Raw genomic sequence first — 72,089 nt, 5'->3', positions numbered from 1 at the left:
CCTAGCAACCGTTTATCAAGACCCATGTCTCTGCATCAGAACATCGTATAGAGATGGGGGTTGGCTCTTTTGTTTCGGTTGGGAAACAGTCTGTAAATATCAACATGGTAACTGTGTATTCACACCCTAGCAACCATTTAGAACAACCTAGCAACCATATTGCAACATATAGAAGCCATATTTCAGCTCCACAACATCGTACAGACATGGTTGTTGGCTCGTATGCAATCATGTACAACACCCTAGCAACCGAGTGGAGAGTTTTGCCACTGCAAGCACCACTTCACATTTTCTTCAGGAAATGTACATTCTAGTTCTTATTATTATTAGTGGTGCTTTTTTGAAAGCATCACTATTGTTATTGCTCATACTTATTATTCTTATTATTATTATTATTATTATTATTCTGGACAAAGTTTGGCGCGAAACTCGCCCCGCATCGTTTGTCACAGACCCCTGAGTGAAGTGTCAAATCGACCGGCTCATTGAGGAGAGGTGTGCTATGACTTTTCTAAGCGATCGGGTGTACGATGTTCGCACAGCGGACGAAAAAGCGGCCAAAAAAGTCCCCATTGACTTTACATTGGGCATTCTAAAAAAATTCAAATCCCAACCGACGTTTTCACACACACACCACTCCAAAGGGCCTGACACCCCTGCGTCTCTCCCTCTCTCTCTCCCTCAGAGGATTTATATTATCAAGCAGCCAATAAGTTATGGCCTAAAATCTTCATAGCCACACCCTAGCAACCAGTTTCAGCACCCTAGCAACCACTAAGAGCTCCCTAGCAACCACCCTAAACCAAAAAAAAATTTTTTTTTATTTTTTTTATATTTTTTAAAGCAATTTTACTCTCGTGGCCTTGCGATATCGCTCCATGCTTGTGCCTATTCGGCCATAGGCACGAGGCCGCAGGCCGAGTGCCGTACTGAAGGCACTCGTTATTAAAGATTTTAATAACTCTATAAAAACTCCATAGTAACCATATTTGACAACTACCAACCACCTAGTAACACCATAGCAACTAACAAAAACACCTTAGCAACCACCCTGAACACCCTAGCAACGTCTAGAAATGCTCTAGTAACCACAAAAAACTCTAGCAAGCACCCAGAACACCCTAGCAACTGCCTAGCAACCACCTAGAACACCTAGCAACTGCCTAGCAACCACCCAGAACACCTAGCAACCACCCAGAACACCCTAGCAACTGCCTAGCAATGCCCTAGTATCCAACCAGAATACCATAGCAACTGCCTAGCAACACCATAGCAACCACCCAGAACACCCTAGCAACCATCTAGCAACGCCCTAGCAACCACCAAGAATACCCTAGCAACTGCCTAGCAACCACCAAGAATACCCTAGCAACTGCCTAGCAACCACCCAGAAAACCTTAGCAACTGCCTATCAACACCATAGCAACCACCCAGAACACCCTAGCAACCACCTGGCAACAGCATCTTGCTAAAAACATAATGGCAACATGCTAATCAAGCTAGCATCATGCTAGCAACATGCTAATCAAGCTAGCATCATGCTAACAACATGCTAATCATGCTAGCATTATGCTACCAACATGCTAATAAAGCTAGCATCATGCTAACAACATGCTAATCAAGCTAGCATAATGTTAGCATCATGCTAATCAAGCTAGCATCATGCTAGCAACATGCTAATAATGCTAGCATTATGCTAATCAATCTAGCATCATGCTAGCATCATGCTAACAACATGCTAATCAAGCTAGCATAATGCTAGCATCATGCTAATCAAGCTAGCATCATGCTAGCAACATGCTAATCATGCTAGCAACATGCTAATCATGTTAGCATCTAGCTAAAAACATGCTAGCAAACATGCTAATCATGCTAGCATCTTGTTAAAAGCATGCTAGCAACATGCTAATCATGCTAGCATCATCCAACCAACATGCTAATCATGCTAGCAACATGCTAATCATGCTAGCATCATTCTAACAACATGTTAATCATAGTAAATCATGCTGGAATGTGGTAAATCGTAATAAATCATCTTAGAATCATGGTAAATCGTGGTAAATAATGCTAAAACGTGGTATCTCATGGTATCACAACATGGTAATTGTGTTAGCATCTGCCCAGTGGCGAATTTTGCCACTGCAAGCACCACTTCACATTTTCTTCAGGAAATGTACATTCTAGTTATTATTATTATTATTCTGGACAAAGTTTGGCGCGTAATGCGCCCCGCACCGTTTGTCACAGACCCCTGAGTGAAGTGTCAAATCGACCGGCTCATTGAGGAGAGGTGTGCTATGACTTTTCTAAGCGATCGGGTGTACGATGTTCGCACAGCGGACGAAAAAGCGGCCAAAAAAGTCCCCATTGACTTTACATTGGGAGTTCTAAAAATATTTGAATCCCAACTGCCGTTTTCACACACACAGACTCCAAAGGGCCTGACACCCCTGCGTCTCTCCCTCTCTCTCTCCCTCAGAGGATTTATATTATCAAGCAGCCAATAAGTAATGGCCTAAAATCTTCATAGCCACACCCTAGCAACCAGTTTCAGCACCCTAGCAACCACTAAGAGCTCCCTAGCAACCACCCTATACCAAAAAAAAAAAAGTTTTTTATTTTTTTTTATTTTTTAAAGCAATATTACACTCGTGGCCTTCCGAAATCACTCCATGCTGGTGCCTATTCGGCCATAGGCACGAGGCCGCAGGCCGAGTGCCGTACTGAAGGCACTCGCAACCACCCAGAACACCCTAGCAACTGCTTTTTTTTTTAAATTAAAGCAATATTACACTCGTGGCCTTCCGAAATCACTCCATGCTGGTGCCTATTCGGCCATAGGCACGAGGCCTCAGGCCGAGTGCCGTACATAAGGCACTCGCAACCACCCAGAACACCCTAGCAACTGCCTAGCAACCACCCAGAACACCTAGCAACTGCCTAGTAACCACCCAGAACACTCTAGCAACTGCCTAGCAACGCCCTAGCATCCACCCAGAATACGATAGCAACTGTCTAGCAACACCATAGCAACCACCCAGAACACCCTAGCAACCACCTAGCAACGCCCTAGCAACCACCAAGAATACCCTAGCAACTGCCTAGCAACCACCAAGAATACCCTAGCAACTACCTAGCAACCACCCAGAACACCATAGCAACTGCCTAGCAACACCATAGCAACCACCCAGAACACCCTAGCAACCAGCTGGCAACAGCATCTTGCTAAAAACATGCTAGCAACATGCTAATCATACTAGCATCATGCTAGCAACATGCTAATCAAGCTAGCATATTGCTAGCAACATGCTAATCATGTTAGCATCTAGCTAAAAACATGCTAGCAAATTGCTAATCATGCTAGCATCTTGTTAAAAGCATGCTAGCAACATGCTAATCATGCTAGCATTATGCTACCAACATGTTAATCAAGCTAGCATCATGCTAGCAACATGCTAATCAAGCTAGCATATTGCTAACAACATGCTAATCATGTTAGCATCTAGCTAAAAACATGCTAGCAAATTGCTAATCATGCTAGCATCTTGTTAAAAGCATGCTAGCAACATGCTAATCATGCTAGCATTATGCTACCAACATGTTAATCAAGCTAGCATCATGCTAGCAACATGCTAATCAAGCTAGCATATTGCTAGCAACATGCTAATTATGTTAGCATCTAGCTAAAAACATGCTAGCAAATTGCTAATCATGCTAGCATCTTGTTAAAAGCATGCTAGCAACATGCTAATCATGCTAGCATCATGCTACCAACATGTTAATCAAGCTAGCATCATGCGACCAAGATGCTAATCATGTTAACAACATGCTAATCATGCTAGCATCATTCTAACAACATGTTAATCATAGTAAATCATGCTGGAATGTGGTAAATCGTAGTAAATCATCTTATAATCATGGTAAATCGTGGTAAATAATGCTAAAACGTGGTATATCATGGTATCACAACATGGTAATTGTGTTAGCATCTGCCCAGTGGCGAATTTTGCTACTGCAAGCACCACTTCACATTTTCTTCAGGAAATGTATATTCTAGTTATTAGTGGTGCTTGCTGAAAGCAAGGCATCACTATTGTTATTGCTCATACTTATTAATGGTGCTTGCTGAAAGCAAGGCATCATTAGTGTTCTCTTGCATACTTATTATTATTCTTATTATTATTCTGGACAAAGTTTGGCGCGTAACTCGTCCCGCACCGTTTGTCTCAGACCCCTGAGTGAGGTGTCAAATCGACCGGCTCATTGAGGAGAGGTGTGCTATGACTTTTATAAGCGATCGGGGGTGCGATGTTTGCCCCAGGGGCGAAAAAGCGGCCAAAAAAGTCCCATAGACTTAACATTGCGACAAACTTTGACGACTCCTAGCTCAGAGCGAGGATTTCACATAAACTTGTGATTTGCCACATTTGAAGAGGCTGACAGGCTCTGTAAGAACATACCTCACAATGGGGTAAAAGTTGTAGCCCTGGGGGGCAGAAGCTGCCCAAAGTTGCCCCATTGACTTACTATGGGGAAGGAACGTCCTGTAAAACTCACATGCTTTTCCTACTATGGTAAATTGCATAGGGATTTTGTATTGAACATAGCTCCTGATCACAGTGTCATAGAGACAAGGGGGCGGGCTCATTTTACTCAGACGACCAATCAGTCTCTCAGGATCATTGTGAAGCTATCAAGCCACGCCCTAGCAACCATTTAGAGCCCCTTAGCAACAAGTTCCATAGACTTCCATTGAAAGAGTTCAAAGAGATATCTCCGGACTGAATTGTCATAGAAACATGGGGGTGGTCTCATTTGACTCGGGGCAGCAAACAGCCAATCATGAATCACCTCAACACTTCCTAGCCCCTCCCTAGCAACCATTGTCGAACACCTTAGCAACCAAAATCCAAAGAGGGATATCTTCCATTATGAATATCACAGAGGCATGGGAGTTGGTTTATATCATTCATAGTGACAAGAAGCTTTTGCAGTTTCATAATTGGCATCTGCCAAGCCACTCTATAGCAACCAAACAGAGTACCTTAGCAACCAAAATCCAAAGAGGGATATCTGCCATTCTGAATGTCACAGAGAAATGGGAGATGGTTTATATCATTCATAGTGACAAGAAGCCTTTGCAGATTCATCATTGGCAACTGCCAAGCCACTCCCTAGCAACCAAACAGAGTACCCTAGCAACCGTTTAGCAAAACAAATATCTCTGTATCAGAACATCGTATAGAGATTGGAGTTGGTTTATATCATTCATACTGACAAGCAGCCTTTGAAGTTTCATGATTGGCAGCTGCAAAGCCACTCCCTAGCAACCAACAGAGTACCCTAGCAACCAAAATACAATGAGGGATATCTTCCATTCTGAATGTCACAGAGGCATGGGAGTTGGTTTATATAATTCATAATGACAAGAAGCCTTTGCAGTTTCATCAGTGGCAGCTGCCAAGCCACTCCCTAGCAACCAAACAGAGTATCCTAGCAACCAAAATCCAAAGAGGGATATCTTCCATTCTGAATGTCACAGAGGCATGGGAGTTGGTTTATATCATTCATAGTGACAAGAAGCCTTTGGAATTGCATCATTGGCAGCTGCCAAGTAACTCCATAGCAACCAAACAGAGTACCCTAGCAACCAAAATCCAAAGAGGCATATCTTCCATTCTGAATGTCGCAGAGGCATGGGAGTTGGTTTATATCATTCATACTGACAAGCAGCCTTTGGAGTTTCATGATTGGCAGCTGACAAGCCACTCCCTAGCAACCAAACAGAGTACCCTAGCAACCAATATCCAAAGAGGGATATCTTCCATTCTGTATGTCGCAGAGGCATGAGAGTTGGATTATATCATTCATACTGACAAGCAGCCTTTGGAGTTTCATGATTGGCAGCTGCCACGCTACTCCCTAGCAACCAAACAGAGTACCCTAGCAACCGTTTAGCAAAACGTATATCTCTGCATCAGAACATCGTATAGAGATGGGAGTTGGTTTATATCATTCATACTGACAAGAAGCCTTTGCAGTTTCATCAGCAGCAGCTGCCAAGCAACTCCATAGCAACCAAACAGAGTAGCCTAGCAACCATTTTACAAGACATACATCTCTGCATCAGAATATTGTATAGAGATGGGGGTTGGCTCATTAGTTTCAGTTGTAAAACAGTCTGTACATATCACCATGGTAACTGTGTATTCACACCCTAGCAACCATTTAGAGCCACCTAGCAACCATATTGCAACATATAGAAGCCATATTTCCGCTCCACAACATCGTACAGACATGGTTGTTGGCTCGTATGCAATCATGTACAACACCCTAGCAACCGAGTGGAGAGTTTTGCCACTGCAAGCACCATTTCACATTTTCTTCAGGAAATGTACATTCTAGTTATTCTTATTATTATTATTAATGGTGCTTGCTGAAAGCAAGGCATCATTAGTGTTCTCTTGCATACTTATTATTATTCTTATTTTTATTCTGGACAAAGTTTGGCGCGTAACTCGTCCCGCACCGTTTGTCTCAGACCCCTTAGTGAGGTGTCAAATCGACCGGCTCATTGAGGAGAGGTGTGCTATGACTTTTATAAGCGATCGGGGGTGCGATGTTTGCCCCAGGGGCGAAAAAGCGGCCAAAAAAGTCCCATAGACTTAACATTGCGACAAACTTTGACGACTCCTAGCTCAGAGCCAGGATTTCACATAAACTTGTGATTTGCCACATTTGAAGAGGCTGACAGGCTCTGTAAGAACATACCTCACAATGGGGTAAAAGTTGTAGCCCTGGGGGGCAGAAGCTGCCCAAAGTTGCCCCATTGACTTACTATGGGGAAGGAACATCCTGTGAAACTCACATGCTTTTCCTACTATGGTAAATTGCATAGGGATTTTGTATTGAACATAGCTCCTGATCACAGTGTCATAGAGACAAGGGGGCGAGCTCATTTTACTCAGACGACCAATCAGTCTCTCAGGCTCATTGTGAAGCTATCAAGCCACGCCCTAGCAACCATTTAGAGCACCTTAGCAACAAGTTCCATAGACTTCCATTGAAAGAGTTCAAAGAGATATCTCCAGACTGAATTGTCATAGAAACATGGGGGTGGTCTCATTTGACTCGTGGCAGCAAACAGCCAATCATGAATCACCTCAACACTTCTTAGCCCCTCCCTAGCAACCATTGTCGAACACCTTAGCAACCAAAATCCAAAGAGGGATATCTTCCATTATGAATATCACAGAGGCATGGGAGTTGGTTTATATCATTCATAGTGACAAGAAGCTTTTGCAGTTTCATAATTGGCATCTGCCCTAGCCACTCTATAGCAACCAAACAGAGTACCTTAGCAACCAAAATCCAAAGAGGGATATCTGCCATTCTGAATGTCACAGAGAAATGGGAGATGGTTTATATCATTCATAGTGACAAGAAGCCTTTGGAATTGCATCATTGGCAACTGCCAAGCCACTCCCTAGCAACCAAACAGAGTACCCTAGCAACCGTTTAGCAAAACGAATATCTCTGTATCAGAACATCGTATAGAGATTGGAGTTGGTTTATATCATTCATACTGACAAGCAGCCTTTGAAGTTTCATGATTGGCAGCTGCCAAGCCACTCCCTAGCAACCAACAGAGTACCCTAGCAACCAAAATACAAAGAGGGATATCTTCCATTCTGAATGTCACAGAGGCATGGGAGTTGGTTTATATAATTCATAATGACAAGAAGCCTTTGCAGTTTCATCAGTGGCAGCTGCCAAGCCACTCCCTAGCAACCAAACAGAGTATCCTAGCAACCAAAATCCAAAGAGGGATATCTTCCATTCTGAATGTCACAGAGACATGGGAGTTGGTTTATATCATTCATAGTGACAAGAAGCCTTTGGAATTGCATCATTGGCAGCTGCCAAGTAACTCCATAGCAACCAAACAGAGTACCCTAGCAACCAAAACCCAAAGAGGCATATCTTCCATTCTGAATGTCGCAGAGGCATGGGAGTTGGTTTATATCATTCATACTGACAAGCAGCCTTTGGAGTTTCATGATTGGCAGCTGACAAGCCACTCCCTAGCAACCAAACAGAGTACCCTAGCAACCAATATCCAAAGAGGGATATCTTCCATTCTGTATGTCGCAGAGGCATGAGAGTTGGATTATATCATTCATACTGACAAGCAGCCTTTGGAGTTTCATGATTGGCAGCTGCCACGCTACTCCCTAGCAACCAAACAGAGTACCCTAGCAACCGTTTAGCAAAACGTATATCTCTGCATCAGAACATCGTATAGAGATGGGAGTTGGTTTATATCATTCATACTGACAAGAAGCCTTTGCAGTTTCATCATCAGCAGCTGCCAAGCAACTCCATAGCAACCAAACAGAGTACCCTAGCAACCATTTTACAAGACCTACATCTCTGCATCAGAATATTGTATAGAGATGGGGGTTGGCTCATTAGTTTCAGTTGTAAAACAGTCTGTAAATATCACCATGGTAACTGTGTATTCACACCCTAGCAACCATTTAGAGCCACCTAGCAACCATATTGCAACATATAGAAGCCATATTTCAGCTCCACAACATCGTACAGACATGGTTGTTGGCTTGTATGCAATCATGTACAACACCCTAGCAACCGAGTGGAGAGTTTTGCCACTGCAAGCACCACTTCACATTTTCTTCAGGAAATGTACATTCTAGTTATTCTTATTATTATTATTATTATTATTATTCTGGACAAAGTTTGGCGCGTAATGCGCCCCGCACCGTTTGTCACAGACCCCTGAGTGAAGTGTCAAATCGACCGGCTCATTGAGGAGAGGTGTGCTATGACTTTTCTAAGCGATCGGGTGTACGATGTTCGCACAGCGGACGAAAAAGCGGCCAAAAAAGTCCCCATTGACTTTACATTGGGAGTTCTAAAAATATTTGAATCCCAACTGCCGTTTTCACACACACAGACTCCAAAGGGCCTGACACCCCTGCGTCTCTCCCTCTCTCTCTCCCTCAGAGGATTTATATTATCAAGCAGCCAATAAGTAATGGCCTAAAATCTTCATAGCCACACCCTAGCAACCAGTTTCAGCACCCTAGCAACCACTAAGAGCTCCCTAGCAACCACCCTATACCAAAAAAAAAAAGTTTTTTATTTTTTTTTATTTTTTAAAGCAATATTACACTCGTGGCCTTCCGAAATCACTCCATGCTGGTGCCTATTCGGCCATAGGCACGAGGCCGCAGGCCGAGTGCCGTACTGAAGGCACTCGCAACCACCCAGAACACCCTAGCAACTGCTTTTTTTTTTAAATTAAAGCAATATTACACTCGTGGCCTTGCGAAATTGCTCCATGCTTGTGCCTATCCGGCCATAGGCACGAGGCCTCAGGCCGAGTGCCGTACATAAGGCACTCGCAACCACCCAGAACACCCTAGCAACTGCCTAGCAACCACCCAGAACACCTAGCAACTGCCTAGTAACCACCCAGAACACTCTAGCAACTGCCTAGCAACGCCCTAGCATCCACCCAGAATACGATAGCAACTGTCTAGCAACACCATAGCAACCACCCAGAACACCCTAGCAACCACCTAGCAACGCCCTAGCAACCACCAAGAATACCCTAGCAACTGCCTAGCAACCACCAAGAATACCCTAGCAACTACCTAGCAACCACCCAGAACACCATAGCAACTGCCTAGCAACACCATAGCAACCACCCAGAACACCCTAGCAACCAGCTGGCAACAGCATCTTGCTAAAAACATGCTAGCAACATGCTAATCATACTAGCATCATGCTAGCAACATGTTAATCAAGCTAGCATATTGCTAGCAACATGCTAATCATGTTAGCATCTAGCTAAAAACATGCTAGCAAATTGCTAATCATGCTAGCATCTTGTTAAAAGCATGCTAGCAACATGCTAATCATGCTAGCATTATGCTACCAACATGTTAATCAAGCTAGCATCATGCTAGCAACATGCTAATCAAGCTAGCATATTGCTAGCAACATGCTAATCATGTTAGCATCTAGCTAAAAACATGCTAGCAAATTGCTAATCATGCTAGCATCTTGTTAAAAGCATGCTAGCAACATGCTAATCATGCTAGCATTATGCTACCAACATGTTAATCAAGCTAGCATCATGCTAGCAACATGCTAATCAAGCTAGCATATTGCTAGCAACATGCTAATTATGTTAGCATCTAGCTAAAAACATGCTAGCAAATTGCTAATCATGCTAGCATCTTGTTAAAAGCATGCTAGCAACATGCTAATCATGCTAGCATCATGCTACCAACATGTTAATCAAGCTAGCATCATGCGACCAAGATGCTAATCATGTTAACAACATGCTAATCATGCTAGCATCATTCTAACAACATGTTAATCATAGTAAATCATGCTGGAATGTGGTAAATCGTAGTAAATCATCTTATAATCATGGTAAATCGTGGTAAATAATGCTAAAACGTGGTATATCATGGTATCACAACATGGTAATTGTGTTAGCATCTGCCCAGTGGCGAATTTTGCTACTGCAAGCACCACTTCACATTTTCTTCAGGAAATGTATATTCTAGTTATTATTATTCTTCTGAGACTAAAAAAACTAAATTGGATCTCCTCCTAGAGCTTTAACTCTACATACTCCAAATTCGGCTCGGACACTCAAACTGATCTGACTCGAGTTGCTATATCTTTTCAGACTGATCGGACTTACGGTTTTCCTAAAAATGACGATCAAAACTCGAAAAAACTCATTCAAAAATTCCCATTGACTTACATTGGGAGTTCTAAAAAATTCAAACCGACGAAAATTCAAATCAAAATACCTTGAAGACTAAACCAAACTGCCGTTCTATATACTTTATGAGCCATTGAGACTCATTTAAACTAATAAACTCTAAACTCATACACTTATAAACTAATTAACTTATAAATTCATGAATTCATAGACTTATGAACTCTTAAACTCATAAATTAATAAACTCTGAACTCTTAAACTCATTTAAACTTATAAACTCTAAACTCATTTAAAACTTATAAACTCTAAACTCAAAAACTCTTACACTTATAAACTCATCAATTTATACACTTATAAACTCTAAACTCATAAACTCTGAGTGTGTGTGTGTGTGTGTGTGTGTGTGTGTTCACACACACACACACACACACACACACACACACACACACACACACACACACACACACACTCTAAACTCTTTTAAACTTAAACTCTAAACTCATTTAAACTTGTAAACTTGTAAACTCAAAACTCGTAAACTACTTTAAACTTCAAACCACTTTAAACTTCTTAAGTTTAAAGCTTCCAGCTCCCAAGCAACTCCATAGCAACCAAACGTGAGTACCCTAGCAACCGTTTTGCAAGACCTATATCTCTGTTTCAGAACATCGTATAGAGATGAGGTTAGGCTCTTTTGACTCATGCAAGCAAACAGCACTTCCAACACGCTACACATGCTAGCAGTGAATAGCTACATGCTAATAGCGATTAGTTAAGTGCTATATCATGCCAAGATCATGCTAAGAACTCTATAAAGACTCCATAGTAACCATCTGTGACAACTACCAACCACCTAGTAACACCAGAGCAACCACCCAGAACACCCTAGCAACCACCTAGCAACACCCTAGCAACCACCCAGAATACCCTAGCAACACCATAGCAACCACCAAAACACCCTAGCAACCGCCTAGCAACACCATAGCAACCACCAAAACACCCTAGCAACCGCCTAGCAACAGCATAGCAACCACCCAGAACAACCTAGCAACCGCCTAGCAACATCCTAGCAACCACCAAAACACCCTGGCAACATCCTAGCAACCACCCAGAATACCCTAGCAACCGCCTAGCAACACCATAGCAACCACCAAAACACCCTAACAACCGCCTAGCAACATCATAGCAACCACCCAGAAAACCCTAGCAACCACCTAGCAACACCATAGCAACCATCAAAACACCCTAGCAACCGCCTAGCAACATCATAGCAACCACCCAGAACACCCTAGCAACCGCCTAGCAACCATCCAAAACACCCTAGCAACCGCCTAGCAACCACCCAGAATACCCTAGCAACCACCTAGCAACAACATAGAAACCACCCAGAATACCCTAACAACCGCCTAGCAACACCATAGCAACCACCCAGAACACCCTAGCAACCGCCTAGCAACCACCCAAAACTCATAAACTCTGAGTGTGTGTGTCTGAGTGAGTGTGTGAGTGTGTTTGTGTGTGTGTGTTAGTGAGCGTGTCTGTGTGTGTGTGTGTGTGTGTGTGTGTGTGTGTGTGTGTGTGTGTGTGTGTGTGTGTGTGTGTGTGTGTGTGTGTGTGTGAGAAAGTGTGTGTATGTGTGAGAGTTAGTGAGCGTGTGTGTTTGTCCGTGTGTGTTAGTGAGCGTGTCTGCGTGTGTGTGTGTGCGTGTGTGTGAGAGAGAGTTAGTGAGCATGTCTGTGTGTGAAATTTAAACTAACAAACTCATCTATCTACTTCAAACTAATTTAGACTTTAAACTACTTTAAACTTCAAACTACTTTAAACTTTAAACTAATTTAAACTTCAAACTACTTTAAACTTCAAACTACTTTAAACTTCAAACTACTTTAAACTACTTTAAACTTTAAACTAATTTAAACTTTAAACTACTTTATACTTCAAACTAATTTAAACTTTAAACTACTTTATACTTCAAACTAATTTAAACTTTAAACTAATTTAAACTTTAAACTACTTTAAACTTCAAACTTCTTCAAACTTTCTGGTCCGGCTTTCTCAAGCCAACTTAAAGTTTGTCTCGACGAACTTTTTAATCTAGTTTCTAACTATTATTGCATTAGTTGTGTTAAGGTGCCTTTTTTGTTGTTTGTTAAAAGACTTACCTGTGTCCAGATATCTAAAAAGTGTTAAAAAAAATCAATAATCATTTACTTAATAACTTAATTTTTTATTTATTTCACCAGAAAACAAGACATACTATCTTATTTCATTTTAGTTATTTAGTTAATGGATCTTGATTGAATAAATGTTTGATATTTGGACTGGAAACTAGACAAAAATAGTAAGAAAGAGCTATTTTTTCCTGTGACACAAAGCTTTAAGGCCAGGACGGGTGTGCAGATCTAGGGAAAAAGTTAAATAATACACATTTGCATCTTGAATCTGAAAATTGAAACTGAAAATATTTTGTGGTTGTTTTTGGTGGTGCTTCTTTACTATGCTGCAGACTTTCATTCATTCATTCATTTCATTTATTATACAGGAAAATTTAAAAGCAACAATTAAGTTACAATAAACGGGCCTGACTCAGTTTAAAAACTGGTTTACAGCAGGTTCCTGTTCTGCAGCAACATAGAACAATGATCACAATTTCGGCACATTTAAACAAAACATTATAACTGATCAAACAAATACAGACAAATACAACATTAAATACAAAAAGACAAAACTAAAAACAATACACAATCAATGCATGCATGTATGACTATCAAGAAGAAACAGTTTATATGACTTTTTGAAATATGCAATAGATGACAATGTTCGAATGCGATAGGGAATATCATTCCAAACTTTAGTGTAAATATAGAAAAAAGATTTTTGACCATAGTTGTTTTTGTATGGTGGAACTGGAATAAGTGCCTGTGAGACTGACCTAGTAACACGTAATGGTCTCACATTGTGTGTCGGAAAAGGAATTCTAGATGCTAGTGAAGAGCTATTTTGAATCTGAAAATAAAGTGCTATGGCACGGCTGTTTATGTAATTCTCATAGGTCAAAGCATTTGTGCGTGTGAGCGCACTACAATGATGAGACCACCTTGGTATATTGCTGTGAATCTTAAGTGCTCGGTAATATAGTCGTGCTATTGGTTCAGTAATGTCCTTAGTGGTTAGAGACCAGATTGGAAGACAATAGGACATTGTTGAGAACACAATAGCATGCAAGTAAGTTTCAGAGACTGAAAAAGAAAGATATGATCTGATCTTATTATACACATAGAGTTTCTGATTCAACTTTTTTATCAATTTAGAAATGTGTTCCCGATATGTAAGATGTGAATCAAGTAGTACACCAAGGTAGTTGTATGTTTTTGTAACAACAAGATCTTGATTTACAAAAGTAATAACATCAGTCAAAGAAAAACTTTTTCTGGGTGAATGAAAGTACATACATTCAGTTTTCTTTACATTGATGGTCAGATGATTCTTTTTCAACCAATCATGTATGAGGTGAAGATCAGATGATAGTTTGGAGTTTATGACATTAGGGTTTACATCAGAAAGAAAAATCACAGTATCATCAGCGTACAATAAACATTTTGAGTGTTTACACACTCGAGGAAAATCATTGATATATAAAAGAAAAAGTAAGGGTCCAAGAATGCTGCCTTGCGGAACCCCTATGTCACAAACTAAAGGTTGGGATATAACCTGATTAACTTTGACAGTCTGCAACCTGTTCGTCAAATAAGAAGAGATCATATCTATCACAGATGGAGACAATTCAAATAAGTGAAGTTTGTTTAGCAGAATCTGGTGGTTCACTGTGTCGAACGCTTTACGGAAATCAATAAAAATAGCTCCAGCAATGTGACCTTTGTTAAGTGCATCACGTATTTGTTCAGTGAAAAGTAGTAACGCCGACATAGTAGATCTCTTAGTACGAAAACCGTGTTGACAATCACTGAGCCAGTTATTAGTTTCAAGGTAAGAACTTAACTGGTTATGCAAGACTTTTTCAAGCAACTTAGACATTGCTGGAAGTATTGCAATAGGTCTGTAATTTGAGACAAGGGTGTGATCATCAGATTTAAAAATCGGAATAATTTGTGCTGTTTTCCAGTTAGTGGGGAAGATAGAAAGCCTGATACAAAGATTGGTTAAATGCAGAAAGAGAGGTATGAGGCTATCAGCATGTGTCTTTAAAAATAAGGTATTTAAACCATAAATATCACGGGCATTGGAGTTTTTAAGCAGATGTACTGTTTGTATCACCTCATTCTGTGAGACCTCAGAAAATGAGAACTGATCAGATGTTAAAGAAAGAACAGGTGAGGACAAAGAGGGAATGGCAAAATGCCTAGCCAATTCCTTAACAGATGATACAAAATAATCATTAAAAGCACTTGCAATCTTTTCTGAATCTGAGATAAGTGTACCCCGTATGGAAATTTGAACATCAACATTATTTTTCTTCTCATTTTCATTTTCACCGGTGATGACCTTAAGGGTCTGCCACAATGTCTTTGGATTGCTAGCAGATTGAATAATCAGCTGTTGGAAATAGACCGCCTTAGCCTTACGCAATTCCAAAGTACATTTATTTCTAATTTGTATAAAATTATTCTTACTCTCAGATGTTCGACTTGCCCTATACAATTTAAGAGAAGAAGCCTTCAATTTAAGAAGTTGAATTATTTCAGAATTTATCCAAGGTAATTTATTTTTTCTTGATCGAATCTTGCTGACAGTGGCATATTTATTCTATATTAATTGTAATTTAGTATGAAATTGCGGTAAAATTTGTTCTGGATCTTCTAATGACAGTTCATCACTCCAATTAATAGCACTAAAATCAGCATTGAATTGCGACAGTTTTGAAATTGGTATTTTTGGTACAGAGTGAGAAGCATAAGTTTTTTTAGATTTTAAGATCGTTCTAACTGCATAGATGAGCGAATGATCTGAAATAGCCACATCCATGACACCAGACATTGCATATTTTGAAGGCTGATTTGTGAGAAAAAGATCCAGAATGGAACTGCGCGTTTTACCAATTCTTGTTGGATCCTTAATTAATTGATACAGTCCAAGTTTGATTGCAATATTTTTTAAAGATTTCGATGAGCTATCATTCCAGTCGAGATTGATATCACCCAGAATTACAAGCTCCTTTGTTGTAACAGATTTAATTATGTCAGTAAGCTGGGATAAATAAGAACTTTCATTAACATTAGGAGGTTTGTAGGTAACAATAATGGTGATTGCATGTTGAGGTGTAAAATGTACGATCAATTTTAATGTTTCAGTTTCGGTTTCAATTTTTGATATTAAATGTGCATATTTCCGATTCACATAGAAGGCCACTCCGCCGCCGACCTTGCTAATGCGGTCTTTACGATACAATTCATAATTTTCAATTGAAAGAAAAGAAACCGGAATATTAGGAGTTAACCATGATTCCAGAGGTGGAAAGAGTACTGAAAATTTGTACTCAAGTACAAGTACCGTTACATTGCTGAAATAATACTCAATTACAAGTAAAAGTACTGGTGTCAAAAAAGTAATTAAGTAAAAGTACAAATTACTCTTCTCAAAAACTACTCAGAGTACTAGTTACTAATTACTTTTTAGCTGGCGATAGTTAATGCATTACCAATAAAAATATTCAACAAAATCATAGATTTATGTAGAAAATAGCTACTTTTAACACGTTTTTACCTTATGTCAAAGGACATTAATTAGTGGATACTGGAATTTCTAACTTCAATATGACACCTTGAAATATGTCAATATTCAAGGCCTAGCCTATAATTTTTAATACCATCGGGAAAACTACTACATACTAAATATTTTAATATCTACATTTTTGTCCATCCATTTTGTCAAGGCAATCATTATTTTCAAGCATGGAAAAGCACAACACTCATTGTAACAGTAATTCTATTTGAATGGAAAAGTTTAATTCAAGTCTTCTGAAGAGACACGTCCACTTTATAAGGTGAGATTTTAATTTAGGCTTTTGTTTACATATTTAAACATTGATCAATAACCATTACAATAATCTAATATTTACTCACTCAGTGTATTTGTCTTTACAATAGGGTAACGTGAACTGTTGCAATAGCTCACACACAGCACAAGGAAGCTTGATTTCAATTCAAAGCAAACTGAATTTAATTTGCAAAAAGACTAGATTTTTCATAACTTTTGACAGTGTTTAATTCAAGAGCATGGAGAGATTGGAGCTGGACCAAGCGGCAACATTCTGATCTGAAAAATGAAGCCTACCCGGAAGTTCGAAAAATGGCAATACATCGAAAATCCGCTAGGGGAAGGTCCCAAAAGGGAGCAAATGTCCATAGCCCCCATGTTAAAATGTCCGTTTTCACAGCATAAATTCATGTCTTTACAGGTTGGTCCCATGGACTTTTATTGTATTTCTCGATAGCTTCCGAGTGCCTGACAACGGCGAGGGTAGTGAATTTTTTTCTAACTCGTTAGTTTAGATAGTATTTAGATATAAAATGTATGAAAAATAAGGGCGTGGTTAACTTTGATTGACAGCTTGATTGACAGCTGACAAGGCAGCGCCACGGAGAATGACAACATAAGCGCCATTTTTTTATACAGTTGACATATAATACTACTGTTTCTGTATCATGAAATGTAGTTTTAAGAGTTTTTCAGGCGAGAATGTAGTTGTTTAAAGCTCAAATCTGTGGATTATTTAAAGATTTATGAAAATTTTATCCAGTTGATCCAGCGATGACCGGGCGCTCGGCGTTCATGTCCCCGCCTGGAGCAACCTTTCATCGGCTAGACGTTCTGAGGTTTGCCGCCAATGCCGCGGACTCTGGCGTCTCTGTAGTGGTTAAACATGAGATATAATTCGTCTTGTGTATATCTAACGGGCGATTTTTGGTCTCGTGAATCTATAATTTTTTTCCTGGGCAATCGTTTTGGCTCAGGGGAAGTTTCATAACTTTATAACTTTACCGATGTATGGTTAGACTAACTTAGAGCGCTGACTTTGTATGTTTGACTGAATTGTTTGCTTTATTTGTATAGCTTCTTATACCTTTTACTTATACTTTTATAATGGCTAATATTGATAAAACTTAAATTTAACAAAAAGAGACTGGGTTGAGTTTTGTCATTTTAAATTTTAATACAACGAAGATGATCTGTAATGTTGTTTACTGCAAAATCTGTTGTTTAGTACAAATGCACATATTGCCTGCCCTGGACCATAAAATGTTTAATATTTTTATATTATATTTAAAATGAAAAGAGGCAGGTTTGTGTTTTATATTTTGTTTTTTCATAAATAGGCAAACGTTTGCAGTTGAATATAATCAATATGCGTTGCCTGAACCACATTTGTGTGGCTATAATGTTTAAGATTTCTTTGAATGAAAACGAAAAGAGTTAGTATGGTGTTTTAACATATTTCGTGAATCGTTGCCTAAAATATACACAGAGATAACCGGAGTAGCAGAGCAAGCTAGCTGAGTGACGCGCGCTGCATCAGAAGGTGGGCGGTATAGTCTATGGTGGGCGGGGTTAGGATTTCCCAAGACTTTCCAAGATGGCGCCGCCCATACCCCCCATAAACGGCTTCAAACCCGTTCTTCAGAAAGTCTATGGGTGACGTCACAGACGCTTTGTCCATATTTTTTACAGTCTATGAGCTGGACGTCATTTGAGTCTGCAGTGAGAACCACTTGGAGAGATTCGCGATTGCACATGATATGACACACAGTCCGAGAGCGCACACTCATATCCGAGTCCAGTTCGTTCGTATTTGAGAGCTCGCGTCCAGTTTTCTGCGATTACATGAATGTGCCCTCGCGTAATAATATTGTTCGTGACATTTGCCATTAAAATATGCCAGAGAAACTTGCAGGTATTAATAAAATTATGCGTAATAGGCCTACCTGCAATCCCGCGCTGAGAGGAGGCGGGTGTGTCAAACTCGCTGTCGTTGAGATGAGAGAATGAGAACGCGCAGCTGGTAAAATATAGATATTTTGACAATAATAACTATGTAGTTTGTTGTTCCAAACTTTCAGTCCAGCCATTAATCACTCTGAGCTCCTCGCCTCCTTCATGATCAGCTCTTCAAAACCTGCTGCGACTGCGGCGGCTTTCATTCAGTCCAAATATCAGGGGTTTTATTGGTCCGTTTACGATCGAATATTTTTATTGGCTACCGAAATGCCATTCAAAGATTTGAATATCAATTCAAATTGTACTCAGTAACGAAATGTGATTTTACAAGTAGCGAAGTAGATTACTTAGCTTAATATGTACTTGAGTACAAGTAAAATTACAGATTTAAAAATATACTCAAAAAAGTACAAGTACCCAAAAAAACTACTTAATTACAGTAACGTGAGTAGTTGTAATTCGTTACTTCCACCTCTGCATGATTCAGAGATTGCCATTACATGTGCTTTTGACTGCGCAAGCAAAATTTTTAATTCGTCTAATTTGGGAACAAGGCTTCGGATGTTTAAATGGCAAATTTTAAAGCCTCTGGTGCTACCGAGTTGACTCAAATTAGTTGGACTTTTTCTTGGATGTGATCTTCTTTGTACTTTAACTATTTTGACTAAAGGACCAGAAGAAGATACTTCAGAGGGTAAAATTGGAAAAGATGAAGGAGTAAAGATAATCAGAGTTTGAAATCTGGAATGGGGAAAATATTCATGAGTTTTCGGTAGAAACATACTCTGTGATTGCGGTACAGCAGTAAAAAATCTGATATAATTTGCATATGCATATAGTCTCCACAAATGCAATATGCCTAAAGTTGTCAAAAAAGTATTTGAGTCAGGCCCGGGATTTAACTCAACATTTCCAATAAACAGGAGAATAGTTATTAAAAGTCTTGATGTGCTTAAAAAATATTTAGTCATTTGCTTTAACATCAGGTACCCACCGATGAAAAATAATAGTTCGGATGGAGACAGACAATGGCTGATAAGCTGATTGGACAAAGTTTTTAAACACAAACCTCTTGTCAGAATATTGTGGATTGTTGACAGATGGACTAGTCCTTGGTGAATCAGAAAACTCCGCTGACGGCCAGGTATGTGTTAGTCGGGCACACCCGCACAGAGCAGCCGCCCCGGGGACCAACATCTGTTGGCAGGACGGGGATGGTCACTCCCCGAGGCAGTCCCTAATACAGCGCAGCTCCGAAATCGCCCATAGCCACTTTCCCCGACACCAGCAGGACGGGACCTCCAGGCATGGCTCCCCGTTGGGCAGCAACCCGGCTCCCGGAGCACCCCCTCCAGCACAGCCGGCAGCGCCACAAGCCATCCACTCAGCCGGTCGAGGCAACCCGGCTCCTCACCTCCCAGGCAGCCAGGTAGGCAAGGGAGACGACCGTGGACAGGATCAGGGTCTCCAACAACATGCAGGCCCATCATGAGGACAAAAATCACACCGACAAGACCGCGCTTTGGTGGAATTTGCGCTGGCGTGCAGGTAGATTTTTGGAGTCTAGGACTGGTCCTTTGTTTGTTTATTGTCCATGTAAGGCGGCTTTGGCGGGCAGCCATGTAGCACAACCGGAGCCAGTAGAATGTCAATATTGCAAAATACTTGACGAATATCAGACCTGTAGACGCCTGAATTGTCGCGTATTTGCTGTTTGTCGCGTATTTGCTATTTGTTTGCCGTAATAATTCACAGCCACCTGCGACTGCCACCACCGCTGCTACTGCCGCCGCCATCTCGCCATATGTCACGTTGACTACATTTAATTTAACTTGTATGTGGTAAAATAACCTTTTGTTTGTTTGTCCATACAGAAAGTACCACAGCAGGATTTACTTCCTCTGCCCTCACTGCAAGAAGGCGCCGCGCACTCTTCCTGGGCATCTGAGGACACTGTGCATGCAGGGTAGCTTTGAGGAGGACATCCAGGCTACGGTACTGCAGGCCAAGAAGGAGATGGCCGAGTTCTCCCACACCGGCCGGTTCTGGGAGTACCAGAGGATTCGGGAGATTTTGGGATCGGCTGATCCTCTTGCCAGGTATGTAATTTACCTTTATGCCTCTCTGCTTTGTCCTGTTGCAGAATATTCGATTCAAATGTGTGTGTATTCACTGTTTTTCTTTGCTTAGCTTGTTAGAGGAAATGGACCAGAAGGGCTTGGTGGTGCGTAACATTCCTCCACTCCTTCCTGCGCCATCTTCCGGTCCTCAGAGCTCCTCGAGGGATGCTGAGAGCGAGCCGCCAGCTGTGGAGCCAGAACCGGAGCCGGCGTCGGATGACAGCTCTGAGGAGTACTATCAGAGGTACAGTTTCACATCATCTTCACAGAGAGCAGATGCAGAGATTGGACATCATGATTTCTCTTGAACACATACACAATCATTTGACCACCTGGTTTTTATAAATTTTAGCACTGGGGGACCGAGGTGGACCTCTGATGTGCGGGTGGAGATGGCCAAGAAGGGCCTCTATAAGAAGCACTCTATTGACCATCCACTTCTTCAGGGCTTCTTCCACTACTTGCTTGTGGACTTGGGAAACAAGAGGAGTAAACGAGGTAATTTTAAAAGAAAATATACATTTAAATGTCACACACACGCACGCACGCACGCACACACACACACACACAGAAAATCAATAAATACATTTGAAGAAAAAATAGTTTGAGTACTGTGCAATATTAATAAATAAATAGGTTACACTTTATTCTAAGGTGTCATTGTTACAGTTACAGTTGTTACAGTGTCTCACATTCGGTCAGATGAACGGCCACACTGGCCTGTTATAATGGCCACTTTAAAGTTTCATTGAGCTAGCAGAGTCAGCTCTCTCAGAAAAGATGTTTTTATAAGTTTCAAATTAGTTAAAAATCAGCAAATGTGACAAAATCTTGGTAAACTGAACATAAAGAGCTTCATTTTGATAGGAAACACCTGAAAAAAGCTTGAGATTAAAAAAAAAAAAAACAGTCCATGCACTCCATCCTCAGATGAGTTTAATGATCCAATAAGTCACGTTCTCCATGGGCTTTATTCGTGCCTAGGGAGGCTGCTCCACCCTCCTCCATACAACACACGTGGAATGAGACTAATTTAGTTCAACTCTGTGGCACAGTTTTACTGAAAAAATAAAACTTCTTACTCTTTTTTTCTTTTCAAATCTCAAGCTTTTTTCATGTGTTTCCTATCAAAATGACGCTCTTTATGTTCAGTTTACAAAGATTTTGTCACATTTGCTGATTTTTAACTCATTTGAAAATTATAAAAAATATATTTTCTGAGAGAGGTGACTCTGACTCTTCCTCTGACTCAAAACCAGTTTTTCATCTTGCCATGGCTCTAGTCAGTGCCATGATGGGCCGTTCTCACCTGGCACAGGGGCTTTGTGGAATGCTGCAACCTCATTGGCTAGATTGAATGCAGACTGGGGTTATCTATGTATAGTTTGCATAGCTTGAGACACTTGTTTGTTTCAAACTGCTGGAGGACACATATTTGCTCTGACTTGACTTCATTTGACTTTGTTTGATACCCTTACAATGGCTCAGAAGAGGTAAGGCTTGTGTTTTTGTTTCTTATCTGTATGTGCTTATGTTATTTGTGTTTCATTCAGAGTATGTTTCCTTCATTTAGAGAATTATTAAATTCAAGAATAATCATTTGAGGTCAGAGGTCATTGTGGTGGTGGTTACCATGCTTCTAATGGCGGTCACAAAGATTTCTGTGTGAATACTTTGAACACTTTTTTTATTCTTTCTCTCTCTCACACAGTGACAAGGATCGTCGCATCATTTGCTGTCTGCGGTGTTTCAAGCCACAGGACATGCTGCCTAACCACCTGACGAGGGTCTGCATGAAGCACAACACTGATGAGGAGAGGAAAGCAGAGGTGGAGAGAGCCAAAAAGTCCATGAAGGCCTGGACCCTCCAAGGCAGAATCTGGGACTACAACACCATGATCGAGCGGTACCCTGATGAGGCGTCCAGACTGGCTCTTCTGGAAGACCTGCGTGAGAGGCATTTTTTTATCCTAAATGACCCCATCAACGCACAGGCTGAATCCAGTCACAGACCACCAGGCGCTGCAAAGTGAGTTGTTATTCACTAGTATTACTGTTCATTTAATGCAGTCATTCAATTTAATATTGGAACGCTGCCAGGCACACATACAGAAACATCTCTAACTCGCCTCCTTATTTGTTTTTTGTTTCATCTAATCATTCTAGGACTGTTCACCCGACTCTACAAGACTGCCAGAGAGTCCTCAGAGTGTCCCAGGCGGACATGCTGGACATCCACAGGAGGCTCCTGGACCAGCAGCACGTGGAAGAAGACCAGAGGACGCTGTTCCGGTACTTCTGCGAAGCCATCCTGGTCCTTAGATACTTCCAGCGACCAGAAGCAGTGATGGCATTCACAGTAAGTACTGTTAAGCTTTATTTGGATCCTGTAATTCAGTCAAATCCCAAGCTTTCTTTCTGTGTTTGGTGCTGCTTAAGCAGGCCTCCCCCAACTCTCACACACACACACACAGAGTCCATTGAAATGCTAATGAGTTGGGCCACTGCTGCACACAGAAGCACTGATATACTTTACAGTGTTTCCTCAGTGTGTATAAAGTCAGTCACTCACTGTGGTTTTTATTTGTTTTCCAGGCTTCAGACTGGATCAACAAAAGTAATGTGGATGGACGAATTCAGATGGAGGTGCAATCCACAAAGCAGAGTGCAACATTTTCCCTCACAGAGGAGGACTCTGCTGTAAGTACCTGGGGATAATCTTATCAGGTCAGAGGTCAGATCTCTTAAAGTTTTCAGTATGCATTAACTTCCTTTCTGATCTCCACAGATGCTGGACACATACTTCCAGAAGGTTCGTCCAGGGTGTCTGCAGGACAGTGTGGACGACCAGGGCAGATTTTTCCTGTCCAAACAGGGGCTGCCAGTTGGGAACATCACGAGCGACCTCAGGCGTCTGCATGAACAGTAAGTTTTAGCAGAATCATGTATAATAGTGTATGCATTTATACACACTGTACCGAGAAATATAAAATGATTAAGTTTATAGTCTGGCTTATGCACTACATAAAGTTCAAATAATATTATTTTCTGTAAGAAAAATACACTGAAAGAATTGAGGATTAATCTGAGATTTGTTCTTCATTGCAGGTACGATTTGCCAAGCTTTTCGAGCCAGCAAGCCAGAAGAGCGCAAAGTACTATGGCATGGTATGTGTCATCATCTAAAACACACAAGATTCATATATATTCTGTTTGTCAGCTGCTTCTAAGGTCTGTCTAGCTTTTTGTCAGAGTTTTGAACATGAAATCTTCTCAATTTTGCAGCTCTTCTTCTGATGAGCCGGCCGACGAGAGGAGAGGTCGGAAGCAGAAGAGAGGCAGAGGCGCAGCTGGCCTGGGGTGCGTTTCCCGAAAGCATCGTTGGCCAACTATGGTCGCAAGTTCCGTCGTTACCAATAGAGTTCAATGGACATTGCGATGAACTTGCGACCATAGTTGGCCAACGATGCTTTCGGGAAACGCACCCCAGGATGACAGGGACTTTGGAGCGTTTCTCCAGCACTTTCCAGCGGCGGCGAGCAGCAGCCCGCCCACGAAAAAGAAGCGGACCGCTGCGGGGTCCGGGGTCCGCTGCGAAATAAAATATCAAGTATTCATATTATTTGTAACTTTATTCATTTGTTATTTCTGCTTTAGTTTTGTTATTGTATATAGTTCTCTTTGTTTTGTTGTAATGTAACCTTTTAATAATTTTGTTAATAAAATACAATTTCCCTTAAACAGTTGTTTGATTTCATTCTTTCTATTATTAGTGCCAATTAACATGCTTGAAACAAAAGTTTAAAATAACTCATTGATAATTTGACTTTCATTTTTTAAATCTATTTGCAACATAATCAGTATACAGTACAGCTAAACAGTCAGTGCCAACATTCTGATGTTTAATTACATTGGAATTATTAGAACCAATTCAAGAAGGGGGTTACCATTTGGAGTTGAGCATTTTTTTTTAACTGTAAAAATAAATAATACATTAAACAGAGTGGACCCTGGCTGGGCTTGCAGAAGTCCTGGAGGCCCTCTCCCTCCAGGACTTCCAGAGCACCGGGCACCCAGTTCGCTCTGTTGTCCCTCCCCAGCCAGAGTTGGCCCTGACCCAGTCCAGCAGTCCACTCTGGCTGGGGAGGGACAACAGAGCAAACTGGGTGCCCGGAGCTCTGGAAGTCCTGGAGGGAGGGGGCCTGCAAGAATAGTCCAAGGCTGGTTTAGACAAATGATCAACTGTTTTCAAAAATGGTCAGTTCTAGAAATGATTGTAAATGTAATTGTAGAATAAACAAAATTGCACAATATCACTCCCCTTTTCTCGTTTTCTCAAAAAAGCACGAAATTTTTACATTTATTCTCTCTTATTCAACCAAACGCAGTGCATGCTGATGAGCAGATCAGAATGAATTTGAATAGGCTTGTTTGAGATGCGCCTTGCCTCGCCTGCAATGTAGGCGAGAGTAGGCGGCTGCAGTGAGAGGAGGAGTGAAAAAAGCGCAGGCAAGACGGACAGTTCTCTCTTCTCGCAGTGGATCTGACACCTGTGAGATCAAAGATGGATATCGCGGGATTCACCGGATTCACGCTCGTGCACAGTGTTGCTAATAAACTGGATAGAATTTAAGTTCTGTTGCTTTTATGAAAATAAATAGAATGAACAAGACACCCAAAGTAGCCTACTTATTTAATTCCATTCCAAATACATGTTTATCAGTCTTTTTTTCTTTAATACAGACTTGTTTTTTTTTTTTTTCTTGTTTTTTTTTTTTTAAATAAAAAATACATTGCATAACCCATAGAGATCGCACTCCCAGCTAACAGGGGACGTCCCCCGGACTTTTCGAACGTCCCCTTAGGTCCGCATTTGGTCCGTTTTGTAACGTTCCCGAGTGGACGTTCGGAGGACGTCCGCATTTGGTCCGCTTTGTAACGTTCGGTGACGGACATTCCGATGACGTTCGCATTTGGTCCGCTTTGTAACGTTCGGTGACGGACATTCCGATGACGTTCGCCTTTGGTCCGCTTTGTAACGTTTGGTCCCAGATAGCAATGAGTCGGCGGACCACCGTCGGTGCTCCGGCGGCAGTAGAAGCGGCAGAATGGCGACATCGCAAACACGTTGGACGGCGCACCGCCGGCGGCAGCCGCTTTTTAAAAGCGGCAGCCGCCTTCCTACCGCCTTCGTTCCGCGGCCGGCCCACGGGCCAACCACTATTCCGCCGCCTTTATATTGAAGGCGACCCTTCCGCGGCCCGCCGGAGGCAAGCGCTATTTTCCAGCGATCTGCCGCCGCTTATTCTGGCTATATATATATATATATTGAATATTTATAGCATGCAGTTTATCAAGAATAATGATTGCTCAAACCAGACAAATATCCACTTGGCATTTTTATTCCACATTTCAAAGTACAGTAACTGTCATTTAAACAAGATGTGTCAGATCACTGAAACATAACAGAAAAATAAATAAATAAATATACTAACATGCAGGTTTCTAATTAAATTTTGGTAAAAAAGAACAACAAAAAACAGCCTTACAAGCAAATTACAACTCTTACAATAATTGTTCATATAAAGAGGACAGCTCTAGGGTGAAAAAAATTACCAGTAAACATTATGACAAGTAAAGAGAATACTTGAAAATAATGTGCAGCATACCAAATAAAATAAATAAAAGTATGACATCACATTTACAAGCCATTTCTAACAATAGGATAAGTGGCAGTAATTTATAGTAAAGCTCTGGAGTAGAATAGACCATTACCGGTATAACTGCAATGCTGACCTGTGGCACAAGGACTAATATTTGAAAAAAGAAAATAAAAGTATTTTGCACAGTTAGTGAGTATAGCGTGACACTTCTGACTTCTTTAGGGGTCTTGATGTTACTGACTGCAAGATTAAGAAAGGATTCCAGTTGTCAGTGATTCTGGGGTGTCAGTAGTCAGCCTGGTGCCTTTTTCTGCCTTCACGGTCAGATGCTCCTTTCAGGTAACGCGAAACGTTAACCTAGACCGCTTCATCAGTGGCATCCTGGGTTGCCGGGTTCTTCCTGATGGCTAATTTAGAAAATACAGATCTATCATTTCATTTGAATTGCTTGAGGCCATACACATCTACTTAAATATAATAAAAAATATATCCAACTTACTTTGAACAATGATCTTCAGGAACATGTCTCTAAAACATGCTTTATCCCCGACACCAAGCTGAAAATCCAAAAAAGTGTTACAAATTACATTTCTCTGAAGCTTCTCATAAATAAATAAAAAATGTGAAAGGCTAAGGATTCAGACTGTAATATATGCAGTATACAATCTTAAATTTTACTTTTTAGATTACTCTATGGCGTTATAATCAGCAAACTTACAAATTGTTCCTGGAGCTTTTTATCCTGCTTCAAACTGTTGTCAAGACACGGCAAATCTTCCTGGGTGTGTAGGGGGAGTAACAGATCCCCTGACAGGGATAACTCCAACAGACACAACATCACCAAATTCTGCAAGACGTCACAGCATAAGGGTCTGATCTGCACCTACAGGGTTTCCCAGAATAAAATAGTCAGTCCTGGTCCCTCAATTACTAAACTATGACATTTATATCTAGATCTACTACATGTACAGGTAGCCCCAGTGGGAATTAAACCAACAACCACAAGTGCTGTTTGCAAGTTGTACCTGATTGCCCAGTGCAAGCAAACATCTTCAACATTGTTTGTTGAACTTGCTTCACCTGCTCTTGAAGTAAGCCGCTGTCATCCGAAGCTACAAAATGAAAGGCATATGGTAATTTTGGACTTACATCACACACAAAAAAGTACAATTTAAGAAACAGTGCAAATTCTCACCTGCTCGTGCATTGCTTTCCCTCAGGGCCTGGTTCTACATTTAAAAAATAAAATAAAAAACAACTAAAGGCACTATTTTCAATACTGTTAAAACACTGGACATTAAAACATAGGGCTAGAATATACCTTCACAGCTAAAAACTTCATGCTTGACATGAGATGCCATTGGAGTACAAGGGCCAACAATAGATCAATGACTTTCTCCCTCCTATTGACAATCATTGACATGTAAAAATATGTTTGAAGTTAGTGCATACATTTAATGAATTGGACTTAAATGTAACACTTAGTTAAGCGCAACGTATTACATATCTCCAGAGTTTTCACCCATATGCTGCCAGGGTAAATTTGCTGCCGGGGGTGTAAAGCTTAGTACTTGATGAGCTGGGGGAGCAAACATAACATCTTTCATTTCAATGCAGAGTAGTGCATATTCAGTAACGAAACAATAATTGAACTGTGCAAAGCTAATGGAATGTACAACACACCTCAACACCTTTCATCCAGAAACTGCTGCAGCGAATCCCATCAAGTGTCCTAGTGAAAAACAGATTATGATAAAAGGATTCATCATCTTAAAGTCAGCATGAAATTTTTTTTACAATTTGTATTTTTATATGTACTATTGTAGTGTTTATGTAAATGATTCATCTGTGCACTTCATTTTTTTTTATTCATGTACCCTTATAATCTTTAATCAAATACATTACCCTTCCCTCCCCCCTCGAAACAACTTCTCTTCCAGTCATGTGCAATGGCGTGAGGGCGTGGCAACTTCCCTCAAACCATTAGTCTGCTATGAGCAGAGATGGAGGTGAGGAGAGCTAGAGTAAAACCCTGCTCCTCTATTCAATATTCCCTTTCACTTGGAAATACATCACAACACTGGAGAAAAGTCGTTTGTAACTTCTGGTTCATGCCGACTTTAAATAGAAGCAATAGTTTCCAAGACAAAAAACTTCACAAATAACATCACTTACTTGTACTCAAACTCTTGGCGGATTCTGGATTACTGGGGAGAAACCTGGTTCTGAGGAAGAGGAAACAGAAATTTGATAATAATAATAATAATAATAATAATAATGAATGAAAGAGTCCGTTATCCACAATGAACAGACAAATAAATTACACAGATGAAATAAAGGAAAATCAAATGTACAAGTCAGACCCATATACCTGCTCCCTTCATGAACTTAAAATGATGTTTCTCCCAGGTGCTGTGTGGAGGTGTGCAGCGGATGGCTAAATTGTTCCCTTGTCTTTTTTGCGGAGGTTAAATGGGGGCCAATGGCACATGCCCTTCGCTAAACCACTCTTGCGGAACCACTGCAAATGGCAGATCCTCCTTGTTGATAAACTGAACAATGTGAAGCATCTAAAATAGAAGACACATTAGCATAAAGTATACTTTTTGATTCATTTTTTTTCAGGCAAAATCAACAACATTAAAATGCTCACCCCTTCGAAAAAGCAGTAATTTTCACAAGTGGATCAACAGAAAACCATGTTCAGACAAACAAAATCATATAAACAACCTATATATATCGTTATTTTTGTAAGAAAACACCAAAAGTTAAACTACCGCTAAGTCTTTCTAGATGTAAAGTTTGGCTAACGTTACCTACTGTAGCTAGATACATTTCAACATGTAGCAACGTTAGAACATGCTTGAACTGTGTAAAAAAGGTGAACAGCATGTGGTAGCGAACACTGTAATCTACACTGTAAAAAATGATTTTTTGGTTAAGTAAATACTACTGAAAAAAAACAATGTAATTTACATGAAAAAGTTAGTCCAGGCAATAATTAAAAAAACTAAGTAAATTCCATATCAGTACTTAATTCAAGCGAGTAGAAATGAAAGCGTACATATCTACTCAATAAAATTAAGTAAAAATTACTCAACTTTTCTGATACTGGGGTTCCCATCATGCACTGGACCTTGAATAATTAATGAGGTTCATTTTTCACTGTTTTCCAGCTGTATTTACACTGTTTTATCATTGCTTTTGTTGTCAGGATTAGTAATTTGCCATTTTGTGACATTTCGAGTAAATTTTCTGCTCAAAATGACACATTCAAACACAAAAATGATCCATCAAATGTTACCGTCATTGTGTATTGTCTACCAAGTATTGAGGTACTGTATTTGCACTTACGTGAGACTTAACATCTGACATGATGTAGTATAAATTACTTAAATAATCTAAGTAAAGCACATACTATAAATGATTGGTATAATTCAATAATATTGTTTGAGTGAAATGTAATGCAAAGGAAATTTCAACTAAATTGATGTTAATCGACCTTTTACTAGCCAAGTTAAATTACTTATTATCTTTGTTACTTTTACTTAACTAGGTTAAGTAAAGTTTACTTAATTACATATTCCAAGTAAATTTAACTTAAAGATTTCTAATTAAAGCTACTGATAAATATGTTTAGGTTTTACTTGGCAAACGTTGTAAATTTACTAGCATTTTCTGAGTGAAAAAAATTAGCAAGCTTTTTTCAAGTAATTCCTACTCCAAATTTTTTACAGTGTAGACTAGCAGCATAATTATGTTTAGTTAGAAAACAACACAAGTTATACTACTATAAAAATCAGTCTTTCTTGTCGTGAAGATTTTGCTAACGTTTCCATTCCCACGAAACGTTAGGCGGCAGAATAATTGTCCGTAGTTCAGGAACTGTAACGTTAGTTAATTCGACTGACCAATACTATCTTAAACCACATGTACTCACACTTGTACAAACATACGTAACAGTTAAACATATACTTAGAAGAAGAAAAAAACTCAACGCCAGGAAGAAACCAAGTAACGTTAGCCTAGCTATGTCAGAAACATGGCGGAAACTTTGCAAACAAGACTAACTTAAGTTACTTTAGCTTGACTAGTTAGGCAAGAACAGATTTTAAGAAGAAGTACTAAAAACAATGTCAAAAATGAACATAGTAATATTGCATCACACAAAAAGGCAAAATGTACTTACTTAAAAGATCGTATATTTCCTCTCTCCAAATACTGAAACCGTGTGAGGAGCATAGAGGTGACGAGACGAGTTATCTGCTTCAGTTTTTTAGGTGCTGCCCCTCTCGACCGGTGGAGGTACTTCTCTGTTTGTGCTTTAACATTTTCTTAAACATTTGTACAGGTCGTGAAACTCGCAATTGCAAACTGCAAAGTAATCCCTTATACATGTAAAAGGTAAAATAAATAAAAAATAATTAGCTTGTAAAAACAATGAAAGACATGACAGAGAGACAAAATATTTCTAAATATTTCACTTTATCCTTCAGGTCAAAACAGACATTTTCATGTTTCTCATAGACATTACCATGGTTGCAAATTAATAAAAAAAAAATATAAAGCAAACCCAAGATTTTGGCCAAGTTGCAGATGTCTTTCATTGTTCACTGATTTCAGGCATTGGTGAAAAATCTAAATTGTTCATACCATGAATGAAATATTTATTTAAAAAAATAATCAGAATCAGAAAGATCCCAGCTAGAAATTTTTTGTTCTAAAAATGTTCTAAGAACATTAGCATGTATTGTTCTATAAATGTTTTCAGCGGCTAGTTTTAGTTTTGTTCTCAGAATGTTCTTTTAAAAGTTTGGAGAACATTCTTTAAAAACATTATTAAAATGTTTAGTAGTAACATTCTTTTAACATTATTCTCTAACGTTCTTAGAAAGTTTTCAGCGGCTAGTTTTAGTTTTGTTCCCAGAATATTCTTTTAAAAGTTTGGAGAACATTCTTTAAAAACATTATTAAAATGTTTAGTAGTAACATTCTTTTAACATTATTCTCTAACGTTCTTAGAAAGTTTTCAGCGGCTAGTTTTAGTTTTGTTCCCAGAATGTTCTTTTAAAAGTTTGGAGAACATTCTTTAAAAACATTATTAAAATGTTTAGTAGTAACATTCTTTTAACATTATTCTCTAATTTTCTCAGAACGTTTTCAGCGGGTAGTTTTATTTGTGTTCCCAGAATGTTTTTTTAAATGTTTAGAGAACATTTTCTAAAAACATTATTAAAATGTTTAGTAGTAACATTTTTACAACATTATTCTCTGACGTTCTTATAATGTTTTTAGCGTGTAGTTTTATTTTTGTTCCCAGAATGTTCTTTTAAATGTTCGGATAACATTATTTAAAAACATTATTAAAATGTTTAGGTGTACCATTCTTACAACATTATTCTCTAACATTCTTAGAAAGTTTTCAGGGGGTGTTTTTATTTTTGTTCCCAGAATGTTCTTTTAAAAGTTCAGATAACATTTTTTTTTTACAACATTATAAAAATGTTTAATAATAATATTGTTAGAACATTATTTCTCCTAAAAGGTAGGATAACATTCTCTAAGAACACTCTAAAAATGTTTTGTGATGATGACCTTCTATAAATGTTTAATCATAACATTTTTAGAACATTATCCCTTTATTCTTATAAAGTTTTTAGCAGGAAGTTTTATTTTTATTCTTAGAACGTTCTTCTAAAAGTTAGGATAACATTCTCTAAAAATACTCTTAAAAATACTACTTAACATTCTTATAAATTTTTTAGTGGGAAGTTTTATTTTTGTTCCCAAAATGTTCTCTTAAACATAAAAAATGCTTAGCTATAACATTGTTAAAACATACAATTTTATTAATCTCTAAAATAAAACAAAAATCTAACAGGTTTATGAATGGCATTCACATAAATTATTAGAAGTTCTGCGTACAGTAGATGCCCAACATTAAATGAAGAACTCAGTAAAGTCCAATGTGCAATCACACGTCTTGACTGCTGTTTGCTCAGAGCGCTCATCATCAGTCTTTGGTTGTCTTGGTTCTTGCAGAAAAAGAATAAAGTCATCTGCATTAATAGGTGTTCTACTGTTCTTCTCTTCTTCTTTTTCAGCTGCTATCCCAGTTAGCAGAATTGAGCTCCATTCTCTGTGTGCATGGTAGAGTTTTTCCTCATAGCCTATAAAAGAAGATCATGCAACAGTGTAAACAAAAATAATACAAATACATATTACATATTAAGATCACAAGCAATATTGACTTTGAAAACTTTCAAAATTAGCCAGCCTAATTATTAATCAGAAAATTAGATTAGTTTATTTAAAAGTATAAATATGATACCTTATGAGTATCTATTTTGTTTCTGTAATTTAAAACATATACTTAATCCATTATATACATGTTAAAGGGATACTCCACTTTTTTTGGAAATAGGCTCATTTTATAACTCCCCCAGAGTTAAACAGTTGAGTTTTACCGTTTTCTAATCCATTCAGCCGAGTTTCTGATATTTAGAAGAATGTCAGTAACCAGACAGTTTCTGGTCTCATTGACTTCCATAGTATATATTTTTTCCTACTATGGAAGTCAATGAGACCAGAAACTGTCTGGTTACTGATATTCTTCCAAATATCAGAAACTCGGCTGAATGGATTCGAAAACGGTAAAACTCAACTGTTTAACTCTGGGGGAGTTGTAAAATGAGCCTATTTCCAAAAAAAGTGGAGTATCCCTTTAATAACACAACTAGAGGCTAAATTATTTTAACAAACTACAAACTTGGCTTGAGAAGTGTGAACCTCGAACTCAGGTAGCCTTGAGCACAGCTGCAGCATGTCACAGCACTGCCCACGATGCTTTTGCTCTGATGTAACAGCTCATTTTCATCAGTTATATTGTCTATGGATTGTTACATTTCTTACAGATTTCTGCTTGTTTTAAATCAGATACAGATAAAGTAGTACTGCATTTGAGATAGAACAATTTCTAGTGTGATTTAATCATACCTGTGAATCGTCTCTTTGCTATTAGCTAAGCTGTAAGTTTTAGTTACTTCAAAAGCAGAAAGAAAAATATGCTATAACTTCTGTTTCTTATTGAGAAATCACAGGACAGTGTTGACACTAACTTTTTGTGCTCCAGTAGGTTTCTGTGTGCGCACAATCTGCATGTTAAATGTGAGCTACTGTCTGTGCATATGAAAGCTTGTTTCCGCCATGGAATACAATTTTTAAAAAAGGTAATTGCGAATCACAATTCAAACTTTTTTTTCTCAGAAGTGCGAGATATAAACTCGCAATTGGCCGTTTGAAAGTCAGAATCACAGGATAAATTAGTAAAACCTGAGAAAAAAAAGCAATTCTGGCTTATTTTTTTTTTGCTGTCGTTTCTATATGAGAACATTAATGCACTTCATCAATACAGCTGCTCTGAGAGTCACTTCAGCAGCATTTTAGCTTCATTTGAGAAAAACTATCATATCATAAAACACAGAGAAACTCAAAGGTCTACACGGCAATCCGTCAAATAAAAGGTTGGTTTAACCTTTGAAGAACGTTTTGCTTAAATCATTACATTATAAATAATTGGTTATAGCAATTGAATTAAACCATTCAAATGGAATCAAGAAAACAAAACAAAAATTTACTTTTGGGAGATGCGAGAGCGAAGTAGTCCAGTGATAATTAACAGGCAGCCATGGTTAATGCAATTTGCAAAGACCCGCCCCCTTTAGTTACTGTTGCTATGTCCAACAAGCCATGGCGCTCTCACGCCACACATCATGTTGTCACGCAATGAAAAATACATTGCGGATCACAGAAAAAACGCTGAAACGTTTAAACGCAGAGACAAGACAGAGCAGGTTACTTTTGATATGAAAGTTGAAACAAAGTCTCAACGTTTAATTTGTGTAATTTTTTTAGAAAATTTTTTTTTGGGTAAAATAAAAATGTAAAAAATACCTGTCAATCAAACTCCCTCAAAGGGTGAATTCTGAGGGGAGTAAAAAAGACAGCTCACAATTCTGATATTTTCTTGCAATTGTGTGTTCTTGCCTCACAATTCTGAGAGAAAAAAAAAAACTGTAATTTTACTGATGGAAACAGACAGTAAAAAAGTGGACTTCAAAGATTTCTTATTCTGTAGCTCCCTGTGGGATTTTTTTGACAAGTCCATAAAAATGCATCCATCCATGATAAAAGTACTCCACACGGCTCTGGCAGGTTAATAAAGGCGAAAGGTGAAGCGAAGTGATGCGTTTGTGTAAGAAACATATCCATATTTTATATTTTAGGGCTGGGAATCGATTAAAAAAAGTAACTGATTATTTACACAATTTGCTGTAATTAAATGCAATTAATTGCATTTCCCCCAAGCTTGTAATCATCAATATTTAAACTTAGAATAACCTAATTAAACAACAAAAAGGAAAAAAAGGAACAGAAAATAGCCCTGTATTAAAATAATATTAAACATCAATATATCAATATATTATTATTTTCAATAATCAATCAACATAATAAATTTAACAATTTATTATTATAATTTTTTTTTTTTATAATTATCAAAATAAAACATAGTCCTACAAAGCTATTATTACAAGAGCATGTGATCAGACTCAGAGCAGGTAATTTTACCATTGTTGTCAGCATGACTATACCAGCTCAGTAGGGCTATTTCACAGAAGTCTACTACTGAGAAATTTCACGTTATTTGACTTTGCTTTTCCAGTGCATGATCGGTACATGATTGGAGCGTTTGGGCCGTTAACGACAGAGCAGAACGCGCAGCGCAAACACGGAGCAGAACATTGAGCAAAGAGCTCAATGTTTGCTCAGTGTTGTGTGTGTGTGTCAGTGCGCCGACACACGGAATGGAGAGCGCGGAGCGGAAAAGACCCGGTCATGAAAGCTGCGCGAGAATAAAACCTGATCGCCAAACACGGAGGGGCGGGACGGCATATTTTGCAGCCTTTTCCGCAACAGGAAGTCATTAAAATGAGGCAAAAAAAAGTGCTGCGTTAATTGCATTTTTTTTATAAACTCGTTAAGCATCTCAAATTAATCGCGAAGATTAACGTGTTAATTCCCCCAGCCCTACCATATTTATAATTTTATTGACTTAAATAACAAGCTTCCAGCAGACAGCCATATGCAAGTCAAATTACGCCCAAAGAGTTAGTCAACGCATCGATACGCATATGCGCCTGCAAGGCTACGCATCACTACACTTCGGCCGCCATATGCGTCTATGAGTAGAAAAATGTGTCGTCCCAGTTTTTGATACGCGACGCACCGTTGTATGCAATACTATGCGTTGTTGGTGGGGGCAAAACTGCAAGTTGCTTGCGTCCGACGTGTTGACTATAAAAGGCTCTTGTCGGTGCATGACATAGGAGTAGCATAAGCTTTGACGGCTCTCGCGGTTCAAACAAACAGGGCTAGGCAATAAATTCAAGCTCCTCCCACATTTCTCTTTATATGATTCTCTTTAATGATAATTTTTCTAAAAATCTCTGTGGAAAGAAAGTCAGATATAAATCTGGGACAGATATAAATCTGGCACGAGGGAGAAAAAAATAGATCATTTTTATTTTGGAGTGCATTGTGCGTTTAAAATTGACTACGGTTTTATAAAATGCAGTGGATACTTACTAGTGATGGACTTGTTTCTCTGTTGGTGCCTGTTCTGCTCCGTAAACATTGGTCCAATGCTTGATCTTAAGAAAATGTAAAAAGTGTGTTAATGTGTGTTAACAGACTATTGATCTGGGTGACATAGGACCATTTTTTATGTTTTCCTTAAGTGTTAGGCTATATAAATCTGGAGAACCCTTACTAACATTAACCATGGTTTTGCTACACTAACTAAATGGTAATAAATTATTGTAATCAATCCACCATAAAAATATTGTTTCTACACTTTACTATAATAAAAACCATGGTTAATTTAGCAAAGGACCCTGGGAACATGTCCTAAAAAGAACAGCTCATCCAAAAAATAGACTCTCTCTCGTTATTTACCGGTACTCCATGTTGTTCCAAAACTGTATGAATTTATTTTGTATAACCTTAATTAAGATATCTTGAGAAATGACTTCACTGTTTTGTTTTGTTTTTTCCATAAAATGGGTTCCAATGTTGTTTAATTCCCAACATTCTTGTGTTTCAGAGAAGTAAGTCATACAGGTTTGAAAATAATTTTATTTTGAAAGGACATTTATGTTATGTATAAAGACACAATGTTCTCAGTTCCCTCATTGTAAAGCTCCTATGCTGAGGTTTATTTTATTTTATTTTTTCAAAATGTTGCAAGTAAAATGTTCTAATTGTGTTAACTTGTCACATTAGAAGAACGTTTTATGAAGAACATTCAACATCTCATCTCTCAATGATATCCTCAAAACATTTCCCTAACGTGACAGAGAGAATGTTCTTCTTTTGTTATCATGAAACATTGGGACAATGTTATATTGAGATCATTGTACAACTTTAACTTTAGCAACATTCCCAAAATATGCTCAAAATGTTGCAAGTAGAATGTTCTTCTTTTGTTATCATGAAACATTGGGAACATTTGTTTCCATAAAATGGGTTCCAATGTTGTTTTATTCCCAACATTCTTGTGTTTCACAGAAGTCATACAGGTTTGAAAATAATTTCATTTTGAAAGGACATTTATGTTTGGGTCAGCTAGGCCCATAAAAACTCATATCAAGAAGACAAGTACAATTTTGACTGGAGGGTTTGGACCAGTGTGCCTTTGAGCAGAGTTTACATGTTCTGCCTCTATTTCACGTGTATTTTACTATGACAATACTCACCGCAACTGAAGATCATGTGGCTGGATAATTTATTCCCAAAATTCCTGGATAATGGGAAACACACACATACAGCAATATTATTAGCTATTTGTATTTACTTACTAAAAGAGACATAAAAAGCTTGCAAATTTTTACTCACCAGCTCAAAAACATATTATGATGATGACTCATCATTTTGACGGTAACGTTAGGCCGATATCCCGCGATCATTCAAAAGCCTAGTTTTCATAGTGTGGTTCGAGTTCCTCTCTGTATAAAGACACAATGTTCTCAGTTCACTCATTGTAAAGCTCAGACTATGCTGAGGTTTATTTTTATTTATTTTTATCAAAAACTAACTTAGCTGACAATATTTAGCCTAACGTTACACATGCAGCCTGAAACATTGACATAATATCGATATTGCTCTAGTCGCATTTAAAATTAGCTTCTCAATTTAACACACTATATTTTGATGTAGCAGAATGTATTTTTATATAAAATAAAGTTATTTACCTTCCGCAGATTGCAATATGTCCGTTACACGTAGGCTACGTTGTTAAAATTCGTTGTCCATTTACATCCCGCAACTCGCTCAAAATAAAAATGTAACAGTACGATGCAAAATAATCCATGTTTTAAACAATGTAAAAGCCACAGAACCGAAGGAGGCTAGTAGTGAAGATCCTCCCGAGCAGCAGCAGCGCGCACACACACACACTCTCACTCTAACAGACGAATATTCAAACTTCAAACTTGACCAGTAAAAGGCGCGCATAGCTGCCATTGGCCAGATTCCTGGATGACAGTCTGAATAGCCAATCATGCTCAAAACAACTCGAAGAGACAGCCAATAATTTGGTAACATTGCAATTACAGGAAAAGATTACATGTTTTAAAAGAAAGAATATGAAAAAAATGTGCACGGCTATTTATTTAGTTGTATTTGTAAGCTGGCTGTTATATTTAATCAATTGGTTAAATGGTGTCTTCATTGCAGTGCATGATAATAAAAAAATAAACTTACAATAACATATAAATAATAATAATAAATTACACAAATAATATATACCATGTATAACAACATATATTTACCACTGCTCTGCCAAACAGCAGTTTAAAAGAGCAAACATATTATATATTAAACAGAGCAAACATTGCATATGTAGGCTATACATATACAATTCTGTATACCTACCTACATGAAAAACTAATGGATTGGTATCATGGCAACATTAGAGTTACATTCATGTGACCCATAATGATCCTTTTGCACTTTAACAAAATATTGACCTTTCCTTTAGAAACACTCTTATGCCTAATAATGTCAACTTGCTTTTCACCCTGTGTGGCACAGTTACACAACCTGTTGGTTTAGGGTAAATCCTCTGTCCAACACAACACTTTGGTAACATTGGCATAATTCTATACAAGTTGCAACATATACCCCGGGTTTCACAGGCAAGGTTTAAGCCTGTAGTCCCAGACTAAAATGCACGTTTGAGCTGTTTTACCTGAAAGCAACTTGCACTGACATACTGTATCTTAAAATATGTCAGTGCCATTGTTTTGTCTCAAGATGCACACCAGTAATGTTTCTTTTTCTTTTTTCTAAGGCACATTTCTAAAAGCTAATTAAATGCACTAAGGCCTAATCCTGGCTTAATCTAAACTCTGTGAAACCGGGTCTGGGTTAGAAATTAAGGGTTAAGGTTAACCCTAACCCTAACCCTTGTCTACAGACTTTTATTTAACAGCATGGATACTTCAAGGTGTTGACTGCAGTGGTTAGGCCTTTAGCGTTGATACAGGACGAATAACTTCTTACTGTGACAGTCTGTAATGTATTTTAGCAAAGAGTGTTTGTATGGATTGTCCCTAATTAAGCTAGAGCTATTGGTGCATTCAAGTCATGTCATAAAGATCGTATTTACAAGTTGAACGCCACCACAATGATGAGAATATGAGTAGGAAGCTCAGGATTTTCTTTAACCCCGATCTTGAAGAGTTAGGGGTGTGTCAGTGGGAAACATTGTGGGATACCACTATACTTAGGTATTTAGCAGTGACAATGAAGTAAGCTAATGCCTGCACAAAATATGATAGCATTAATATGTAACAGTATAATATGTGATGATAAAGTTTACAGTGGCTTCATTAATTTAAAACATTAAACAAAATTGTAAAACCTCATGAATACAAACTTCCCAGGAGGACTTAAATGCACCATATGTTCCATCGTGAACCCTGTTGGCCTGCTGTCTGACCAGCAAGCTCAATTTAACAATAATTGTGTAGTTTGATTGCTAAATGTTACATTTAAAATGTTCTAGTTTTGTTAACACGTCACATTACAAGAATTTTTTTTAAAAACACTCATCATCTCAGGTCTCAGTGATATCCTCAAAACATTTTACGAACGTTGATTTGATAATGTTCCTCCTCTGTTATTATGGAACATTGTGCCAATGTTTTACTGAGAACATTATATAATCTGTTATCTCAACAACATCCTCAAAACATCCTTAAAATGTTGCAATTAAAATGTTCTAATTGTGTTAACACATAACATTACAAGAACGTTTTATAAAAAACATTCAACATCTCATCTCTCAATGATATCCTCAAAACATTTTCCTAATGTGACAGAGAGAATGTTCTTCTTTTGGTTTGATGAAACATTGGGACAATGTTATATTGAGATCATTGTACAAACTTTAACTTTAATAACATTCCCAAAATATCCTCAAAATGTTGCAAGTAGAATGCTCTTCTTTTGTTATCATGAAACATTGGGACAATGTTATTTTAAGATCATTGTCCAAACTTTAACTTTAACAACATTCCCAAAATATGCTCAAAATGTTGCAAGTAAAATGTTCTAATTGTGTTAACTCGTCACATTAGAAGAACGTTTTATAAAGAACATTCAACATCTCATCTCTCAATGATATCCTCAAAACATTTTCCTAACGTGACAGAGAGAACGTTCTTCTTTTGTTATGACAAAACATTAAGACAACGTTATTTTGAGATCATTGTACAAACTTTAACTTTAACAACATTCCCAAAATATGCTCAAAATGTTGCAAGTAAAATGTTCTAATAGTGTTAACTCGTCACATTAAAATAACGTTTTATAAAGAACATTCAACCTCTCATCTCTCAATGATATCCTCAAAACATTTTCCTAATGTGACAGAGAGAATGTTCCTCTTTTGTTTTTATGAAACATTGGGACAATGTTATTTTGAGATCATTGTACAACTTTAACTTTAACAACATTCCCAAAATATGCTCAAAATGTTGCAAGTAGAATGTTCTTCTTTTGTTATCATGAAACATTGGGACAATGTTATATTGAGATCATTGTACAAACTTTAACTTTAACAACATTCCCAAAATATGCTCAAAATGTTGCAAGTAGAATGTTCTTCTTTTGTTATCATGAAACATTGGGACAATGTTATATTGAGATCATTGTACAAACTCTAACTTTAACAACATTCCCAAAATATGCTCAAAATGTTGCAAGTAAAATGTTCTAATTGTGTTAACTCGTCACATTAGAAGAACGTTTTATAAAGAACATTCAACCTCTCATCTCTCAATGATATCCTCAAAATATTCTACAAATGTGACAGAGAGAATGTTCTTCTTTTGTTTTTATGAAACATTGGGACAATGTTATATTGAGATCATTGTACAAACTTTAACTTTAACAACATTCCCAAAATATTCTCAAAATGTTGCAAATAAAATGTTATAATTTTGTTAACTCGTCACATTAAAATAACGTTTTATAAAGAACATTCAACCTCTCATCTCTCAATGATATCCTCAAAACATTTTCCTAATGTGACAGAGAGAATGTTCCTCTTTTGTTTTTATGAAACATTGGGACAATGTTATTTTGAGATCATTGTACAAACTTTAACTTTAGCAACATTCCCAAAATATTCTCAAAATGTTGCAAATAAAATGTTATAATTTTGTTAACTCGTCACATAGAAGAACGTTTTCTAAAGAACATTCAACCTCTCATCTCTCAATGATATCCTCAAAACATTTTCCTAATGTGACAGAGAGAATGTTCCTCTTTTGTTTTTATGAAACATTGGGACAATGTTATTTTGAGATCATTGTACAAACTTTAACTTTAACAACATTCCCAAAATATTCTCAAAATGTTGCAAATAAAATGTTATAATTTTGTTAACTTGTCACATTAAAATAACGTTTTCTAAAGAACATTCAACATCTCATCTCTCAATGATATCCTCAAAACGTTTTCCTAACGTGACAGAGAGAACGTTCTTCTTTCGTTATAATGAAACATAGGGACAATGATATTTTGAGATCATAGTACAACTTGTTATTTCAGAAACATTCCCAAAACATCTTTTGAATGTTGCAGTTAAAATGTTATATCTTAGTTTTCATATAACGTTATAGGAACATTTTTTAAAATGAGAAAACATCCTTAAAATGTTCGGTAAACATTACATTCAAATGTTTTCTTTAGAACATTAACCAAACTTGTAGGGAATGTTAGCGAAAGTTCTGAGAACGTTCCCTGCTAGCTGGGATATTTATTGCCAAGTAAGTTTTAGAAAAATTAATCATTTTTGGTCTATTATTGGTACATCTCAAATTGTGCATAAATCAAAGAAATGTAAAGAATTGTCACCTTAAGTGAATAAAATAATTCTATATATTTTACATATCTGCTATCGCTTCAGAGTTTCAAAGTAGGCTAATTTAAATGGAATCAGAGTCAAATCTGTTATAACCCCTAATGGCTTTAGAGCAACAACAAAAATTTATATAATTCACATAATAATTATAATCGCTTTAAATGTGAAAAGTAGTTAAAATGCTATCAGTTTCACTCATGGCTGGTCGATATCAAAGCGGCTTGCCGCCAGCCGGCCGCGGTTCATTTAGACGGCGGCAGCCGTCAGAGAGAATGAAGTCGTCGCCCGGCGGCTGTTCGCCGGCGGCATCTCGCAAGAAATGGGAGTGACGTATTCGGCGGCAAACGTTTAATCTCCGCCAGCGGGGCGCACCTATAGCCGACAGCTTGGGGCCGGCGGCAAAAAGAAGCCGTGCAGATATTTTTTGCTATCTGGGGTGACGGACATTCCGATGACGTTCGCATTTGGTCCGCTTTGTAACGTTCGGTGACGGACATTCCGATGACGTTCGCATTTGGTCCGCTTTGTAACGTTCGGTGACGGACATTCCGATGACGTTCGCATTTGGTCCGCTTTGTAACGTTCGGTGACGGACATTCCGATGACGTTCGCATTTGGTCCGCTTTGTAACGTTCGCTGACGGACATTCCGATGACGTTCGCATTTGGTCCGCTTTGTAACGTTCGGTGACGGACGTTCTGAGGACATTTGTCCGGGCCAGTGTGCGAACGTCCCTATTTCGTCCCTCACCTGCCATTTCCATGACAACACTTGCAAAATCCAGTCGCACATGCGTTTTCTTTTATCATCAGACCTGACAGCTTGCAACTCAGACAAAAGAATAATTAAACAAAAATATAGGCTAAATGCAAATAAACTAAAAATATCTGAATTAATTGTAAAATTAAGTTTGTTAAAAATGTTAGTGTTTTAATTATGTTAAGATAATAAACTTAGTAACTTCTATCACAAGTTAAAGATGTAATCAAATCACAAGACTGTTTTCAGCGTTATAATTTAAACATCAAAATATGATAATTGATTCAAATATCATATTTTAATATGTGACCCTGGACCACAAAACCAGTCTTATGGGTAATGTTTTTTTTTATTTTTTTTTTATTGAGATTTATACATCTGGCCACGAACGTGACTCCTAAACGAAGACCATCAGAGGGTTAAGGTGGGATTCGTGGGAAATGTACAAATTCAAAATATCTTCATGGAACATGATCTTTACTTAATATCCTAATGATTTTTGGTATAGAAGAAAAATCTATAATTTTGACCCATACAATGTTTTGTTGGCTATTGCCACAAATATACCCGTGCAACATAAGACTGGTTTTGTGATCCAGGGTCATATATAAGCTACAATTTATAGGCTATTCATGCATGAAGAAAATAAGGTTGAATGCAGGAGCTCTAAAAGAATGCATCGACTTGAGGAAAACGGAAGCCAAGTAAAACGTGAAGAATGGAAAAGCACATTGCTGGGAAGAAAGTGGAGAATAACACAGGTAAGACATAAAATTATCCTAACTGTCCTATCCTATCCTAAATTATCAAATGTTGGTCAGGCGAAGGTGACTGGTTTTATTCAAAAGAAGTTATTTTAGGAAAAATGTAATTCTAATTATTGCACAATTATTCTGACTGATAGCACATGCAGCTCAAATAACAAAAAAAGAGTGTAATATAGCTACACGGGGAGAAACAAGCAAGTGACGATCAAGTGCACCTAAGCGAGTGACGTCATTCCTTATGGTACGCACCATGTATCCATGGCAACGCTCAGCTGTAGTGACAGTTATAACGGTCCTCCTCAGACACGGCCTTGTGTTTTCTCTTTCGTCTGTCTAAAAGGTATTTTTAATTTTTAAATTAGTGTACATTAGTTACCGTAACCACTGTCCATCTTTAAATTATATGAAAATGTTACCTTTTAAAACGTTTGCTTAAGTTGTCTGCCGTGTACCGCTGCAAACCGTATGCTAACACTACGAAGCTAACGTTAATGTTATGATGAGAAGAGACGACGTTATATTTAACATATATGGATATATTATATAGACATATACAATCATAATACTACTGAATGTGTTTATTTTGTTGTTTTAGGTAGATGCCAAGGGGAAGAATTGCTGGACTAACCCCACAGCTGACGGACAAACACACACACACAGCTGCCAGCGCGTTTGAAGACACACACACACTGAAAGAGCACAACACCTTTGTTCAAATAAAATACATTTACTTTGTTCCTTACAACGTGTGTGTTTTCTTTGGTTAGCCAGAAGTAGAATAAAATATAATGATATTCAGGGGACTAAACGCGAAAGTCCCCTAAACGTTCCGAATGGCCGCTGGTGGTCCTGTGAATGTCCTCTTGAACGTACGGAGGACGTCTTCGCGAACGTCCGCGGGACATCAAGCGGACTCCACATGGGGACGTTCGGGGGGACGTTCGCACAGGCCATTTAGGGGACGTTCTGGGGACCTTTTTTTGTTAGCTGGGCTGTTAGTTAGTTTGGGAATATTCACACATAATTTATACACATAAAACATGATATCAGAGTTTTAAAATCAAACATTTTAAAAGAGAACAAATACATCACGGTTGTTTAAACCAATGAGCATTAAGCTGTGTCGTCAGCAAGTCGTTTCCCATCATGCTTTTGATCAGCGCAGTCGGTGGAGAACAACTGCGCGCGACTGCAGAATCCGACAGGTGCGCCTTGCGCTCGCGAGAGATTTTTGACATACGTCAGCATGACATCAGAGCAAGGCGGACCGCTCTCGGACACATTTCTAACCGGCATGCATCTCGCGCTGATCACCGGTGATCGATTCTGCGCAGATTTTGCTCATCTCAAACAAGCCTAATGAATGAACCATCGTGACGTCACCGCGCGCCCAGTGATCTCAGAGTAACACACTGCGGTCAAGTGGGCCGCGCGTTGAAAATACACGGTCAAGCCAGCCGCACATTTTTTTTAGTATGCGCGTCTATTTGTGTACTTACGGTATGGGTGCTGGAAGAGGCCAAAATTGATTTTAAGACGCATTTTCTGCTATTTTCCATATTATTAGGACCTAAATAATTAAATTTCATGATTTTTGTATTAAATACGATTTTTATTTGTGTTTAATCTTTATTATTTTAATGTTTGTAGGCCTATATATGATTTACATTAATTATTACATAATTTATTCATGTTCATATTAATGGTAATTATTATACATCATTCCTTTTTTTTACATTTTCATGATTTTTTTAAGATATCACTTTTATATTTGTTTATTTTTTATTATTTTAATAATTGTAGGCCTATATATGATTTACACTATTTATTACATAATTTATTCATGTTCATATTAATGGTAATTATTATACATCATTCATTTTTTATTGTAAATTTTAATGTTTAATATATGATACATTAATTATTATACTTTTAATAATTATGTAAATTAAATTATTAATGTTAATTATCATACAATAATTGATTTGCATTTTTATTGCTGATTTTAATGTTTGTATATATAAAGCATTCATTAATTATTATACATCTTGTATTAATGTTTGTTTATTTATTTATTTACTTACATTTTAAATAAATAACAAATATGACACAACAGACTTTTGGAGCCTTTTAATCTGTTAATTCTCATTGAATTGCCTAAAAACCTGATCTATGAAATATACATTCATACCTGATGTATTAAATATGATACTCAAAACACACACACACACACACACACAAACACAAACACAAACACACACACACACACACACACACACACACACACACACACACACACACACACACACACACACACACACACACACACACACACACACACACACACACAGGCATTTTATATATAAAAGGTCACAGTTTTGCCATTTTATTTTACGTTCTAGCACTTACATAATGTCCCATTTTCAAACACTCATATGAGTGACCCTGACTATTACTGTATTTATTTTCATGTAATTTTACTGTATAGTTTTGGAGCAAATTAAAGACAAACTCACCCCAATCATCAAAGTGCATTCTAGCGCTTACACCATGTCCCATTTTCAAACACTTATAAAAAGTGTTCCTTCATAGGTTTGCTCATTCTTTCATTTGATTCCTGTTCAGAATGACCCTGACTATTACTGTAATTATTTTCAAGTAATTTTACTGTATAGTTTTGGAGAAAATTAAAGGCCAATTCACCCCAATCATCAAAGTGCATTCTAGCGCTTACACCATGTCCCATTTTCAACAACAGTCATAAAAAGTGTTCCTTCATAGGTTTGCTCATTCTTTCATTTGATTCCTGTTCAGAGTAACGTTGACTATTACTGTATTTATTTTCAAATAATTTTACTGTATAGGTTTGGAGAAAATTAAAGACAAACTCACCTCAATCATCAAAGTGCATTCTAGCGCTTACACCATGTCCCATTTTCAAACACTCATAAAAAGTGTTCATTCATAGGTTTGCTCATTCTTTCACTCGATTCCTGTTCAGAGTGACCCTGGCTATTACTGCTATCATTTTCATGTCATTTCACTGTATAGTTTTGGAGAAAGGTAAAGGCCGAATCACTCCAATCACCAAAGTGCATTCTAGCACTTACAACATGTCCCATTTTCAAACACTCATAAAAAGTGTTTCTTCATAGGTTTGCTCATTCTTTCATTTGATTCATGTTCAGAGTGACCCTGGCTATCACTGTATTTATTTTCAAGTCATTTTACTGTACAGTTTTGGAGAAAAGTAAAGGCCAATTCACCCCAATCACCAAAGTGCATTCTAGCACTTACAACATGTCACATTTTCAAACACTCATAAAAAGTGTTCCTTCATAGGTTTGCTCACATTTTCATTTTATTCCTGTTCATAGTGACCCTGGCTATTACTGTATTTATTTCCAAGTCATTGTACTGTACAGTTTTGGAGAAAAGTAAAGGCCAATTCACCCCAATCACCAAAGTGCATTCTAGCACTTACAACGTCCCATTTTCAAACACTCATAAAATGTGTTCCTTCATAGGTTTGCTCATTCTTTCATTTGATTCATGTTCAGAGTGACCCTGGCTATTACTGTATTTATTTTCAAGTCATTTTACTGTATAGTTTTGGAGAAAATTAAAGACAAACACCCCAATCATCAAAAGACATTCTAGCGCTTACACAATGTCCCATTTTCAAACACTCATAAAAAGTGTTCCTTCATAGGTTTGCTCATTCTGTCACTCGATTCCTGTTCAGAGTGACCCTGACTATTACTGTATTTATTTTCATGTAATTTTACTGTATAGATTTGGAGAAAACTAAAGGCCAATTCACCCCAAACATCAAAGTGCATTCTAGCACTTACACCATGTCCAATTTCAAACACTCATAAAAAGTGTTCCTTCATAGGTTTGCTCATTCCTTCATTTGATTCCTGTTCAGAGTGACCCTGACTATTACTGTATTTATTTTCAAATAATTTTACTGTTTTGGAGAAAATTAAAGGGAAACTCACACCAATCATCAGTGCATTCTAGCGCTTACACCATGTCCCATTTTCAAACACTTATAAAAAGTGTTCCTTCATAGGTTTGCTCATTCTTTCATTTGAGTATTGTTCAGAGTGAACCTGACTATTACTGTAATTATTTTCAAATAATTTTACTGTATAGTTTTGGAAAAAAATTAAAGACAAACTCACCCCAATCATTAAAGTGCATTCTAGCGCTTACACCATGTCCCATTTCAAACACTTATAAAAAGTGTTCCTTCATAGGTTTGCTCATTCTTTCACTTGATTCCTGTTCAGAGTGACCCTGGCTATTACTGCTATCATTTTTATGTAATTTTACTGTACAGTTTTATGGAGAAAAGTAAAGGCCATATCACCCCAATCACCAAAGTGCATTCTAGCACTTACAACATGTCCAATTTCAAACACTCATAAAAAGTGTTCCTTCATAGGTTTGCTCATTCCTTCATTTGATTCCTGTTCAGAGTGACCCTGACTATTACAGTATTTATTTTCAAGTCATTTTACTGTATAGTTTTGGAGAAAAGTAAAGGCCAATTCACCCCAATCACCAAAGTGCATTCTAGCACTTACAACATGTCCCATATTCAAACACTTATAAAAGGTGTTCCTTCATAGGTTTGCTCACATTTTCATTTTATTCCTGTTCATAGTGACCCTGGCTATTACTGTATTTATTTCCAAGTCATTGTACTGTACAGTTTTGGAGAAAAGTAAAGGCCAATTCACCCCAATCACCAAAGTGCATTCTAGCACTTACAACATGTCACATTTTCAAACACTCATAAAAAGTGTTCCTTCATAGGTTTGCTCACATTTTCATTTTATTCCTGTTCATAGTGACCCTGGCTATTACTGTATTTATTTCCAAGTCATTGTACTGTACAGTTTTGGAGAAAAGTAAAGGCCAATTCACCCCAATCACCAAAGTGCATTCTAGCACTTACAACGTCCCATTTTCAAACACTCATAAAATGTGTTCCTTCATAGGTTTGCTCATTCTTTCATTTGATTCATGTTCAGAGTGACCCTGGCTATTACTGTTTTTATTTTCAAGTCATTTTACTGTATAGCTTTGGAGAAAACTAAAGGCCAATTCACCCCAATCACCAAAGTGCATTCTAGCACTTACAACATGTCCCATATTCAAACACTTATAAAAAGTGTTCTTTCATAGGTTTGCTCATTCCTTCATTTGATTCCTGTTCAGAGTGACCCTGACTATTACTGTATTTATTTTCAAATAATTGTACTGTATAGTTTTGGAGAAAATTAAAGGGAAACTCACACCAATCATCAAAGTGCATTCTAGCGCTTACACCATGTCCCATTTTCAAACACTCATAAAAAGTGTTCCTTCATAGGTTTGCTCATTCTTTCATTTTATTCCTGTTCATAGTGACCCTGACAATTACTGTATTTATTTTCATGTAATTTTACTGTATAGATTTGGAGAAAACTAAAGGCCAATTCACCCCAAACATCAAAGTGCATTCTAGCACTTACACCATGTCCAATTTCAAACACTCATAAAAAGTGTTCCTTCATAGGTTTGCTCATTCTTTCATTTGATTCATGTTCAGAGTGACCCTGACTATTACTGTATTTATTTTCATGTCATTTTACTCAATAGTTTTGGATAAAAGTAAAGGCCAATTCACCCCAATCACCAAAGTGCATTCTAGCACTTACAACATGTCCCATATTCAAACACTTATAAAAAGTGTTTCTTCATAGGTTTGCTCACATTTTCATTTTATTCCTGTTCATAGTGACCCTGGCTATTACTGTATTTTTTTCCAAGTCATTTTACTGTACAGTTTTGGAGAAAAGTAAAGGCCAGTTCACCCCAATCACCAAAGTGCATTCTAGCACTTACAACATGTCCCATTTTCAAACACTCATAAAAAGTGTTCCTTCATAGGTTTGCTCACATTTTCATTTTATTCCTGTTCATAGTGACCCTGGCTATTACTGTATTTATTTCCAAGTCATTTTACTGTACAGTTTTGGAGAAAAGTAAAGGCCAATTCACCCCAATCACCAAAGTGCATTCTAGCACTTACAACATGTCACATTTTCAAACACTCATAAAAAGTGTTCCTTCATAGGTTTGCTCCTTCTTTCACTTGATTCTTGTTCAGAGTGACCCTGACTATTACTCTATTTATTTATAAGTAATTTTACTGTATAGTTTTGGAGAAAATGAAAGACAAACTCACCCCAATCATCAAAGTGCATTCTAGTGCTTACACCATGTCCCATTTTCAAACACTCATAAAAGGTGTTCCTTCATGGGTTTGCTCATTCTTTCATTTGAGTATTGTTCAGAGTGAACCTGACTATTACTGTAATTATTTTCAAATAATTTTACTGTATAGTTTTGGAAAAAAATTAAAGACAAACTCACCCCAATCATTAAAGTGCATTCTAGCGCTTACACCATGTCCCATTTCAAACACTTATAAAAAGTGTTCCTTCATAGGTTTGCTCACATTTTTATTTTATTCCTGTTCAGAGTGACCCTGGCTATTACTGCTATCATTTTTATGTCATTTTACTGTACAGTTTTGGAAAAAAGTAAAGGCCAAATCACCCCAATCACCAAAGTGCATTCTAGCACTTACAACATGTGCCATTTTCAAACACTCATAAAAAGTGTTCCTTCATAGGTTTGCTCATTCTTTCATTTGATTCATGTTCAGAGTGACCCTGACTATTACTGTATTTATTTTCATGTCATTTTACTCAATAGTTTTGGATAAAAGTAAAGGCCAATTCACCCCAATCACCAAAGTGCATTCTAGCACTTACAACATGTCCAATTTTCAAACACTCATAAAAAGTGTTCCTTCATAGGTTTGCTCGCTCTTTCAATTGATTCCTGTTCAGAGTGACCCTGGCTATTTCCGTATTTATTTACATGTCATTTTACTGTATAGTTTTGGAGAAAACTAAAGGCCAATTCACCCCAATCATCAAAGTGCATTCTTACACCATGTCCAATTTCAAACACTCATAAAAATCATTCTATTATATGTTTGCTCATTCTTTCATTTGATTCCCGTTCAGAGTGACCCTGACTATCACTGTATTTATTTTCAAGTCATTTTACTGTATGGTTTTGGAGAAAAGACTAAATGGTTTTTATTTTAAGGCATTGTTGTGAAAACATACCATGCTTATTTCATATTTTATTTATTTTTTATAACTTATTTAATGTACAGTAGTTTACAAATTTACATGGAAATACATCATATATACAATGCCTTCTTGCATTTTATGTATTATTGTCATTATAATTTAGTGAAAACCTTGTTTTTAACTATAAACAAATATATTATGTTCATCATCCATCCATTTGAGAAGTCCTTTTTTTGTCCATGGTTACTTATTCCTCACCTTTAGTTTAGTTTCTTATGTCTACATTTTATATCCCTGTCAGTTTAGTCTTTTGTTGTTGGTTGTTGTCTTTGTTTATGATGATTATGTCTGCAAAGCTGTTTTTTTTTGTTTGTTTTTTTACCTTAATCTTCAGTCTATTGAATCTGTTCAAATGGAATTCCTCATTTCCCCTCCTCCTTGACAGAATCATTACAGTTATATGGTATTGAGATGAACTCTAAAATGATCTTTCTAAATGAAAATCCACATACAGCAAGTGACAGGTCACAGAGATAAGGAAAGAGAGTTGATAATACATACAACTGTCATTCTAATTCAAATTCAATTCAACGTCCTGTGGGGCGGAGTAAATTTGTTCCAGTTTGACACTTGTTCCAGGAGCCACTAGCCCGGTTGGCCCACTAGATTGATCGGTTGGATCGATTGCTCCTGTCTGCCTCGCTGCCTGCTGTGAGTGTGTTTGCTTCGGTGCTGTAAGCTCCGTCTTAGCCTCGTATTTCCTTGTTTTGAACCATCATTTACTACAATTTCTAGTTGTTTATACTACTACTAAATACAGCTTACCCAACATCTCAGATTAACCTTACATCGCTAGCTTCCGTTACTACTAGCACAACACGCTAGTAATTCGCTAGCCTGTTAACGCGCCACCCGTGCGCTCAGCTATTTTTATTTATTTATTTTCTCTCGCGCGCCCGCGCCTTTGAGTTCATAAAAAGCTCAGGTGAGTAAGAATCACTCAACAAACACGGTGAGTAATGTCTTGTCCTGTTATTGTCATCTGCACTTCATGTCACATGTTTAGCATAGCCTTCTCTGTTGGCAATATAGGATTTATATGTGATAAATGCAAGGAGACAGTTAGGCTCACAGAGAAGATTTCAGAACTAGAAACACGCATTCAAACATTAATTGAGGATAGTAAGAGTGCTAGAGCTTTAGATACTATTATGGATGTGCCTAGCATAGTGAACTGTTTACATGATTCGGTTCCAGCTGAATTAGTGCCTGAGCAGCCGGGCAAATGGGTGACAGTGAGGGATCGCTCTAGTCGCGGATCAAAAAAACACTCTTCCGTTCCGATTACCATAACAAATCGATTTGCCCCGCTCAGTGAAACACCCACTGAGAATGATTGTGCCCTAGTTATTGGCGATTCTATCACACGGAACGTGAAAATAGAGACACCAACCACCATGGTCACATGTTTGCCGGGAGCCAGAGCGCCTGACATCAAAGCAAATTTAAAAGTGCTGGCTAATGCTAATCGTAAATTCTCTAAGATCATTATTCACGTCGGCACTAATGATGTTCGACTCCGCCAGTCGGAGATCACCAAAATTAATATTAAAGAGGTGTGTGAACTCGCAAGTACGATGTCAAGGACTGTAATTTGCTCTGGCCCCCTTCCTGTTCGCAGGAGTGATGAGATAGTTAGTAGATTGTGTTCTCTTAACGGTTGGCTGTCTAAGTGGTGTCCGCTTAATAATATAGAATTTATAGACAATTGGAAAAGTTTTTGGGGCAAACCTGACTTGTTGAAAAGAGATGGTATTCATCCCTCCTGGGATGGTGGTGCTCTTCTCTCTAGTAATATGGCACATAGTCTTAGAGCTCAAACATGACAATCTGGGGCTCAGGTCAGGAAGCAGACAGACTGGCTAAACCGACTGTCTGCTAGTGGCCTCGCGTCACCCAGGTCAGATAAATCCCATCACATAGTGCCTCTTTCACCTAGATATCATCATAGAGACTGTGTCTGTTCCCCGAATTTGGAAATCCAAAAACCGTTTAAACCCAACTAAGGTTAAAAATTTAATTGATTTTCAACAAAAAAAAAAAAAAACAGCTACAATACAGATGAGCAAATGCTAAAGCTTGGGTTGCTGAATATTCGATCGCTTACTTCAAAAGCACTCATTGTTAATGATATGATTTCAGATAATAACCTAGATGTGCTGTGTTTGACAGAAACCTGGCGAAAACCAAACGATTACATTACTTTAAATGAGTCCATTCCGCAAGATTACTGTTATAAACATGAGCCTCGTCTGAAATGCAAAGGGGAGGAGTTGCTGTAATTTATAGTAATATTTTCAAAACCACTAAGAAATCCAGTTTTAAATATAATTCTTTTGAAGTGTTAGTACTTAATGTAAACATATATAGTATAAATGATAAATCACGTTTGAGATTTGTGCTGGCTACTGTATACAGGCCACCAGGGCACCATAAAGATTTTGTCAAAGAATTTGCGGACTTTCTATCAGAATTAATATTGACTGCAGATAATGTACTAATTGTTGGTGATTGTAATATACACATCTATAATGAAAAAGATGCATTGGGTTTGGCATTTAAAGACATTGTAAACTCTATTGGAGTTAGACAACACGTGTCAGGACCTACTCATTGTCGTAATCATACTCTAGATCTAAAATTATGACACGGAATAGATGTTGATGCCGTTGAAATTCTGCAGCAGAGCGATGACATCTCAGATCATTATCTAGTCGTGTAAATTACATTTAGCCAAGGCTGCAAAGCCGACTCCGTGTTTCAAATATGTTAGACCTATCACTTCTGCCACTAAAGATTGCTTTATCAATAATCTTCCTGATCAGTTTCATCATCTCAGCATCCCAGATAGCTTAGAAGAACTCAATATTGCAACAGAAACTTTTAACTCTCTCTTTTCCAGCACTTTAGACACAGTTGCTCCGTTGCGCTTAAAGAAGATTAAAGAAAATAGTCCAACGCCGTGGTCCAACGAGCACACTCGGGCCCTTAAGAGAGCAGCCAGAAAAATGGAGCGCAACTGGAAGAAAACAAAACTTGAGGTATTTCGCATTTCATGGAAAGAGAGCTCGATTGCATACAGAGAGGCTTTAAAAGCTGCTAGATCTGCTTATTTTTCAAACCTATTAGAAGAAAATAAACATAATCCTAGGTATTTATTTGAAACGGTGGCTAAACTAAAAAAAGAAAAAGAAAACTTCAAGCACCGAAGTTTCTAAGCAACACAGCAGTAATGACTTTATGAACTTCTTTACTAACAAGATTGATAATTACATTTACATTTAGCTGACGCTTTTTATCCAAAGCGACTTACAATTGCTATATATGTCAGAGGTCGCACGCCTCTGGAGCAACTAGGGGTTAAGTGTCTTGCTCAGGGACACATTGGTGTCTCACAGTGGATTCGAACCCGGGTCTCTCACACCAAAGGCACGTGTCTTATCCATCGCGCCACACCACCCCAGATATTACTTGATAATATCAGGGAGAAAATTTTAACTATGCAACCGTCTGCTACAGTATTGCATCAGGCAGTGCATTGTAGTCTCCCTGAGGGAAAATTTGATTCGTTTGTTGCTATAGGAGAGGAAGAATTTACTAAACTTGTTAAATCATCTAAATCTACAACATGTATGTTAGACCCTATACCGACTAAGCTACTGAAAGAAATAAAAAAAAAAATTGGATGACTCGTAATTTTCTACTTCTAAATTCTGAAAAAACAGAGATTCTAATTATTGGACAAAAAACGTCCTCACGTAATAACCTAGAAAACTGTCTAACACTCGATGGCTGCTCTATTAAGTCTTCGTCGTCGGTTAGGAACCTGGGTGTGCTCTTTGATACCAATCTTTCATTTGAAAGTCACGTGTCTAGTATCTGTAAAACTGCATTTTTCCATCTTAAAAATATATCTAAATTACGCCATATGCTTTCATTGACAAATGCGGAACAGTTAGTTCATGCATTCATGACCTCAAGGCTAGATTATTGTAATGCTCTACTGGGTGGTTGCCCTGCACGCTTAATAAACAAACTACAGCTAGTTCAAAACGCAGCAGCTCGAGTTCTTACCAGAACCAGGAAGTATGACCATATTAGCCCGGTTCTGTCAACACTGCACTAGCTGCCTATTAAACATCGCATCAATTTTAAAATATTGCTGATCACTTACAAAGCACTAAATGGTTTAGCTCCGCAGTACTTGAGCGAGCTCTTAACGCATTACAGTCCTTCACGTCTATTGCGATCTCAAAATTCCGTCCAGTTGATAATACCTAGAATATCAAAATCGACTGCTGGCGGTAGATCCTTTTCCTATTTAGCACCTAAACTTTGGAACAGTCTTCCTACCATTATCCGGGAAGCAGACACACTCTGTCAGTTCAAAGCAAGATTAAAGACACATCTCTTTGACCTAGCATTCACATAATACATTATAGACTTCTACAGTATAATTCAATGTTAGGCTGCATAGATTAGGTCAGCTGGAACCGGGAACACTTCCCATAAATCCTGATGTACTCGTTACATCATAAGAAGAATGGCATCTACGCTAATTTTAGTGTCTTTGTTTATCCCGAGGTTTTCCCGCAGCCTGCCGGATCCAGGCCGTATCCAGATCTGATGAAGGACCTACGCCTGGACCCGATGACAACGCAGTGCTGAAGTACCAACTAGTCTCTCCCCTATGGAGGATCCCTTTACTACTCTACAGATAAAGCGTCGTCGGGAAACTCAATTCGCGTATCTACCCCGAATTGATAAAATAAAATAAAATTCTGTATGAAAAATTATAAGGAAACACCAGTACTTTGTTTAGGCTTGGTTTGAAGGGGATTACAAACCTGCGCACATATATTCAAATGCACATAACTATAGAACCAATTCTTAATGCGCATGTGAACGCCATCAGCATTTCTCACAGGTTCGCGTCTAAAGTCTGTGTAGAGAGAATTGTGTCGTCTTGGCGGCCCCTAATTTATTAACAAAGGATTGTTGTGACGGAAGCGAATCAATCAAAACTAACTTTAGCTTTAGATTATTCTTTACCAGTTGACCTGAAGACCCAACTGGCTATGGAGGACTCTAAGGGTAGGACCATGTACTGATACTTTGTATCTTTGAACGCAAAAACACAGTAAGTCTGTGGAGCAGAAGGAGAGAGATCTGAAGTACACGTCTTTCAGGTCGAACGCTGCAGACCAAGCTTGAGGACGGGGCATTGAAAATGCAACTCTGTGTTTACAAGTGAACAGAGGCTTTTGAAAAAGGGCCCGTATCAGTAAGGGCCCGTATCAGTTGGCACAGAACCAAGATGGTCATAACCCACACCCACCACATAATAAGGTTACAATGAAGTACGGGCTCTGAAGCCAAACTCCATACAGGCTGGAGGGAACGGCTAGCACGCGTCCTTTTGCCAGTAGGACTGCAGCACACACACACAGGACAGGAGCTCTGCTCAACACCTAGGTGTGATGGATCTTACTAAAAAATCTTTTAGGAGCATTTCTGCTCAACACCTAGGTATGATGAATATCACTGAGCCTGGGCGGAAGCCGAGCGAAATGAATCACAAGCTGGGTCTGAAGGTACCGAATGGGGCCAGGCTGGGCATCGGTTGGAAGCGTTTTAGACTTCGACAAAACCGGACCAGGGGCCAGGGAACCACAGACGTACCGAGGTGGGGCAGCGAGGTGGAGGACAGGGATCTGGCTCGAGAGGCCCGAAGGCAGCCCGAAGCGTTATTTGAGTGTGTGGGGGAACAAATACCTGACTCCTGGTGGCAGGGTGGCAGCAGAGGCAGGATGTGGCAGGACCGGGGCAGGATGTGCCGGATGGCCTCCGTCTGCGCTTGGGCGGCAGAAAACTGCTACAACCTGGTAAGCTCTCTATGCACTTCGGGGAAAGAAAGTCACTGGGGCAGCGAGCAGAGAACCAGCGCGGCCCGTCCCGAGATACCAATCATCCATATTTGCAGTGAATAGTCAACCGAGACTGTTCAGGACACGGTGAAAGATTACAGTCGAGCCCAACAGCCTCGGCAGCCTGATTCAGCCTAGCTGATGTTTCTGGATCTGGCTCGGGCAACGTTACACTCCTAGAGGGAGACAACGCTGCAGAGTCATCATTTCCAAAGGTCAGCTCACCCTCCGATGCTGCAATCGGCATCCTGTGCCCTGGAGAGGCCCGAATGAAACAGCTGGTCCATTACAGAGGGACCAGTGTGCTCAACGAGGCTCCACTGTCTGCGATGTGATAGAGGAGTGAGGGGCCCACAGGGATTGGTATCCGAGCGGGGTAGCCTCACTATGATCCTCTGATCACCCATCCCACACGGCGCCGTAGCGGGGCGAGGCGTGGTAATGGGTACTCCGGCTTCACGCATGAAGGTGAGTCTCGATCTTAACACCGTGATAGTCATATCCTCAGAATGAGAACATAAACTATCCACAAAAGCTGCTTCAACGTGCTGAATATGTACATATATATTATTTACACAGATATAATACAAACACGTGATACAAACATTGTGATCGTCCATATGGGGGGACAGGGAATGATCACATCCAAAAATTACATGTAAATAAATACAGTAATAGTCAGGGTCACTCTGAACAGGAATCAAATGAAAGAATGAGCAAACCTATGAAGGAACACTTTTTATGAGTGTTTGAAAATTGGACATGCAAGTGCTAGAATGCACTTTGGTGATTGGGGTGAATTGGCCTTTACTTTTCAACAAAACTGTACAGTAAAATGACTTGGAAATAAACACAGTAATAGCCAGGGTCACTATGAACAGGAATAAAATGAAAATGTGAGCAAACCTTTGAAAGAACACTTTTTATAAGTGTTTGAATATGGGACATGTTGTAAGTGCTAGAATGCACTTTGGTGATTGGGGTGAATTGGCCTTTACTTTTCTCCAAAACTATACAGTAAAATGACTTGAAAATAAATACAGTAATAGCCAGGGTCACTCTGAACATGAATAAAATGAAAGAATGAGCAAACCTATGAAGTAACACTTTTTATGAGTGTTTGAAAATTGGACATGTTGTAAGTACTAGAATGCACTTTGGTGATTGGGGTGAATTGGCCTTTACTTTTCTCCAAAACTATACAGTTAAATTACATGACAATGATAGCAGTAATAGCCAGTATCATCTTGAACAGGAATCAAGTGAAAGAAGGAGCAAACCTATGAAGTAACACTTTTTATGAGTGTTTGAAATTGGACATGGTATGAAGTGCTAGAATGCACTTTGATGTTTGGGGTGAATTGACCTTTAGTTTTCTCCAAATATATACAGTAAAATTACATGAAAATAAATACAGTAATAGTCAGGGTCACTATGAACAGGAATAAAATGAAAGAATGAGCAAACCTATGAAGGAACACTTTTTATGAGTGTTTGAAAATTGGACATGCAAGTGCTAGAATGCACTTTGGTGATTGGGGTGAATTGGCCTTTACTTTTCAACAAAACTGTACAGTAAAATGACTTGGAAATAAATACAGTAATAGCCAGGGTCACTATGAACAGGAATAAAATGAAAATGTGAGCAAACCTTTGAAAGAACACTTTTTATAAGTGTTTGAATATGGGACATGTTGTAAGTGCTAGAATGCACTTTGGTGATTGGGGTGAATTGGCCTTTACTTTTCTCCAAAACTATACAGTAAAATGACTTGAAAATAAATACAGTAATAGCCAGGGTCACTCTGAACATGAATAAAATGAAAGAATGAGCAAACCTATGAAGTAACACTTTTTATGAGTGTTTGAAAATTGGACATGTTGTAAGTGCTAAAATGCACTGGTGATTGGGGTGAATTGGCCTTTACTTTTCTCCAAAACTATACAGTAAAATTACATGACAATGATAGCAGTAATAGCCAGTATCATCTTGAACAGGAATCAAGTGAAAGAAGGAGCAAACCTATGAAGGAACACTTTTTATGAGTGTTTGAAAATGGGACATGTTGTAAGTGCTAGAATGAACTTTGGTGATTGGGGTGAATTGGCCTTTACTTTTCTCCAAAACTGTACAGTAAAATGACTTGAAAATAAATACAGTGATGGCCAGGGTCACTCTGAACATGAATCAAATGAAAGAATGAGCAAACCTCTGAAGGAACACTTTTTATGAGTGTTTGAAAATGGCACATGTTGTAAGTGCTAGAATGCACTTTGGTGATTGGAGTGATTCGGCCTTTACTTTTCTCCAAAACTATGCAGTAAAATTACTTATAAATAAATACAGTAATAGTCAGGGTCACTCTGAACAGGAATCGAGTGAAAGAATGAGCAACCATATGAAGGAACACTTTTTATGAGTGTTTGAAAATGGGACATGGTGTAAGCGCTAGAATGCACTTTGATGATTGAGGTGAGTTTGTCTTTAATTTTCTCCAAACCTATACAGTAAAATTATTTGAAAATAAATACGGTAATAGTCAACGTTACTCTGAACAGGAATCAAATGAAAGAATGAGCAAACCTATGAAGAAACACTTTTTATGAGTGTTTGAAAATGGGACGTTGTAAGTTCTAAAATGCACTTTGGTGATTGGGGTGAATTGGCCTTTACTTTTCTCCAAAACTATATAGTAAAATTACTTATAAATAAATACATTAATAGTCAGGGTCACCCTGAACATGAATCAAATGAAAGAATGAGCAAACCTATGAAGGAACACTTTTTATGAGTGTTTGAAAATGGCACATGTTGTAAGTGCTAGAATGCACTTTGGTGTTTGGAGTGATTCGGCCTTTAATTTTCTCCAAAACTATACAGTAAAATGACATGAAAATGATAGCAGTAATAGCCAGGGTCACTCTAAACAGGAATTGAGTGAAAGAATGAGCAAACCTATGAAGGAACACTTTTTATGAGTGTTTGAAAATGGGACATGATGTAAGCGCTAGAATGCACTTTGATGATAGAGGTGAGTTTGTCTTTAATTTTCTCCAAACCTATACAGTAAAATTATTTGAGAATAAATACAGTGATAGCCAGGGTCACTCTGAACATGAATCAAATGAAAGAATGAGCAAACCTATGAAGAAACACTTTTTATGAGTGTTTGAAAATGGGACGTTGTAAGTGCTAAAATGCACTTTGGTGAATGGGGTGAATTGGCCTTTACTTTTCTCCAAAACTATACAGTAAAATTACTTATAAATAAATACATTAATAGTCAGGGTCACCCTGAACATGAATCAAATGAAAGAATGAGCAAACCTATGAAGGAACACTTTTTATGAGTGTTTGAAAATGGCACATGTTGTAAGTGCTAGAATGTACTTTGGTGATTGGAGTGATTCGGCCTTTAATTTTCTCCAAAACTATACAGTAAAATGACATGAAAATGATAGCAGTAATAGCCAGGGTCACTCTGAACAGGAATCGAGTGAAAGAATGAGCAAACCTATGAAGGAACACTTTTTATAAGTGTTTGAAAATGGGACATGGTGTAAGCGCTAGAATGCACTTTGATGATTGAGGTGAGTTTGTCTTTAATTTTCTCCAAACTTATACAGTAAAATTATTTGAAAATAAATACGGTAATAGTCAACGTTACTCTGAACAGGAATCAAATGAAAGAATGAGCAAACCTATGGAGAAACACTTTTTATGAGTGTTTGAAAATGGGACGTTGTAAGTGCTAAAATGCACTTTGGTGATTGAGGTGAATTGGCCTTTACTTTTCTCCAAAACTATACAGTAAAATTACTTATAAATAAATACATTCATAGTCAGGGTCACCCTGAACATGAATCAAATGAAAGAATGAGCAAACCTATGAAGGAACACTTTTTATGAGTGTTTGAAAATGGCACGTTGTAAGTGCTAGAATGCACTTTGGTGTTTGGAGTGATTCGGCCTTTAATTTTCTCCAAAACTATACAGTAAAATGACATGAAAATGATAGCAGTAATAGCCAGGGTCACTCTAAACAGGAATTGAGTGAAAGAATGAGAAAAACCTATGAAGGAACACTTTTTATGAGTGTTTGAAAATGGGACATGATGTAAGCGCTAGAATGCACTTTGATGATAGAGGTGAGTTTGTCTTTAATTTTCTCCAAACCTATACAGTAAAATTATTTGAGAATAAATACAGTGATAGCCAGGGTCACTCTGAACATGAATCAAATGAAAGAATGAGCAAACCTATGAAGAAACACTTTTTATGAGTGTTTGAAAATGGGACGTTGTAAGTGCTAAAATGCACTTTGGTGAATGGGGTGAATTGGCCTTTACTTTTCTCCAAAACTATACAGTAAAATTACTTATAAATAAATACATTCATAGTCAGGGTCACCCTGAACATGAATCAAATGAAAGAATGAGCAAACCTATGAAGGAACACTTTTTATGAGTGTTTGAAAATGGCACATATTGTAAGTGCTAGAATGTACTTTGGTGATTGGAGTGATTCGGCCTTTAATTTTCTCCAAAACTATACAGTAAAATGACATGAAAATGATAGCAGTAATAGCCAGGGTCACTCTGAACAGGAATCGAGTGAAAGAATGAGCAAACCTATGAAGGAACACTTTTTATAAGTGTTTGAAAATGGGACATGGTGTAAGCGCTAGAATGCACTTTGATGATTGAGGTGAGTTTGTCTTTAATTTTCTCCAAACCTATACAGTAAAGTTATTTGAAAATAAATACAGTAATAGTCAACGTTACTCTGAACAGGGATCAAATGAAAGAATGAGCAAACCTATGAAGGAACACTTTTTATGAGTGTTTGAAAATGGGACGTTGTAAGTGCTAAAATGCACTTTGGTGATTGGGGTGAATTGGCCTTTACTTTTCTCCAAAACTATACAGTAAAATGACATGAAAATGATAGCAGTAATAGCCAGGGTCACTCTGAACAGGAATCGAGTGAAAGAATGAGCAAACCTATGAATAAATACTTTTTATGAGTGTTTGAAAATGGGACATTGTGTAAGTGCTAGAATGCACTTTGATGATTGGGGTGAGTTTGTCTTTAATTTTCTCCAACTATACAGTAAAATGACATGAAAATGATAGCAGTAATAGCCAGGGTCACTCTGAACATGAATCGAGTGAAAGAATGAGTAAACCTATGAAGGAACACTTTTTATGAGTGTTTGAAAATGGGACATTGTGTAAGTGCTAGAATGCACTTTGATGATTGGGGTGAGTTTGTCTTTAATTTTCTACAAAACTATACAGTAAAATTACTTATAAATAAATACAGTAATACTCAGGGTCACTCTGAACATGAATCGAGTGAAAGAATGAGCAAACCTATGAAGGAAAACTTTTTATGAGTGTTTGAAAATGGGACATTGTGTAAGCGCTAGAATGCACTTTGATGATTGAGGTGAGTTTGTCTTTAATTTTCTCCAAAACTATACAGTAAAATGACATGAAAATGATAGCAGTAATAGCCACGGTCACTTTGAACAGGAATCGAGTGAAAGAATGAGCAAACCTATGAAGGAACACTTTTTATGAGTGTTTGAAAATGGGACATGGTGTAAGCGCTAGAATGCACTTTGATGATTGAGGTGAGTTTGTCTTTAATTTTCTCCAAACCTATACAGTAAAATCATTTGAAAATAAATACAGTAATAGTCAACGTTACTCTGAACAGGAATCAAATGAAAGAATGAGCAAACCTATGAAGGAACACTTTTTATGAGTGTTTGAAAATGGGACATGGTGTTAGTGCTATAAAATGCACTTTCATAATTAGGGTGAATTGGCCTTTAGTTTTCTCCAAAACTGTACAGTAAAATGACTTGTAAATAAATACAGTAATAGCCAGCGTCACTCCGCACATGAATCAACTGAAAGAATTAGCAAACCTATGAAGAAACACTTTTTATGAGTGTTTGAAAATGGGACATTGTGTAAGCGCTAGAATGCACTTTGATGATTGAGGTGAGTTTGTCTTTAATTTTCTCCAAACCTATACAGTAAAATTATTTGAAAATAAATACAGTAATAGTCAACGTTACTCTGAACAGGAATCAAATGAAAGAATGAGCAAACCTATGAAGGAACACTTTTTATGAGTGTTTGAAAATGGCACATGTTGTAAGTGCTAGAATGCACTTTGGTGATTGGAGTGATTCGGCCTTTACTTTTCTCCAAAACTATACAGTAAAATGACATGAAAATGATAGCAGTAATAGCCAGGGTCACTCTGAACAGGAATTGAGTGAAAGAATGAGCAAACCTATGGAGGAACACTTTTTATAAGTGTTTGAAAATGGGACATGGTGTAAGTGCTGGAATGCACTTTGATGATGGGGTGAATTGGCCTTTACTTTTCTCCAAAACTATACAGTAAAATTACATGAAAATAAATACAGTAATAGTCAGGGTCACTCATATGAGTGTTTGAAAATGGGACATTATGTAAGTGCTAGAACGTAAAATAAAATAGCATAACTGTGACCTTTTATATATAAAATGCCTGTGTGTGTGTGTGTGTGTGTGTCAGTGATGCGCGGGTTGATCCGAAATGAGCGGGTGCCTGCGGTCACCCGCGGTTACCCGCGGTTACGAGTCATCCAAAAATATTTTGAATGATATTCGGGTCGCGGTCGGTCGGGTCGTTTGAAATAAAGATGCCAATTAAACCTTTGTAATTTATATAGTTCTAGACACAATTTTCTATGATTACGTTTTAAATTTTAAATTTAATTTACACTTTATTGGCTGAATAACTGGCGCGAAGATGACGCACGAGCAAAGAGAAAAGGTGAAGACTGGGGAGTGGAAGCTCCGCAAATACACAAATAGAAAGAGCAAAGTGTGGGAGACATTTGCCGAAATAAAGAAAGATGATGACCGAAGTGCTGGCTTTGTCATGTGTAGGCTACTTCTTGCGATGATATTTACACATTTGATAACCACACAACTGGCACGACCAACCAGGCACGGCGCCAGGATTCCAGTTTTGGATAAGCCAGACCAATTGTGGGTGGGCCTTAAATTAAAAACGTTAAATAAAAAACAAAATGAAAAAACGTTATCAAATCACTGCTTAACCTAAAAAAAAAATATTGACTAATATAGCCTACTGTTATATTATCTGTGCGTATACATAATAGGCTATAGATTTTAATAGCTTGATGCTCTTTAAATATTGTGTTGCATTGTTAAAGTAAATCCGCGATCGCTCTCCATGGTTCTGACCAAAAGAAGAGAGCTTTGGAATCTCCATTATGCATATACCTGGGCTGCATTTTCCGATAACATTTAGCGCGCTGCGATAACTTAACTAAAGGTATACTACCACTAAAGGTATATCATTGCTAGGCGTCTTCAGGGCTATTATCCACTCGCGAGGCAGAGAGGCAGAGGCGCTGGCGCCCTCCTTGCAACGGCGCTGTGTTTGGTAAAACATGATTTTGACGACTTCATTAAGTTTTGTTTTATAGAAAACTCTTTTTAAAAGATTTTCGTTTTGAATAAATTGTATCTTATTTTTGATCAATGTTTTATCAATTAATTGCCCGTATGTATTAAATAAGAAGCAAATAGGCCTATATAGCAGACAAATTAAGGCGCCGGTACGATCACTGCATGTGAACTGGAGGGCGCCGAAACTCAGCTTGTGCCTCACAGATTTGATCAATATAGGCTATATATTACAGAAAGCTTGAAATGTCTACTTTTAAATGAAAATATTCAAACCAAAATAAATAGGTGATACTCTCTGATTATGTAGGCTAATCCATATGCAATGTGCATTTCTCATGACGTTCATGGCGAGTCCGCAATCTCCGCATTGTCAACTTCATCTTTGCAGCGACGCAGAAAACACCAGTTTATTACTAAACAATTAAATGTCTCTTTGCTAATTTAGACACATTCATGATCATTACTTTAACCGGTTCTTTGTAGCAAGCTTTATGCATGCGGTCATTACGCTTATTCCTGTAGGCTAGCCTATTTAAGTAATTCAAAAAGCTCTGATCGGAACAAACCCGAACCTCACTGTCTGCTGAACTTGCGCAGAAACATCAAAATAGACATAGCCAGCTTTTTAAATTTGTTTTTAAAACTAAACATTTAGACTATTTTAGTAGCCTACAAATTATGAGCTTATATTGACGATTTTTTATAATTCTTGACAAAATTAGAATATTAAGTTATATTAAGACGCTACGATGAGCAATATAGCTAATTTAAAAAAAAATGCGGGTCAGGAAGCGGGTCGGGTACAATATTTTCTTTTTCGTTTTTTGCGGTCCGAGTTGCGGGCGGGTTAGTAAAAATGTCGGTCGGGTTCGGTTTGTTTATACATTGACCCGCGCATCACTGGTGTGTGTGTGTGTGTGTGTGTGTGTGTGTGTGTGTGTGTGTGTGTGTTTTGAGTATCATATTTAATACATCAGGTATAAATGTATATTTCATAGATCAGGTTTTTAGGCAATTCAATGAGAATTAACAGATTAAAAGGCTCCAAAAGTCTGTTGTGTCATATTTGTTATTTACTTTAAAATGTAAGTAAATAAATAAATAAACAAACAAACATTAATACATGATGTATAATAATTAATGAATGCTTTATATACAAACATTAAAATCAGCAATAAAAATGCAAATCAATTATTGTATGATAATTAACATTAATAATTTAATTTACATAATTGTATTTAAATTTAATTCACATTAATTAAAAGTATAATAATTAATAAACATTAAAATTTACAATAAAAAAATGAATGATGTATAATAATTACCATTAATATGAACATGAATAAATTATGTAATAAATAATGTAAATCATATATAGGCCTACAATTATTAAAATAATAAAAAATAAACAAATATAAAAGTGATATCTTAAAAAAATCATGAAAATGTAAAAAAAAAGAATGATGTATAATAATTACCAGTAATATGAACATGAATAAATTATGTAATAATTAATGTAAATCATATATAGGCCTACAAACATTAAAATAATAAAGATTAAACACAAATAAAAATCGTATTTAATACAAAAATCATGAAATTTTATTACTTAGGTCCTAATAATATGGAAAATAGCAGAAAATGCGTCTTAAAATCAATTTTGGCCTCTTCCAGCACCCATACCGTAAGTACACAAATAGACGCGCATACTAAAAAAAAATTTGCGGCTGGCTTGACCGTGTATTTTCAACGCGCGGCCCACTTGACCGCAGTAAAGAATGGTATATTGCTCATGGTTTTTTATGCTTTTTTCGCGGAGATATTTGCCGAAAACCAGCGGGCGCGATTCAAAATGGCGGCCGCGCCTGTGAACGCGAGCTGCTGCCTTTCTAGGTCAAATTTTCTAATCCAACAGAAATAGTGCTAGAAAGCCGCACGCCTGAACGCGAGATTCACAGCATGCAATGGACGATCGTGACGTCGTTTGCATCTGTCGTTTGCTTAGCTCTTTGTAAACGTCTAATCTAGCTGAAAACAATGATATATTGCTCATGGTTTTTTATGCTTTTTTCGCGGAGATATTTGCCGAAAACCAGCGGGCGCGGGCGCGATTCAAAATGGCGGCCGCGACTGTGAACGCAAGAGTGCTGACTTTCTAGGTCAAAGTTTCTAATCAAACAGAAATAGTGCTAGAAAGCCGCACGCCTGAACGCGAGATTGCTTTGCATATGGTTGAAAGAGAATAAATATTAAATCAAAATAAATACTCAAATTATATAAGTTAAATTACAGAAATATAAGAAATACAGCATAGTTTTTAGGATTTTTAGGCAAACATAGTAAAAAAAAAAAAAAACATAGTAAATAACTATATACACACACATTTAAAAAACATTAGAGCATCTTTTTATCATTCAAAAGTTTGGGTTGAGTCACTGTTTTATATCTTTTTTGGAATAAATTAATGAAAGGAATGCAGTTAAACAATGGGCATTTTATTTCGGAACAAGATAGAACTATATACAACAAAGCACCGCATAAAAATGAATAATACATAAAATAATGTCAACAAGAACAAAACTTTTTATTTTAGGCCCTCCCTCTTCAGAGGACAACTTTATTTTTTAATAATAATAAAGTATATACACAAAATGTTACAATACAGACAATAGAATTATATACAGTGCGTAAGAACAAAACTGATGAACTCGCAGAGACTATGACAAAGAAAGAAGAAGTGGAACGAATAAGAGAAATTAAAATAGCAGCAGTTAAAAGAACACGTCAACTACAGAACCCTAAACAAGAACACACACATTACTTAGAAAAACAATATAACAAATCTCTTGTACTACTTGCCAATTATGTGCAACATATGAAAAGGAACAAATATATATTTATATACACAGGTAGTGCAATAACAACATTCAATAAATAAATACATTTTAATAAATATAAATCAATAAAATTGGAACTATAAATATAATAAAATATAAAAATATCCGGCATATTTATGGGATCCGATGTCACTGTGAGTGAACTCCTGCTAGACGTTGGGTGTGACGATGGCAAAATAACCCCACTTATCGACAATGCCTTGGACTGCTTTTGTTGAAGCAGTTGCTGCTGCTGATCGGCTGCTGAAACTTTAAACGTTAAGAACTCAGAAACAGCTATGTACAGCCAAAACATACATTGTGTGTGTGTGTGTGTGTGTGTGTGTGTGTGTGTGTGTGTGTGTGTGTGTGTGTGTGTGTGTGTGTGTGTGTGTGTGTGTGTGTGTGTGTGTGTGTGTGTGTGTGTGTGTGTGTGTGTGTGTGACGCTTACCTGGTTGCGTGTGTCCGTACAGCATGTCTGTCCTCCTCTGGTCCAGCATCTCAGCAGGTCAGATCACTGGAAAACAAAAATAAGTCAGTGATCTCTGCTTATAGAGATTCAAGAAATGATTTTAAGATCTACATCCGTAAAACAAAAACATGGCTGTGACATTTTATAGACATGTACATCAGTGATCTCTCCTCCTCCTGGCTCATCTGGGACGGCGCCAACTTGGGGTAAATGTATGTCAAGTCCAAGTCGAACCCATCTTCCTGGTTCCTGTTTTTAATTTAATTTTTTATTATAATAAAATAATAGTAATAATAATTATAAAACAATAATAGTATCAATAACACTCACCATCCTAACTGTCATTTATCTTCTTTTGCATTTCATATCTTTTTTTACCCTCACCTCAGAATAAGTGGGGAGTGGGGGGAACTGGAATTGGGGTGCGTTTATGAAGATGGGACTGCAGGAGAATAATATGATACAGATTCCCCATTATGTGACCGCCTGATAGCTTCATAGATCATAGAAATAATTCCTGTTTAGCATTTTGAAACGTTCTTTGCCCAGTACATGTGACCGCACCTAAAGGCGAATATACTTTACACTCACCTCAGAGTAAGTGGGGAGTGGGGGGAACTGGAATTGGGGTGCGTTCATGAAGATGGGACTGCCTCCTCCATCATAGTCATCCAACAGAGGTGTGAGAGGTTGATCTAGGCTGCAGTCGCGTCTAATGTCACAGTAGCTTGGTGGGGCGGATGATGGCATTCGCAGGGACACCCTTGTGATGGCCAGGCGTTCATAGTGACGTAACTTTTTGATTCTTCGATGTCGGCTCTTCCTATCATTGTGAAGCAGAATTCACCCAGCTCACCGACGCTGTGCTGACAGAACCATCCTGGCTGCTCATACGGTTGGTGCGGCTGCCAAAGCCATTGTAGAGAACGGTCCCAATAACCAGAGGCAACTCCAGAATTTTATTTTTAAAACAGATAATTTAAAGCAATGCCCTTTCTTTTTCAATTTTGGTTGAGACCAGATTTTCTGATGACTAAGGGTAACATATAGCCCAGATTCATGCCTTTTTTGTTTTGCAATAAAATCAAAAATCACATTAAAGGATAGCTTCTATTTATACTTAATTAAAAATCACATGCTCTTTGCCAATCATGTTGATGATGCTTGAAGAGAAACTCCACACAGCACGTACACGTTGGTCACCAGGTGAAAGAAAGAATAGTGACTGAATGTAGCCTTCTCTACTTCTGCCTTCAAAGCTCTCGTTTGAATATTTACTACCTTACATGCTACAGAAAATTTATTGTCGTCGAGGTAGTTGAGGACACGAACACCTCTGGAAAGAGGCAAATTTAGGCTAATTAATTCTTTTCAGTGTTAATAATTTGACTTTATACTATTTTATTAACAAGATTAATCAGAGGGACTGTTTTGTTTTGCAATAAAATCAAAAATCACATTAAAAGGTGAGTAAAATATTTATTTTTATTTAAAAAAAAACATCAGTCATCATCCTCCTCCTCCTCTTCATCATCAGCAAAGTACTGGAGATAAATAAAAATCAAATGAATAATTAACACCAGAATAGCAACTAGATAGTTTGACAGCCTACATTGAATATATCCATTACCTGCAAATCAGCCTCATTTGCCCCTTGGAGGGGGAGATTGGGTGAAGGCGGAGGAGGAGGAGGAGGAGGAGGAGGAGGAAGAGGAACATTAACTCCTCCCATTATTTCCTCAGAAGAGGATGAATGATTGGTATCCTGCAAAATAACACAATACAACATCTGTCCAACTGCACATCATACGATAATCTCTGTCTAAAACAGATGCACTGTTTAATGGCAAGTGTACTCACAGTCCGGCTGATTATTACCGTGGATGCCTTGGGGAAGAAAGAAAAAATAAATGAAATGTGAATTTGGGATATTTTGGGAATATTTAATTTTTCTAATTCAATCAATAAATTCCACTAGAAACAAACCTTGTTGTATTATTTTAATTTAATACTGTGAAGCTGCTTTGATACAATCTGTATTGTGAAAAGCGCTATATAAATATACTTGACTTGACTTGACTTGAATTATTACCACAAGCTTTAATTTGTTATAAATCAAGTTAATAAAGATTAAGATTTGGCCAAATGAAAAAGCATTTTCTATCAATATTTATTTCTACTTACCAAACTCCCACTTCCAGATGAAGTGTCCACGCCACTGTCGCTGGTGACATTCCCCATCTTCGTCTGAGGAAACAAAGTCGTTGTGAGCATTTCTTAAAAATAAAATCTTTATAAATAAATTAATAAATGCAGTTCTTTTTATTTTGCATTCATGCGACATTTGTTATATATATATATATATATAAAGAAAATTTTCCACCCCGGTGGACAATAAAGATTTATTCTATTCTATTCAAAATAAAAATCTTTTCTAACAATCTAAATCTTTACTGTCACTTTTTGAATCCATTTAACATTTACTTGCTAAGTAGTATTAATTTATTCCAAGAGTGAAATAAAACAATGACTCACCCCAAACTTCTGAATGATATGAAGGCAAAGAAGTCCTACAACCTTGTTTTATAATTTACTCATCTGATAAACTCTTCTTTCTTGTAATAGATGTTGTTTTTCTCAGACTGACCCTAAACTTTCACACCTTTCCAGCGGGGGATGGTTTAAACTGAGTTCTGATTGGCTGGTTTAATTTCAAACTCAGGTTAGGGTCATGTCAGGTTATTCCTGTGCAATAGTTTACTGCTTCATGTTGAGCTATTGATTAAATTCATTCTTAATTTTATTAGCACCAGAGCAATTATTCAGTATAAATATCAAATATATAAAAATGAGAACTTCTGGGCCTGCAGCGTTTACTTTGAGAGTGTTCAAAGCAGGCCGCCCGTCGCCGCTGAATACCGCAGCTAGGAATAATGGAATAGGACTCCGGTTCTATTTTGTGGGTTTCTGGAACCCGGGGTTTCTGGCCATGATTGAGAGGGACGGCCGGGGGCATTCGTATTGCGCCGCTAGAGGTGAAATTCTTGGACCGGCGCAAGACGGACGAGAGCGAAAGCATTTGCCAAGAATGTTTTTATTAATCAAGAACGAAAGTCGGAGGTTCGAAGACGATCAGATACCGTCGTAGTTCCGACCGTAAACGATGCCGACCCGCGATCCGGCGGCGTTATTCCCATGACCCGCCGGGCAGCGTGCGGGAAACCACGAATCTTTGGGTTCCGGGGGGAGTATGGTTGCAAAGCTGAAACTTAAAGGAATTGACGGAAGGGCACCACCAGGAGTGGAGCCTGCGGCTTAATTTGACTCAACACGGGAAAGCTCACCCGGCCTGGAAACACGGAAAGGATTGACAGATTGATAGCTCTTTCTCGATTCTGTGGGTGGTGGTGCATGGCCGTTCTTAGTTGGTGGAGCGATTTGTCTGGTTCATTCCGATAACGAACGAGACTCCGGCATGCTAACTAGTTACGCGGCCCCGAGCGGTCGGCGTCCAACTTCTTAGAGGGACAAGTGGCGTTCAGCCACGCGAGATGGAGCAATAACAGGTCTGTGATGCCCTTAGATGTCCGGGGCTGCACGCGCGCCACAATGGGCGGATCAGCGTGTGCCTACCCTGCGCCGAGAGGCGCGGGTAACCCGCTGAACCCCGCTCGTGATCGGGACTGGGGATTGAAACTGTTTCCCATCAACGAGGAATTCCCAGTAAGCGCGGGTCATAAGCTCACAATATAGGAATGCACATGTAATGTAATTGCTTAAAAGTTTTTATCATCAACACAAGAAAGGACAAGCATGAATTAAATGCATTGTAAATGTAATGTACCATTAAACACAACTGCACAATAACAAGCTTAAAGGAGAAGTTCACTTTTAAAATGAAAATTCTGTCATCATATACTCACCCTCATGTTATTTCAAACCTGTATGAATTTTTTTCATCTGCTGAACAGAAAAGAAGATATTTAGAAGATTATCAGTAACCAGACCCATTGACTTCCATAGTAGGAAAAAAATATACTATGGAAGTCAATGGGACCCATGCATCACTAAAGGTGCCTGTACGAATTTCTTTATTGTTCCCTAAAACAAAGTGCAATCAAGCTGTGTCTCATATCACCGGAAAGCTTGTGTTTTGCAGTTTCACGCGAGCCCAAGCTCAAAGCGTTGTCTTGTTCGCAGCCTGAGAGACAGGGGTCAAACGAGGCCTATGAGTGAAAAGCAAATCGGTGAGTCAAGGCTAATTAGCGCTTCCCCTAGACAGTAATTTTTCCTCAACCCACCGAAAACACTAAGGGCCAGGCTTTAAAACAGTGCTTATTGTTAGCTTTCCCTTTGTGCTAAATTCATGTGTTTGGGGTTGATGGAACAGGTACATTCAGGCCTAGAATTTGGTGTATCACAACTGAAATTCTGAGTCTCTGGCCTGGTTATTTTTTGCGGGAAAAAAAGAAGAAGAAAAAAGAGCATAGAGCCTGAATTGGAAATGGTTGTAAAACAGTCAAATCTGAAGCGATTTTCATTTTTTTTATATCAAATGTAA

At 37.9% G+C, this 72,089-nt stretch overlaps 3 long non-coding RNA genes across 3 annotated transcripts; all 3 read right to left on the bottom strand.

Moving 5' to 3' along the window:
• Nucleotides 1–26,228: 26,228 nt before the first annotated feature.
• LOC308701401 lies at nt 26,229–27,738 on the bottom strand. Its single transcript, XR_014031435.1, has 5 exons — nt 27,700–27,738; nt 27,530–27,616; nt 27,223–27,387; nt 27,004–27,061; nt 26,229–26,911 (listed from the first exon to the last, which is right to left on the bottom strand). It is a non-coding gene; the product is annotated as an uncharacterized lncRNA (long non-coding RNA).
• Nucleotides 27,739–27,865: 127 nt separating this feature from the next.
• LOC308701626 lies at nt 27,866–29,074 on the bottom strand. Its single transcript, XR_014031486.1, has 4 exons — nt 28,876–29,074; nt 28,680–28,729; nt 28,188–28,236; nt 27,866–28,083 (listed from the first exon to the last, which is right to left on the bottom strand). It is a non-coding gene; the product is annotated as an uncharacterized lncRNA (long non-coding RNA).
• A 3,267-nt stretch (nt 29,075–32,341) lies between these two features.
• LOC308702456 lies at nt 32,342–37,523 on the bottom strand. Its single transcript, XR_014031607.1, has 4 exons — nt 37,458–37,523; nt 37,319–37,362; nt 36,150–36,214; nt 32,342–32,674 (listed from the first exon to the last, which is right to left on the bottom strand). It is a non-coding gene; the product is annotated as an uncharacterized lncRNA (long non-coding RNA).
• Between the last annotated feature and the right edge of the window lie 34,566 nt (nt 37,524–72,089).

This window comes from Scardinius erythrophthalmus, assembly GCF_964197995.2.
Source record: "Scardinius erythrophthalmus genome assembly, chromosome: 14".
NCBI classification, from domain to species: domain Eukaryota; kingdom Metazoa; phylum Chordata; class Actinopteri; order Cypriniformes; family Leuciscidae; genus Scardinius; species Scardinius erythrophthalmus.
The sequence above is the reverse complement of the archived record's forward strand: the minus strand, read 5'-3'. Positions and strand labels throughout refer to the sequence as shown.